A 72,089-nucleotide genomic window follows, 5' to 3' on the forward strand; every position below is an offset into this window, starting at 1 on the left:
CCGGGGAATAATTTGGCATGATTTAGGTTGTTTGAGAAATAAGCGTAAGTTCTTTGGTCCAAACTTGTGAATATTTGTGTAATTATCTTTCTTACCTTGGTCTATTTTTCTTGTTTGTTTCTTGTTTATTTTCTTAATTTTGAAAATAAAAAACAAAATTGGCATCATATAATGAAAATTGGTCGGATGGTAGTTGTTCATACTTTGATGACGCTTGTCCTTATTGTGGAGGACCACACTCGTGGCAAAATTGTTTAAATTCTCCCGGGGGTGGATTGTGCGCACAATCTCAAGCCCACGAGTGGGGTATTTTTGATAAGTGTGGTCGTCAAAATGGTCATTGGGATGATTGTACTTATTTGTCCTTCCCTTCCCCAAGCCCCCGCTATGATGATTCTACTTTTTGTGATGAAAATTATAGGGATATGGAAGTGGAAGAAATTGAGCATGGTCAAAATAGAGAGTTTAAGATCATGTTAGAATGCCTACTTGAAGGAGGAAACAAAGAGCAAAATGCCTTGGAGGAGCTTTTGGAGAATAGTATCCAAAATGACTTAGCGCTTGAAAGGTTGAACTCATAAATGGGAGAAATGCTTGAAGCTTTAGAGGTCCAAAAAGCCTCGGAAGTGGATGATAGCCAAGAACGTTCTAGATGTGGAAGCCGAAAATCCTTCCTTGGCACTTGATCAACACCAAAAAGAACTCTCAAATGCTCAAAATGAAAGGATGATGCTCATGTTGGAGGCCATTCTTGAAAATTAGGAGAAGCAAACCTTGGCACTCGAGGACTTTAAACAAGCACTAACTCAAAATGATGATAATATCCGCACCTTGAAAAATCAAATGAAAATATTGGTTGAGGCTCACTATGTCCACCAACTTGAGAGTGTGGAAAGAGATCAAGAAGTGTCCGACTTCAAGGAAGAAAGCGAGCTTTATTTTGAGGAATCAAGAATTGAACATCCGCCAACCGACTCCATGAGTGTTAATGATGCCAAGAAAAATATGGAATTAGAGTCAACCGGTGTAAGTGAAAATATGGTTGAAGTCGACTCTAGTTCGGGGGAAAAAAAGAATGTCAAAATCCGGGAAGATTCGCAATTTGAAGGCTTGAGGTTGCATTCCAAGCATTTTTCAACCTTGGAATTGCATGGTGATATGAGAATTGAGCCTTGCAAATCCATATGAAAGTGCAAAGAAGAAAAACAAGAGCCATACATTTTGCAATTTACATATTCAAAAAGGCAAAATGACATTCCTCACATGAAAGCCAAGAAACGCAAAATGAAGAAATTAAAGTTTGGCTTGATCATTTACTTACCACCCCCCCCCCCATTGCTCGTGGTCACAAGCTTGATTCCAAGTTAGGTGCCCAATTCATATCGTTCAAGTGGCGAAAAAAGTGATAAAGTTGATCCGCGTCGTGCCACGACATTAAATGCGGCGCTTGGTGGGAGACAACCCATCCTTTTCAAAATTTTCGATCATTTTTGAAATTTTCTTTTTTTAGGATAGCTTAGTATATTATTTTTGACTAATCTGTCAAGTTTTAGATTTTTTGGAGTTGAATTAAGAAGTTTGGGGTGTTGGAACAAACCAAAGCAGTAGCTGCCCAGAATTGGCCTGCCAAATCCTGGCATAACCGCACCTGTGGACATAAGCACGCAGGTGCGCTCACACAGAAGCGGAAACGATGGCGCAGATGCACAACTATTCGTAGGTGCGATGTGAAACTCGCAGAAGCAGCTTCGCAAAAGCGCTTTTGGAGTCGCAGGTGCGGATATCGAACTGGTTTAATCAAATAACTCCCTCATTTCATCAGGTAAACTCTAAAAAAAAATTCCCCAAACTCAAACTCCTCTCATCTCTCATGCTACTGCTCTTCATCACTGCTTACTTTTGAGTTCTCAAGCACAAGACTACACAGGTACAAAGTGTCTCATCTACTCCTCTCTTCTACTTCTCTTTTCTTTTTCTTGTTCTTCATCTCCACTGTTCTATCCCGTTATTCCCCACATTCTTTTTGTTAAAAATTTTAGTTTTGAAAGTGAGGGATATTGGTTGAGAGTATGTATTGTGTGCTGTTGTGTTAAACATTACTGTTGGGGGAAATCTGAATACCCAAAAATTTTGTGTAGAAGCATAAATTCTCACTACTTGCAATGTGTTCGACAAATTGTCCAAAAGAACATTGTTTGCTAAATACCAAAAAATCAAGTTTAATAGAGTCGTAGGTTTATATAATGGACTGATTTAGAAGTCTTGAGTATAAATTATGTGCTAAAAATCTTGTTTGAGCAGTAAAAGTGTCAAAATATTTGGGCATTTGAACCCACTGATGAACATCGCAGAAGCGAATGAAATGCCGCAGATGCGGCCTCACACCTACGTAGACTGTCCGCAGGTGCAAACACTGAGGAAATGGGCAAAACCGTAGAAGAGGATAAAAACCCGCAGAAGCGGGACCGCACCCGCGGTGGCTGTTCCGCAGGTGCGGAAACTGGGCAGATTTCCAAATTCCAGTAGCTTTACATCTGGAGCTTCCCGGGCCCATTCGACTCGATTCTTTGGCCTAATTGCTTTGTTTTAAATTGCTTAATATGATCATACTTCCCGACTAACATTGTTTTGATTTGTTTGAAGGTACTTTGAGCTAAAACGGACCCGAACATGAATGAAAATGCTCCGCTTGCTCACGAAATTGAAGAAGCGGCTGAGGACTTGAACTATGATGCTACCAGATTCATGTCTTCCCAGTGCCAAGCCCGGTATTATGATGATCTCCTCACGAAGAAGCTCAAAATTGAGAAGGGAATCACCGATGACAAAGTGTCCGAACTTCTTCCGGATTTCCATGGCCGGCTAGTTTCAAGCGGCTGGACCTGCTTCATCCCCACTCCATGCGATGCAAATGAGGAATGGATTAAGGAATTTTATGCCAATTTAAGGTGTACGCATTTCCAAAACCATGAAATCACTATAAGAGGGAAGACTGTGAGATTCGAAGTTGAAGAGATAAATGATGTCTATGGGCTCCCAAATCATCCGCTCCAGCCAGTGCAAGAAAGAGATACATACGACAATGGTGATTGTCTAGTCGCAAAGCTATGTCCTCCAGGTCATAGAGTGACTTGGGCTACAAAGAAGAAAGGCATCAAATATGGTGATTTCACAGCTGAAGCAAAAATGTGGTTGTATATCATTACGAGCAGAGTGTCTCCTTGTGGCAACGTGTCTGATGTTCCATATACCAGGGCCTTGATAATTGCTTGCATCCTTGATGGAACTCCTGTGAATGTCGGTCACTACATTGTTCGGGAGTTGAAGCAGTATGTGCTTCAAGGTGGCACATTATTGATATTTCCATCATTGATTACAGAGTTGTGCTGGTGTGCACATGTTGAGAAATGGAATGGAGATCATTTGATACCGGCAGACAAGCCATTATACCCATTGAGAGTGACAGGAGCAGGCAGTGTACTCAAGAGCAAAAAGAGGAAAGTGGAGATTACTGTAGCTGAGGGGTCCTCCTCACAGACTGCTCAGACCGAGGGACCATTTGGGATGCTAAATTCCCAGCTTGCTTTCATTCGTGACTTAGTGTCACAGCTCCCTAGTGGGCCCTCACACTCCCAGCCTATGCCCGAGTACTTCACCAGGGATGACATGAAGACCTACTAAGATGCACAGAAAAATCAGGCATAGTTTCAGGAGAAAATAGCAGCATCTGTTGGCAAACTTAAGGCCGCCTATGGCAACTTGGCCAAGGCACATGCAGATCTTCAGTCAGACTATGAAAAGGAGAAAGCGAGCAACAAGAAGAAGGGCAAGTTAATGATCAAAATGTGGAGAGGCATCAAAGCCATCTTCAAATGGGGGCAGCCGAACAGGAAGATACTTATTGCTGATGCTGAGGATAGTGAGGAGTACTCTTTCATGTCGAGTGTTGATGATGATGATGTTGCTGACACTGAGGATGATGAGGCCGAGAGTTCTCAGCAGCAGTGATTAGCCTTTCTCCCGCAGTCTGCTAGTCTGATGCAGACCTCAGGGAGACCCTCAAACTATTCTTATTTTATTTTGATATTGTGCAGTGAGGACACTGCAATGTTTTTAGTTAGGGTGGATTTAGGGATTATACTTTATTCGTACATTGATGCTATATATTTGCCCTTGCCGGGTTTATGTTATGGTATGGATATTGTGTGCCCTTGCCGGGCTTGTTTTGTTATTGATTATCATGTTCTCTTGCCGAGCGTAGTTGTGATTGGTTGTACATAGTCAAGATTAGTCACTTTTGTTATTCTATTTTATTTTAAATTTTATTTTATTTTTTACTTATTTTCTTTAGTAGTTTTTAGTTTATCTTATTTTTGTTCGTTTAGTATTAGTTGCTTTTGTTATTTTAGCTTCTTTTAGTAGTTTTGTCCTTTTATTTTTATTTCTGTAGTATTTATTTTATCTTGTTCAGTAGTTTTAGTTTATATTATTTTTATCTCTTTTAATAGTAATATACTTTTCAATAAATATCCTTGGGTTTTCTTTATGCTACGGTTCTTTCCCAAGGAATATTTATTTGTTGAACCGGGTCATTTTTCCCTATGACGAATGGCGTGACGACTTTCTTAAGGGAATTAGTCTTGTTTTTTTATGTGGAGACTTTTTGATTATTTGGTACTAACAAAATTAATATCTTGTATGTGAAGTGTTAATTAAGAATACCCCTCCGATTTTTGGTTTTAAATTGAAAAAGTAAGTGCATGGGGAAGAATAATTTTTTAGACAACTTTTTGGCTCATTTGGTGACTCTTTGCCCACTAGTTGGCATGATATTGCTCTAAATGCTCTTGTTAAGAAGTGAAATTGATCCAGCTTGATTAGTTCATGTGCCATATGTGCTAGTTTTTGTTATAAATAATCCTTGTGTTTACTTCTATCATCTAGAACTTGCATGGTTGGTCTTTCAATGCTAATGTTAATTATGTTTGGTTGGAGGGATGAACTTAGGCATTCTTTGTAATCTTTGAAAAAATCTCTTTAGCCTTTCAAGCCTACCATTGCATAAATATTATCACTAGTTTACCTCATTTGAGCCTTTAACTTTTTCTTTGGCCACCTCATTACAAACCTTTACCCTTTTGTGAAATAATCCCCTCTTTTGAACCCATCCCTCCTTGAATATTGAGAATGAGGCTAAAAGCCTAAGTTAGGGGTGTTGGTGTCAAGTTGGAAATTGGTAAGGTTGTACATTGAGGGTAGAAACATATACCTCAAAGTTGTTCATATAAAGTTACTCAAGCTCCAAAAGAAAATAGCCTTTAAAAAAAAGAGAGAATAATATGTATATATATAAATATGTAGTCTTGAGAAGATTAGAGAAGTACTTTAAGGTGGTTCTCTGTTGGTAACTAGATGCCAATAAGGGCGATGTGTTTTAAAAAAAGAAGCAAAGTGCAAAAAGAAAGACAAATATGAGTAGTATTCAAGGAGGGTGTAGTCACTTGTATCCCAAATGCTTATCCTACCCTTCCCTAAACCTATATTACAAGCTTAAAAAGTCCTTATGGGATCTCCAACCGAATGTTCTTGAATAGGCGGCGAATTAAATAAGGGCAAGCTTGTGGCATGATATTTTGTAACACTTGAAATTCTTTGTTGAGAGTGAGTGTCTTTGTGCATTTGTCCCTTGTGTTGTTATTATAAATATGGTGATTTTGGGACTTTCTTTCTTGTGAGGGCACATGAATTAGGATGGATTGGTGACATTGATGTATCCCGAAATGAGTAAATTGAGCATATGTAGTAGACTAGTGCTTTTGAGTCACTTCTTGAGGCTTTTTGTTGTCACTTGATTATTTTGAAACTCCTTTGCATTTCTTAAAGTTGATTTTAAATGAGGGAATTGTTTGGTTGAGATTCACATGCTTGAGCCTAATTATTAGTACCAACCAAATCCATAAGTATGGTGCTTAATTTGAGAATGTGATTTGTTTATGATAGCAATGCCAGTTGTGCTTTAAATGGTAGAACCTTATTGAATTGTTGGTTTTGATTCGCTTGAGGACAAGCAAAAGCTTTAAGTTGGGGGTGTTGATGAGTGGTGATTTTACCACTCATTCTAGTCTCTTTTCTTTAGTTTTTGCGTCCTTTAATTATAATATGAGGTTGTTTATGGTGTGTATTGCTAGATTTTCAGGTAAATGATGCCACGAAGAGACTTAAATTCAAGTGAAGTGGAATTGAGTAAAAGAGAGTACAAAAGTGCAACATCCTACAGTGATTCCGCATATGCGGAACACTGTCTGCATATGCGACCTCGTATCTGCGGATTGGAAGGCCGCATCTGCGGAGTTAAGCTTCACTGGGACCGCATCTGCGGCAAAACTCTGCACTTGCAGAGTCGCTGGTGCGACTATTTTGTCTGCATCTGCGGAGAAAAGAAATTCTACATGGGCTCGCACCTGCGATGGCTTATCTGCATCTGCGGAGTCGCACTTGCGCCACAATATCCGCATCTGCGGAGTAGGAAAAATTCCCTGGGTTCATGCATCTACGATTGAAGGCCCGCATTTGCGGAGCCGCACCTGCGAGGATCTTTCCGCAGGTGCGGTCAACGAGTTTCTGACCTGGGCAGTATTGACATTTCACATTTTCTCAACTCCAAACCCACAAATACATGATCTAATCATATCTTGGAAAATCTTTGGCTTATTTTCAGTCCATATACTAGAGAGAACAAGTTTTGGAAGCTAGGATTCTTGCACACACACTTGGGTCTTGAAGATTTGATGCTTTTGGTTGAGAATTTCTTACTCCTTTATGCTCATTTCTTCATTGCCTTGCTTTGTATTGTATATCTAAGTATGTAGTATTTATTTCCAACACTTGAATCTTGTTTATAGAAATATTCATATTTAAAGTGTGGATTAAATACCTTGTTGTGCTTATGTATTGAACAATTTTTATTTATTATGAAGCGAGTTGTTGTTTCTTTAATTATTCTTCTTCTTAAATGTTTCTAAAGGGATTAGCTAACCCTAGGACTCGCCCATTCACTTCAGATTAATTTTGGAAAAAATAATTCGGGGTTGGAAAAGATTATTAACAAGAACTTGAGGCATTAACCCTCACTTTATAGATTCTACCTAGGGATAGGAATGGATTACTTGTAGCCATATTCGGGTGTACTTAATCTCTTAATTATTTTTAGGGATAATTCAATTAGGAAGTCTTGTTAGTCTTCGAGAGAAGCTAATTTAGAATTATTATCCGAGGCTAATAAATAATAAACTCATTCATATTTATAAAATTATGAAATATATTGGATCGTTACTTGAGTGTAAATCCCGATGCACCCATGCTTGTATTCATTGATCATTTTACTTGCTTTCTAGGTTAGTTTACGTTTTCGCATTTAGCTATAATATTATCTTAACAACCATTCTAAGTATTTGGCATTGCATAATAAGTGATAATTCTCTTACATTCCTAATCTTCTACACATTGTTCTCTGTGGGATTCGACCCCGACTCATAGTTGGGTAAATTATATTGCATGCGACCGTGTCCATTTACTTTTTAGTAGTGGATTTGGACGTCATCAGAGCTCATACTCCTACCGCCCGTACTCTAAAGTAGCGGACTCTCATTGGTACTGTTTCGGATGTGGTGCCGGTACATCTTGTTATTCCGGTTCAGCCTGAGGTCAGGCCAGGGGCATCAGAGGAGGAGCATAAGAGGCTTGAGAGGTGCAAGAGGTATAGTCCACCTACTTTCAGTGGCACAACTACCGAGGATACTTAGGGTTTTCTAGAGAAGTGTCACCGTATTCACCGCACCATGGGTATTGTGGAGGTGAGCGGAATTGCTTTTACTACATTTCAGTTGTCGGGAGCACCGTCTCAGTGGTGGCAGGTTTATGAGGAAGGTAGACCAACCGATGCAGAACCACCCATTTGGGCTCAGTTTTCAGAGATATTTTTGAGGGAGTTTGTATCCCAGACACTTTGAGATACGTGGCGTGCAGAGTTTGAGCATCTGCGTCAGGGCACCATGATGGTGTTAGAGTATGCCATCAGGTTCAGTTAGTTATCCCGTCATACACCTACGTTGGTTCCTACAGTTAGAGAGCGACTCCGCAGATTTATTGAGGGGATCAGTTATGGTCTTAGATTCAGCATGGCTTGGGAGTTAGAGACTGATACTCCATTTCAGCAGGTTGTGTAGATTGCCAGGAGGTTAGAGCCTATAGGGGGTGGGGAGAGGGAGGATAAGGAGACCAAGAGGTCTCGACATTCTGGAGGATTTAGTGGATTCTACTCTTTGGTGATGACCCATCATGGCGGAGGCTCGGGCAGTCGGCCAGTCCAGCCTGCACTTCCGATTACTCATGGAGCTCTATTTAGTTAGGGTACTCATATGGGGTAGTCATCTTTTAGTGCGCCACTTGCACGAGGTTCCTACAATAGTTATTCCAGTTATCTGGCACAGACTAAGTACGAGCAGCCACAGCCACTGAGGGGTTGTTATTAGTGTGGTAATATTATGCACATCATGATAGATAGTCCTAAACTTGGGAGAGGCAGATTTCATCGAGCACTCATGCTATGGGCTGTATTCCATTTGTTACTCCACATGCACAACCAGCTAGGGGTGGAGGACAGGCGGGTAGAGGGCGCCCGGGAGGGGGAGGCCCGGCCCGTTGATTTGGTTTTCATGGTATAGCCAAGGCCGCTGCACTAGATAGTTTCGCTATAAGTATGGTTTCAATTTTTATAGAGGAGCATCATTCTTATCTTGATTCAGGTTTGCTTACCGGGGTAAATCCTCCTATCTTGCTTCAAATACGAGTGAGTTTCGTGATTTTGTACTCTGCTTATGTGTTTACCCCTGTTGGGTGATTCTATAGTGGTAGCCGTGTCTATCGTTTCGTCTTGATTCACTATTGAGAGCTATGAGACTAGAAGTGATTTTTTGTTACTCATTGCAGTAGGTTTTGATGCGATTTTTGGATGTTTTGGTTACGATTTGTGATTTAGATGCTCTACCGGTATGGGGAGTCTGTTACGTGTTGTGATTTTGTTTGTAGAATTGAGTTAATGGAAGTTTTCGATTGGTGTGATGTGTATTCTACTTGTGATTCAGAGCTGAGGATGGGATCCTCATGTGTTCATGTGGTTTGATATGTTTGAACTGGGCTACGTGCCTGATGGAGTTATATTAGGATGGGATCCTTGTGATTAGTTTATGTGTTTTTATTCTCCCTAGTGTAATTGATTCGTAGAATGGTACTGATAGGGAGGTGTGCTTGTCTGGCCTATTTGATAGTTCTCTCATGTGTTTCTCTTTGCATATTCAGTCATATCCGTGTTGTGATTATTGGGTTTTAGCTTGCGAGGTGTATGCCTAGGTGGTGTTAGATGTGACTTGATGATTTGAGTGAATGGTCATGGGATATTCATGTTTCTTGCATCGTCGACAGTGTTGTGAAGGTTTGGAACAGGGTTCTAGCTGATATGAGGTTAATTGACGGTGTTGGATTTGATTATGGGCAGCTATGGTGGTCAGAGATATTGTTATGGGCATACGTGTAATGTGTTACGTCATGTGGTTGTATCTTGTGGGTGTAGGCATGAGTTGTTGCAGCTGGTTGAGGTTGATACCGTATGTTGATGTGGGAATCGATCTTTGGAAAATGCTCACATGGTGAAAATTTTGGTTCTAAGGTTTATTAGTGTGAGTAGAAGGAAATATTTTCAGTTGAAATGGTGTTGTTAGGCCTATGTGGATTGGTGTGACGTGGGATCACCTGCGGGTACATGTATGGTGAGTACATTCAATTATTTGATAACTTTGGAAGTGTTCGTGGCACATTCGAGGACAAACGTTTGTTTAAGAGGGGGGAGAATATAACGACCCGATCGGTCGTTTTGAGAATTAGCGTTCTATTTGGTGGCTTAAGGTCTCAAGCAACTTTGTATTGTGTATCATAACTTGCGCCGAAATTTTCGGATGATTCGGGATTGATTTCGAAGAATAATTCTTGTTTTAGAAGCTTAAGTGGCAAGAGTTGACTAGAGTTTTACTTTAATAGCGGTTATTCCAGTTATCCGGCACAGACTCAGTACGAGCAGCCACGGCCGCAGAGGGATTATTTTTAGTGTGGTGATACTAGGCACATCATGAGAGATAGTCCTAAAATTTGTTTGTAGAATTGAGTTAGTGGAAGTTTTTGATTGGTGTGATATGTATTCTACTTGTGATTCAGAGCCGAGGATGGGATCCTCACGTGTTCATGTGGTGTGATGTGTTTGAACTGGGCTACATGCCTAATGGAGTTATATTAGGATGGGATCCTTGTGATTAGTTCATGTGTTTTTATTCTCCCTAGTGTAATTGATCTGTAGTATGGTACTGATAGGGAGGTGTGCTTGTCAGGCCTGTTTGATAGTTCTCTCATGTGTTTCTCTTTGCATATTCAATCATATTCGCGCTGTGCTTATTGGGTTTTAGCTTGCGAGGTGTATGCCTAGGTGCCGTTAGATGTGACTTGTTGATTTGAGTGAATGGTCATGGGATATTCATGTTTCTTGCATCATCGACAGTGTTGTGAAGGTTTGGAACAGGGTTCTAGCTGATATGAAGTTAATTGACGGTGTTGGATTTGATTATGGGCAGCTATGGTAGTTTTTCAATTAAATATCTTTCACATATAATTCTTATGAATAAAACGCTTTTTCAAATATAATTTCGTCAAATAAATATCTTTCAAATATAATTCTTTCATATAATTCTTCTTGAATAAAACTCCCTTCAAATACATATTTTGAATATAATTCTTTCGATTAAAGAGTCACCATGTGACACCTCATTTCAAAATCATAAAAATACGGGTCTCAGCCCATTTTCATATTTTTCGTAAACACGAGTCTCAGCCCATTTTTCATATTTTCACGGCACCTCGTGCCCATAATTAAATCATCATATTTCCCCGGTACCTCGTGCCATCATTTCATATCATAATTGCACGGACAATTCACGTGCCAAATATTACCATCATATTTCCCCGGCACCTCGTGCCCTCATTTCATATCACAACTGCATAGACAATTCACGTGCCAAATATCATTATCATTTCATCACAACACCTCGTGCCCACATTTCATATCACAACTGCACGGACAATTCACGTGCCAAATATCCTCATTATTTACTCACGGCACCTCATGCCCACAATTCATTTTATAATCCGCCTGGCAATAGCCACAGGCTCTCAATTTCACCATAAATCAGATTGTTATCAATTTACCAACAACAGGACAAATTGCACAAGGTATAAAAATAAACACAAGAAAATCACAACATCACATGAAAATCATCAACACCACAACCCCACATCATCACATATCGTCCTTGACAATAGCCACCCTTATCGCTCCTATTGCCACCCTTATCGCTCCTATAGCCACCCTTATCGCTCCGCCCAAACAATATCAATATCCACCCTTATCGCTCCTATTGCCACCCTTATCGCTCATATAGCCACCCTTATCGCTCCGCCCAGACAATATTCCAACAAACACAACAACAGTGAAATGCCACCCTTATACCCACATAATATCAACGGTGAAATGCCACCATTATCTCCCCAAAATAATAACTCACAAAACACAACAATTTACACGGGAAATTATCACGGCAACATAATAAAATTAATTCATATCACAATTTGCCCAATGGCCACAACCAAATTCCAAAGCTACAACCAAGTCAATTAATTTCACAACAAAAAGACAAAAGCTCCACACAATGTGTACAACACCCAAAAATAATCAATAGAGATAGAAATTACTCAACATAAAGCAAAGTCTTCATTAAATTCAAATTTTCAATAATTATATAAACACCTATATTTAAGCTCGTTTAATTAATTATTTGCAGAGGGAAAATTCATAATGAAATTAAATTCCAATAATTATCAAACCTACAAATTCACGGAATTACATAAATAATCAAGTAACAATCACATCAAATTGTCATATAACAACAGATTCAACAACAACAAGGATTTAGGCACGACAAATAGATGATTAAATATATACCAACAATTACCCAATTTACCACACAATATGCTCAAGACTTTAACTCAATAAAATTTACACATATAAGCCGAGTAAGTCCTCATCACCTCGCATACACGGCTTTTCACATTTCACAAATGGCACATAAGACTCGATGCCTAAGGGGTAATTTCTCCACTCGAGGATAAGCAAGACACTTACCTTTTTGAAGTTATGCCGATATTCTAAAATCGCCTTCTTGCTTGAATTGGCTTCCGGACCGCTCAAATCTATTCAAATCAGTTTTATAACTTTATTAAAATTCATCGAAAATAATTTCGGATAATAAAATGATGACTTAAAAATTTATTCCAAAAAGTCAACACGGGGCCCTCCCCTCGGAACCCGACAAAATTTTTATGAAATCCGAACATACATTCCGATACGAGTTCAACCATACCAATTTTATCGAATTCCAATAACAACTTGACCTCCAAATCTTAAATTTGTGGGTTATGAAGTTTCTACAATTTTTCCCCAATTTTCATCTCAAAGTACTAATTAAATGATGAAATCAGTGATATATTCATGTATATTAACCAAATTCGTGTTAGAATCACTTACCCCAATGAATTTCTTGAAAAACTCACGAACAATCGTCTCAAACCAAGCCCCCAAAGTCCAAAAATAAAATAATAACCTAAACCTCGAATATATAGTACATCCTCTAAACTTCCAATGTGCGGTCCGCAAAATTCCAAGCGCGACCACGCCTCCCAGGTCCCACGGTCGCAAAAAATTGGCACAGCCGCACTTTTTGGTGGCTGCACTGAGAGACTTTCGTTTTTGAATCATCTCCAAATTCCTTGTAGATCAAAAGATATAGACTTCCAAAGTCGGACCAGCGAATCTGAGAGTTCTTGAGCACGGCCGCACATAACTGTGCTGTCCGCGAACTCCACTGAGGACTGGAGCGCGGTCTGCACCAAAATTGTACGGTCCGCAATATTCCCCTGAGGTTCGCACTTCCCTTTTTGCCTCAGCACTCCCGAAACTCATCCGGAACCTCTCGGACACAAACCATATATGAATTTCAATCATAAAACTCGCTACGGACTTGCTCGCGCACTCAAAACACTGAAAAGAGGTCGTCTTAACCCGATATTGACCATGGTCAAACTCCCAAATTTCTTAACTTTACTAATCTCTCAACCAATGATCCAAAAATACACCCAAGTCCCTCGGGACCTCAACCAAATATACCAACACATCCCAAAATACAATACGAACTTAGTAAAGGCTTCAAATCTTGTCAAATAACGTCAAAATTACGAATTGCGCCTCGAATCGAATTATGAGTTTTCGAATCTCCTAACTTCAATGTTTTGCGCCGAAACATATCAAATCAATCCGGAATGACTTCAAATTTTTCACACAAGTCATAAATGACATAATGTAGGTATTCAAATTTTCAGAATCGGATGCCGACCCCAATATCAAAAAGTCAATTCCCCGACCAACTCTTTTCTTTTAAGCTTCTTAAATAAGAATTGTTCTTTTAATTAAATTCCAAATCTTCCGAAAATCAAACTCGACCACACCCGCTGGTCGAAATACGTATTACAAAGTTGCTCGAGACTTAAGTCACTGAACGGGGCGTTAATTCTTAAAACGACAAGTCGAGTCGTTACATTCTCCACCTCTTAAACAAATATTCGTCCTCGAACATTCTAAGAATTATTCTGAGGTTACCAAATTGATGATTTTACCTTTACACATATACTCACGGTTGATACCCCGTTACCACATTTGAGATAAGCCAGACAATATCATCTCATTTGATATTATTTCTTTTATCCATATTTGTAAATTTTAAGATCATTTTCTTACACTCCAAACATTTTCAATAGGCCTGATTTTTCACATCAACGCACTGTATTAGTCTCAACTAGCTATAACCACTCGTGCCTACACACACATCAACTTCCTTGATAGTGTTGAAGTACTTTAACCATTTTCTGGGGTGTTACATTCTTCCCCGCTTAGGATCATTCGCCCTCAAACACATAACATAATTTATCTCTTCTTTTGCACATATCAATCTCCCAAATTTTTCTAACTCCCAAATATTTTAGAAATTTCGGCAAAGTCTCCCCTGTAATTGGGCCTAACCACCTGCCAGAGTAACACCAAAATAACTCCTAACAACACATCCACAACCCAACAAAAGACCACAATGTATATATCAATAACACAATCTCAGCATTACAAACACTGCATTATCACAATGATATCAGGACATGAAGCACATCATATGTATGCTCATCACCACATCTCTGGTCTTAAAAGTCGTTCATAATTAATTCCAGCATCATCAATTAATCTCATATTAACCCCCACCTCATTTCGAATTTTCACAACACTGATAACAGAACGTGAGGCATGAAGACCTCATGATTACTTACTCGGATTAATGAGTCACATTTAACGCCACCTGGGCACTCACTCATAGGCTCAAACTCAATGTTTACATCACGAAAATGGCTGAATATGAATAGAAAAATATACAAGAATTATCAAATAAGCCTAACAGGCATGACTCCCTATTAATACTATTGTACAAATTAAATTTCACAAAGGGAGAATTTAAACTCATAAATATTTTACCACCAGGACCTCGTCCTTATATAACTTCCACCGCGGCTTGTAGCCCGGTTTAAATATTTCACACCATATATAAAATGCGAGGATCTCATCCTCAACTTTGAATCACAAGTATTTTGCACATTGTGCCAAATGAAATTTTCAATTTCCTTTCTTTCTTATTTTCAATAAATTTCGTAAACATTTTTCATAACACATAATGAACCCTCATATCGGTAGGGCATATAATTCATAAAAATTGGAATCAATTATTCTGAAACACATTAAACCTATTGTAATGAATAATAAAAATTACTTTTGGACTTATAGCCCTCAATGGTGTACAAAAATAAAATAACAGACACGGGCTCACATCTTTAAATCTCCCAACATGGATAAACATATAAGTGGGTCACAATTTACGAAGCTTACCCATAAGCGGAGCATAATAGGAGGACTCACCTCAATATTCAGATCCTGTAAGGGAAAATATCCTTTTTATAATAAATCAGGATCATACCTGTACGACACCATCTGGTGTATCGGCCTCAGCCAAATCATAGCGATTATATCAACGGGTCGGGCCTCCACCTCTTAGGCGCCCTCTACCCGTCTGTCCTCCACCCCTAACTGGTTGTGTACGTGGAGTAGTAACTGCATTGGGGTCCATAGCCTGAGTGTTTTGATAAAATCTACCCCTCCCAAGTCTGGGGAAATCTCTCATAATGTGACTAGTGTCACCACACTCATAACAGCCCCTCTGAGGTCGCGGTTTCTCATACTGAGTCTGTACCGGATAACTAGAATAACCATTATAGGAATCTCGTGCCGATGGTGCATTGTAAGAACTTATTGGAGAACTCCGAGTAATCTGATGTACGGACTGAGTTGGCTGACTACTCGAGCCTTCGCTATAATGGGTCCGAGCTGAAGAGTAAAATCCACTGAACCCTCCAGATCTTCGAGACCTTTTGGCCTCCTTAGACTCCCTTTCCTCGCCTAAAACACCATCAATCTTCCTTGCAATCTCCACTACTTGTTGAAATGGAGTATCAGTTTGCAACTCTCGAGCCATGCATATTTTAATATCATAATTGAACCCCTCAATGAATTTGCGGACCCGCTCCCTGATTGTAGGAACCAAGATCGGTGCATGACTGGCTAACTCACTGAATCTGATAGCATATTCTGACACTGTCATAGTGCCCTGACGCAACCGTTCAAACTCTGTGTGCCACGCATCTCTGAGAGTCTGGGGTTTCAAGAACATTTCAGAAAATTGAGCCCAAGTTGGTGGTGTGGCATCGGTTGGTCTGCCTTCTTCATAGATTTGCCACGACCGATACGCTGCGCCTGACAATTGGAATGTAGTAAAGGCAACTCCGCTCACCTCCACAATACCCATGGTGCGGAGAATACGGTTATAATTTTCTAGAAATCCTTGGGCATCCTCTATAGCTGTGCCACTAAAAGTAGGTGGATTATACCTCTTAAACCTTTCAAGTCTCTTTTGTTCTTCTTCTGATGCCTCGGGCTTGACCTCAGGCCGAACCGGAATAACAAGTTGTACCAGTATTGCACCCGGAACCTGACCAACGTGAACCTGCTTCCCTGGAGTTGTGGTAGGAGTCTGAGCTACTCCCCCAATCTGCGAAATATTTGGTGCAACATAGATCAATCCCGCCTGAGTTAATGTACCAAACATACTCAGGAACGGTGCTAAGGTCTCCTGAAGTCTGGGGATAACAACATGTGTTTTTTGTACCTATCCCCCAACTGGAGTTATTGGTGGCTCCTCAATTGTTGTTCTGACAGGTGCTCTAGTCGCAGCACGTGCCCTTCCTCGACCTCTACCTCGGCCCCGGCCTCTTGCAGCCCTAGCAGCATGTGCGGATGCCTGCTCAGCTAACCCGGTAGCATGTGTCCTCACCATATGTGAGAGAATAGAGATACAAAGGCTCAAATTCCAAATTCAACAAATTCCACACAACAGGAATGAAAGAAGTGGAAATTTCCTAACAGTTCTGTAGCCTCTCGAAGATAAGTACAGACGTCTCTGTACCGATCCGCAAGACTCTACTAGACTCGTTCGTGACTCATAGAACCTGTGAACTTAGAGCTCTAATACCAACTTATCACGACCCAAAATCCCACCACAGGAGTCGTGATGGCACCTAGTCTCTAAGACTAGGTAAGCCGATTTTAATTACATTTTGAAACCATTTGTTTTTGTTTTGAATTAAATAAGTAACCAAAACTAACAGCAGAATAAATATGAATATACAACCTCCTAAGACTGGTAGTACTAAGTCACGAACTCTAACTGAATACATGGAATGATCACGAGGACCGAATATTCAATACTGTTTGATTACAAATTAACAGTACAATAAAATGAAAAGACCCCAAGGGACTGCGACGACCAAGCAGCTCTACCTTGAATCCTTAGAATCCCGCTTTAACTGTGCTCAAGTCTGATATCTCCAATACCTGGCTCTACACAAAAATGTGCAGAAGTATAGTATGAGTACACCATGGTCGGTACCCAGTAAGGACCAAGACTAACCTCAATAGAGTAGAGACGAGGTACAGTCAAGACACTCACTAGTCTAATAACTCGTGTAATATAATATACAAAATAATAGGAAACAAATAACATCAAGACAACATAAAACAACCAATGATATGCACAGTAGGACAATAAAATTACCATTTAATATCGCTCAACAATTGATAATTACAATTACACCCAGTTAAATCAAGTTCTTCAATTAAATATCTTTCACATATAATTCTTACGAATAAAACTTTTTTTCAAATATAATTTCGTCGAATAAATATCTTTCAAATATAATTCTTTCATATAATTCTTCTTGAATAAAAATCCCTTCAAATAAATATTTTGAATATAATTCTTTCAATTAAAGAGTCACCATGTGACACCTCATTTTAAAATCATAAAAATACGGGTCTCAGCCCATTTTTATATTTTTCGTAAACATTGGTCTTAGCCCATTTTTCATATTTCCACGGCACCTCGTGCCCATAATTAAATCAACATATATCCCCGGCACCTCGTGCCCTCATTTCACATCACAACTGCACGGACAATTCACGAGTCAAATATCATTATCATTTCATCACAGCACCTCGTGCCCACATTTCATATCACAACTGCACGGACAATTCACATGCCAAATATCCTCATTATTTACTCACGGCACCTCGTGCCCACATTTTATTTTATAGTCCGTCTGGCAATAGCCACAGGCTCTCAATTTCAACATAAATCGGATTGTTATCAATTTACCAACAACAAGACAAATTGTACAAGGTCTAAAAATAAATATAAGAAAATCACAACATCACATGAAAATCATCAACACCACAACCCCACATCATCACATATCGTCCTAGACAATAGCCACCCTTATCGCTCCTATTGCCACCCTTATCGCTCCTATAGCCACCCTTATCGTTCCGTCCAAACAATATTAATAGCCACCCTTATCGCTCTATCCAGACAATATTAATAGCCACCCTTATCTCTTCTATTGCCACCCTTATCGCTCCTATAGCCACCCTTATAGCTTCGCCCAGACAATATTCCAACAAACACAATAACATTGAAATGCCAACCTTATACCCACATAATATCAACTGTGAAATTTCACCCTTATTTCCCCAAAATAATAACTCCCAAAACACAACCATTTACACGGAAAATTATCACGGCAACATTACAAAATCAATTCATATCACAATTTGCCCAAGGGCCACAACCAAATTCCAAAGCTACAACCAAGTCAATTAATTTTAGAACAAATAGCCAAAAGCTCCACACAATGTGTATAATACCTAAAAATAATCAATAGAGATAAAAATTACTCAACATAATGCAAAGTCTTCATTAAATTCAAATTTTCAATAATTATATAAACACCTCTATTTAAGCTCGTTTAATTAATTATTTGTAGAGGAAAAATTCATAATAAAATTAAATTCCAATAATTATCAAAACAACAAATTCACAGAATTACATAAATAATCAAGTAACAATCACATCAAATTGTCATACAACAACAGATTCAACAACAATAAGGATTTAGGCATGACAAATAGATGATTAAATATATACCAACAATTACCCAATTTACCACACAATATGCTCAAGACTTTAACTCAATAAAATTTACACATATAAGCCGAGTACGTACTCATCACCTCGGATACACGGCTTTTCACATTTCACAAATGGCACATAAGACCCGATGCCTAGGGTAATTCCCCCACTCAAGGTTAAGAAAGACACTTACCTTTTTGAAGTTATGCCGATATTTAAAAAATAACCTTCTTGCTTGAATTGGCTTCCGGACCACTCAAATCTATTCAATCAGTTGCATAACTTCATTAAAATTCATTGGAAATAATTCCGGATAATAAAACGTCTACTTAAAAATTTATTCTAAAAAGTCAACAAATGTCAACACGGGGCCCTCCCCTCGGAACCCGACAAAATTTTCGTGAAATCCGAACACCCATTCCGATACGAGTTCAACCATACCAATTTTATCGAATTTCAATAACAACTCGACCTCCAAATCTTAAATTTGTGGTTTATGAAGTTTCTTTAATTCTTCCCAAATTTCCATCTTAAAGTACTAATTAAATGATGAAATCAATGATATATTCATGTATATTAACCAAATTCAAGTTAGAATCACTTACCCCGATGAATTTCTTGAAAAACCTAGGAAAAATCATCTCAAACTGAGCTCCCAAAGTCCAAAAATAAAATAATAACCTAAATCCCGGATATATAGTATATCCTCTAAACTTCCAATGTGCGGTCCACGAAATTCCAAGCGCGGTCGCGCCTCCCAGGTCCCGCGGTCGTGAAAAATTGGTGCTGCCGCACTTTTTGGTGGCTGCACTGACAGGCTTTAGTATTTTATCCATAACTTTCTCTACAAATATCCAAATGATGACGTCTTTACCTTTCTGGAAACTAGACAAGAAGGACTACAACTTATGTTTTTGAATCATCTCAATATTCATTGTAGATCAAAAGATATAGGCTTTCGAAGCCAGACCAGCAAATCTGAGAGTTCTTGAGCGCGGCCGTACACAAAACTATGTGGTCCGCGAACTCCACTGCGGACTGGAGCGCGGTCCGCAACAAAATTGTGCGGTCCGCGAAATTCCCGTGAGGTCCGCACTTCCCTTTTTGTCTCAGCACTCCCAAAACTCATCCGGAACCTCCCGGACACAAACCATATATGAATTTCAATCATAAAACACACTACGGACCTGCTCGCGCACTCAAAACACTGAAAAGAGGTCGTCTTGACCCAATATTGACCATGGACAAACTCCTAAATTTCTTAACTTTACTAATCTCTTAACCAATGATCCAAAAATACACTCAATCCCCTCGGGACCTCAATCAAATATATCAACACATCCCAAAATACAATACGAACTTAGTAGAGGCTTCAAATCTCGTCAAATAACGTAAAAATTACGAATCGCGCCTCGAATCGAATTATGAGTTTTCGAATCTCCCAACTTCTATGTTTTGCGCCGAAACATATCAAATCAATCCGGAATGACTTCAAATTTTTCACACAAGTAATAAATGATATAATGTAGGTATTCAAATTTTCAGAATCGAATTCCGACCCCAATATCAAAAAGTCAACTCCCCGATCAACTCTTTTCTTTTAAGCTTCTTAAATAAGAATTGTTCTTTTAATTAAATTCCGAATCTTCCGAAAATCAAACTCGACCACACCCGCGGGTCATAATACTTATTACAAGGGTGCTCAAGACCTTAAGTCACTGAACGGGGTATTAATTCTTAAAACGACAAGTCGAGTCGTTACATTCTCAAAGCTTGTGAGTTCTTCAACTTGTATGTCTTTGTCTTCCTCTTCAACTATCCTCTGAAAATATTTAATCTTCATCACTTCTTCTTGGGTCTATTAGACCTTGTGGAGGCGGTAGGGGTAGCCCCTTTTTTCTTTGAAACCCTCATCGGGGGTTGCCTAATGGCAGCTCCTTGTGTCACCTTACCATCCCAACTATGTTGCCTCTCATGTGTCTCCTTCTTGCTTTTGTTGGAACCACTTCTCAAGTGTCTAGGTGAGAGATCTCCATCTCTAGATACATTGGGAAATAATGCATCTAGAAGTTCTTCCTCTTCCCCTTATTCATAGAAACCTTGGCCCATATCCACACCAAATGCTTCAATAGGATTGTATCCGGGCACTAGAGCTCCTTGCTCATTCCTCGGATTGTCAAGAGCTCTCAAAGCGTCCATATCATGAAAAACAAGAACATGGAGGATATTTGTAGGAATCAATTTACTTGTGCTTGCTAGCAAATCTGATATTTGAAAGTCACCTGGAGAAATTACATATTGCTGCCCATAGTTTGCCATAGTATTAGGAGCAATATTATGCAAATCTGTCATACCCCGACCTCGAGGAGCGTGACCGGCTCTCAACCGAGATACCCCGATCGAGCAAGCCTCCACAATGCCGTCTACCTAAATCACCCAAGAATAAAGAGAAGATACATTTCATTAATTAGACAATAAGAAGATCACGCGAATAACACCATTTCATTACCATTTGCTACTCCATTTATAAGTCTCAAAATACATTACACATTCATAGTTTGAAGTGGAACATATCATACAAATTCAACATTTTTAGTTTGACTTTCCCAAAACCAATATATAATACACAACATGCCTACGGAGCCTCTACTAGAAACCAAAGAGTGTTATGACAGTGCCGGGTGTAAGGCCCGACTATACCTCAAATTGCTATGCACAAAGGACAAAAGATACATGACCCCGAAATGAAGTGGGGCTCACTAAGTCAGGTGAGGAGAGGGTGTACTGCTATCACTGCTCAATGCCGCCCGCTGTGGAACCACCTATATCTAGTAAAGATGCAGCGCCCCGGGCAAAAGGGTTGTTAGTACATATAGATAGTACTAGTATGAAAACTAAACACCCCCTCAATAGAATGAGTAACAGTACAATGATAAAGAAACACGAATCAATGAGGGCCTCATCAATACTAATGTACCAAGTTAGGAGAAAGACTAAATTTCAAGCAAGTTCAATATTTTAAGTTGGGAGATCTTTAGTACCGATACACCACCGTTCTTTTAGCACGAAGTCCGATCTCAGTCCTATCCGCTAAGCCGTCTCACCCTGAGACGTCCACTCACAATACCACCACGTGTGCGGCATGGCGTCCGATCTCAGCCCGATCGGCTAAGCCGTCTCACCACAGTGTCATGTGGGTCGACGTCACCTCAAATTACGCTAGCAATGATCTCATCCCATTTAAGGGGAATTATCTCAATACATCAATCTCATCCCATATTCGGGAAAAACTCTCACCACCTCACACTAGGATTTTACCCCCCACTCACTCCTACACTAGCACGTGTAGTTTCGGGGTTAGGTCTTTTTTAACCTACCCTTCCTCGGTGACTAAACGATACTCCCAAGGCACTTATTATTTAAAGATTTTACATCTCATTTCAATGTCTTTTACACTTCTCTTAATTTCATTGGCACTAGTGGCCTTTATTGTAATATCATTCTTGGCACGTTGGCCGTGTTTTATATCTCATACTCACTTTATTTGCTTTCAAACACCATCAAGGATTATCAATAACAAGGCATTTCTATTCAAGACTTTAAGTATACATGTGAGAAAATAAGGGTCTTAAGCACAATGAGATTTCTTACACAATTCGACATGATAGCTTTTATTAGAATCACGTTTTGAAGTCATAACATATTAACACACAGACCATACTTAGATCACATTCCTGAAGGATGACACAATAAGATAAAAGAATTCGGAATAGTCAAATTTATAATGATCAACTCGGGGCTTACAAGAGTATCGTGGGATTCAATTCTAAGAGAGAAGTTTAGCCAACATACCTCACCTTGAGCTTCCTTAAATTACTACAATGATTCGGAAATCTTAGGCACTTCAATCTATTTGGATATATAACAAAATTGAACACAAATTAGGAAGGAGTTCATGGTTCCGGCTCATTTGAGCATTTTATCAAATACTAGGTGGGCATTATGATTTCAAGGTCCTCCTATGGTGGATTCCTTCATCCCACTACCCAAAGTCTACCTAATTGAGCTTAACAATCTTCCCACAAACCTTGATAGTACATGATGATGTTTGGCTATAATTATATATTTTTAGTGCATTACTTACCTTACATTTAGGTGTTTTAATGCTAAACTATATTATATTTGTGCTTAATTGAGCTTATTTTATATGTAGGCATGTTGAAGACGAAATTAGAAGCAAAGTAGAGATTTTGTGTGTATTTTATGCACTACAAGAATGGCTCGTGATTATTTGATGAGGGGAAATATTATGATGTTGTGATTTGATGATTGAAGACATAATGATGGGTTGATGATTAAAATAAGAAAAGAGAATTAAGAATTGGAAAGCAAAGGAAAAGAATTGTAAAAGTTAGGCAGCATCAAAAATTGAAAAGGGAACAGATTGAGGAACGTTAAATGGAAAAGTAACGAAGCAGCTTCCAGGCGACGCAACCCATTCTACTCGCAAGAGAGCAAGCGACGAAAGCCTTGTGGCTCGCTACAGAGCTAGCGAGGCAAGGCCTTAGGTGAGGTGGACCATGCATTTTTCCTCGCGAGGCGAGGCCTGTAGCGAGGGTGTTCTAGATTTTTAAAGCCTAATTTGTCTCCTATTTGGTTTGGACTTGGTTATTTTGTTTGGGTCTTTTCCCTATACCTATAAATAGTCATTAAACACCATTTTTAGAGAGGGAGACCGAGATTAGACCTGGGGAGAACACGGAGCAGCCGTGGAGGCCGGAATTCATCAGATTCCATCTTTCTTCCATCAAACTGAGTAGTCTTTACTTTTTTTTGATGATTTGTTGTTTTGCTACCATGTCTATGTGGAGCTATACTTCACGTTCTAGGGTTGTGGTTGTCATGAATATTGAAGTTTATTAATTATATTACCGTTACTTTGAGTTATCATCTTTGGTTATTTCTATAATTCTGTGCATAATTGCTTAATTGTTTGACCATCAGTTGAGTTCTATTTACTATCTATGCTATGCTTGGGAAATCCGTGCATAGATTAGAGTATAATTGGAGAGAGCTTGTTTCTGAACCTGTGGCTCGGGGAAAGATTTCGCGGTTAGGATAGGAATATACCTAACAGTCTTGCTTAATTGAATACAGTATTATATTCGTTCATGATAGATTCAAGACCATAGGAATATATGGTTGATATATTATGGATAGACGGATATGTGGGCACATGCTATTTATATAAACGATCCGGCCAACTCGCAATCATCGATAATTTGGATTAACAAGTGTAATTACGAACTCAATAGGATTGATAAACCGACCACAACCCTGAAATTTATATCTCCCTTGGTTACGTGTTTAATTTCCGCAATAGTAGTTTAGTAGAAAAATAATATTTTTTATTATCTTGGACAGTAAATTGACTTTAGTTTGCTTAGTTAACGATTAATCTAAGTCTCTGTGGGTTCGACATCCGACTTTCGAGTCACTTTATTACTTGACGGCCAAGTATATGTGCGTGTACTTGGGGAACCAACAAGTTTTTGGCGCCGTTGACGGGGACTTAGTTATTGATTGTTTATCTAAGTTGAGCTTTTAATTGATTTTTGCTCAATTTTTTTAATTTTCTTATTTAGTTAGTATTTTGTTTTCTTTTACTTACTTTCACATGGCATCTTGGAATGTAAATTGTTCGAATGATGGTTATTCTTATTTTGATGATCCTTGTCCATATTGTGGAGGATCCCACTGGTGGAAAAATTATCAGAATATCCCCGGGAGCAAGTTGTGTGCACAATCTCAATCCTTTGAGTGGAATATTTGTAATATGTGTGGTGGTCAAGGTAGCCATTGGGATGGTTGTCCTAATTCTTTTTATCCTTTTTCGAGCCCTAATTATGATGTTTCTGATAATTTTTGTGAGTTTGATAGGAACAAAGTGGAGAATGTGGAATATGATGCTCATATAATGGATATGATGAGGCAAATAATGGATCAAACTCAATTTTTGAGGGAGCAAACTCATGAACGTCGAAAAGAGTTGCAAAATCTCAAGGCAATAAATAAGAGAATGAAGGCCAAAATAGAAAAATGGGTTGAAACATTAGATGATCAACAAGTTGCAGCCTTAGTTGAAAGCCAGGAAGAGCTTCAAATTCGAGAAGAGAGTGAGTTCCAACAAGAGAAAAATTTCAAAGAAGAGGAGATTGTGAGCCAAACTTGGCTAATGGAACAAGTTGAGCAATTAGAAATATATGAAGCTCAATGCGAGAAAATTACAGATGTGGATAAGAGACTTAATAGAAGAGAGAGCTGAACTGGGACAGGAGATCGAAAAATTTGGTACTGCTATTCACGACTTGGGAGCTCAATTGATTGCAAAGGTTGATGCGTCTAACGCCCAACAAAATAGTTCTGAGTTGTGTGAAACTGAAAAAGAGCTTATACGCCAAATTGAGGAGCTAAAAGCGGAGAGTCAATCATTCGACCGTACTTTTATTAATGATGTCCATGTTGAGGGAAGCACTCTAGAGTCATGTGAGGAAGTAGATAATATTATATGTAAAGACTCTAGTCTGTGTACATATGAGGATGTAAAGAATAATACAATTCTAGAGTTAGGGCGTCTTGGTTCTCATTCCATACATTTTTCAACATTGTGTTTGGATGATGACATGGAAATCGAGTCATTTGAGCCATTGGAGAAGCCAATGTACGAGGAACGGGGTGCCTATGTTCTTGAATATGTTGTGCCAAAAAGCAAAAATTACATTCATCATCTAATGGTCAAGAGGTTTAGAGCGAAAATTTCATTACTTGGACTAGTTTTCTTTGTAGCCCCACCGAAGTAGCATAGCCACAGACTGGATGCCTTGTTAGGGGTACAATTCATAAGTTCGAGGTGGAGTAAAAAGTGATTCAAGTCGTGCCGCGATGTTAAATCAGGCGCTTGTTGGGAGGCAACCCAGCTTTACTGCATTTTTATTTTATTTTATTTTATTTTTGTTGTGTTGTTTTTGTTTTGTAGGATTATAAGCATAAGAAGCAAAGCCATTGGAAGAGTGAAAAAGCGAGCTAGATGGTGAGAACTAAGTGTGGAGTGACCACACAAAGGACCATGCCTGGGGGAAGTCTGAGTACCCGTGAGCCGCTATTACTTCGGCCTTTGGTCTTTCAGGGAGTTTCTTCTCCACCCCCGTTATTGTTTTGCTTTATTTGTGTATTAGAGACACTGCACTATTTTAAGTGTGGGGTGAGAGAATTCTCTAGATAATTAGTAGTAGGATGTTAGAAAAATGTTAACTTCTTATTTTTGTTTTCGTAGTTGTGTAGTGTTTTAGTATTTTAGTAGCTATGAAAAATATCGAAAATATAAAAGTAGAAAAATTGGGCTATTCCCGACGATGGATCACCTAGACATTTTTCTTGAGCGATTCAAGTCTAAAGAAAAAGGACAAAAAGATTTTCTTTGTAGGTAGCGTAGTAATTCTCCCTTGGTTTTTCTTTGTGCCGCGGTTCTTTTCCAAGGGTATAGTTTGAACCGGGTAGTAGTTTTTCCTTTTATTTTTTTTATTTATTTTTAGAGTAGATTAGAATTTAGAGAATAAATGGAAGAAGAAAGTTGAGATTCCTAGGTTCCCTTGACTTGTTTGATAGTAGCATATTTAGGCTTGGGCATGCGTAGTATCTTCTCTATGTGCTAAAATTGCTTATGATGCCTTGGTTATTTAGATAGCATGTTTTGTGATGCCTATGTCTCATTTTTTTGACTTATGTTCACTCTGTGCTTAACATTTAATATCTCGTGCCTCCGTGAATACTTGCATTAGTTTGAGAGTCGGAATGAAACCGTCCTTAGTGAGTCATGTGCCAAGTGTGGTAAGGTTTTTGTGTAGTCTATGTATTGTACTTGTGTCTAGAACTTGCCCGATATGTGAGTTGAAAAGAATTTTGAGGTGTTGCTCGGTTTGAAAAATAATTTTAGGCTTTCTTTGATCTTTTCGAGCGTTATCGCTATCACAAATAGAATTGGTCCTAGTTAACTCTTTTGAGCCTATAGACTTTTATTTGTCACCCACATTACAAGCCTATACCTTTTTTATTCTTAATTAACGTTGTTTTGATCCTTTTTACCTCTTAAAGCACTTTAATTGTGAGATGAGCGCTAAAGAAGTAAGAAGGAACTAAATGTGGGGTGGATTTTGAGTGGAACCAGTGAAAGGAAGAAAAGGTGCACATGTTTTGTAAAAGAATACACCACTAGTGGAAATTGCTAAAGAGAAAAAGAAAAAAAAACAAAATTTAGATGAATAAATTGATATTTTATTCTTGCTAGTGGGAATGAATTAAAGTAGTGCTTAAAGAAAGAGGGAACATTGTTAGGGATGATTTTAGATGTGAAATTAAAATTGCGATTGAAGAATTTGCGCTTACAGTTGATTATGTGATGTGTTGAAGTGCTTAGGAGGGTTAGCCACTATTCCTAAATATATCCTTCCTGTCCCTTAGCCCACATTACAACCATAAAATAAAGTCCTAATTGATTTTAGACTGAGTGAGCCTACATTAGTAGAGATTTACATTATGGGCAAGCCTATGGTACCAATTGCATGTATGTGTCTTCTTTTGTGAGAGTGAGAGATTTTCTTTGATATATATGAGTCCTTAAAATATATTTGAGCATTTGATTTGAATGTATGAATTCAACTTACTCTCTTGTTCTTGTTGTAAGGGCACGTGATTTCCCAAGGGATAGGTAACGTTATTAGACTTCTCTCTATGATGTTGGGTGTTCAAGCCATGAGTGCATTGTGACATTGAGTTGGTTTTTGAGGCTATGATTGTTAGGAGCATGTTGTCTTTGTTGTGAATATCAGTGAAGTATGCCATAAGAAAAGGGAAGTGTATGTGATTACACATACTAAAGTTTAATTGTTGCTATAAACCATGGTTATTGGTGTAGTGTGCTTCAATTGTGTAAAATCAAAGTGCTCAAGGATAGTGTGAATTGTTGGTTGACTCGAGGACGAGCAACGTTTAAGTGTGGGGTAGTGATGTTTGGCTATAATTATATATTTTTAGTGCATTACTTACCTTAAATTTAGATGTTTTAATGCTAAACTATATTATATTTGTGCTTAATTAAGCTTATTTTATGTGTAGGTACGTTGAAGACGAAATTGGGAGCAAAGTAGAGATTTTATGTGTATTTTATGTATTACAAGAATGGCTCGTGATTATTTGATGAGGGGAAATATTATGATGTCATGATTTGATGATTGAAGACATAATGATGGGTTGATGATTAAAATGAGAAAAGAGAATTAAGAATTGGAAAGAAAAGGAAAAGAATTGCAAAAGTTAGGCAGCATCAAAAATTGAAAAGGGAACAGATTGAGGAACGTTAAATGGAAAAATAACGAAGCAGCTTCCAGGCGACTCGAGCCATTCTGCTCGCAAGATAGAAGCCAACGCAAGCCTTGTGGCTCGCTACAGAGCTAGCGAGGCAAGGCTTGAGGCGAGGTGGACCAGGTGTTTTGCCTCGCAAGGCGAGGCCTGTAGCGAGGGTGTTCCGGATTTTTAAAGCCTATTTTATCTTCTATTTGGTTTTGGACTTGGTTATTTGGGTCTTTTCCCTATACATATAAATAGTCATTAAACGCCGTTTTTAGAGAGGGAGACCGAGATTAGACCTAGGGAGAGCGTGAAGCCACTGTGAAGGCCGGAATTCATCAGATTCTATCTTTCTTCCATCAACCTGGGGAACCAACACATGCATGCATAATGACCAACTCCCACACCCAAGAATTGCTTTTCTTATTGCCTATTTTCAGTTAAATCCCGAAATTGAGGGCTAGGGAGTAGAATCTTACCTCTAAGACGAAGACTTAGTGAGTTTTCCTTGTTAATTCTCCAAGCCTTGAGCAAGAATTGATGAACAATTAGCTTAGGAATCCCCTCTCACTCTAGACCACTTCCTCACTCTCAAAATATCAGATTTTCACTTTATAAATGGCCTTAAACGTCTCTATATATCAAAATAGGGTCGGGTTATAAAAACAGAAAAATAGACCCTCCGAACACAGCTCTGCAGTCGCAGAGTAGACCGCAAAATGGGTATGTGGTCCGCAAAATGGGCCGCAGAAGTGATGTCAAGAACTGGGATGTTCGGATCAGGTCTGCGGTCGCATAATGCTCGCGGAACTCCCCTCCTAAAATCTTTATGCTGAATCTGCGATGGATTGTGCGGTCCGCAAAAGAATTATGCGGTCGCATATTGGACCACAAAACGACCCTCCAAAATTGGCCATTTTCTGTTGCACTCTGCGGCCGATCTGCGGCCCGCAGAGTGATTCTGCGGTTGCATAGTTGACCGCGGAAATGCCCTGCTCTGCCAAAAAAAAATTTCAACTCCCCAATGCACTATTCAACCCAAAAAGTCCGTACACATAAGTCCACCTTGGCATCACGAAACCCCGAGTTCTAGGTAAAATTTTACGAGGCATACAAAATCCCTCGCAGATTGTACTGCCAAAATGTTGTGTTTGGATGCAGCAGCAGTTGGGGATTTATCAGTCCCACACATAGGTGTTAACTCACTAGCTTTTGTTTCTTCACGTTTGGTGTTGCTGGGTACGAAAACTGGTGCATTTGGTCCTAACAGACGCCCTTTTTGCATCTCCTTCGTCTGCCTTGTTGCTGCATTTTTCGTTGAACTTGGCGTGTTTAATTTTTGTGCATTGGTAGGAGTTTGTTTTTCACCAGAAGCTGCTTCATGACTATTACTTGAATCAACATCATTCCCTTCCTCTTCTTCCACCTGATCTTCCCAGCTTTTGGACATATGCTCCTCATCATCCTCCTCATATCTCTTGTCTAAATCATACTTATATAATTCATCACTGTTATCATTCCTTTCCTTAGGTTTGTTTGTAGCTGAAGACATCATAGATAGTGTTTCCTGATTTCGTGATGAGTGTAATGAGTTTCCTGCTCGACCAACAAGATCATTAGAGGGTATATCATGATTGGAGGTATTAAAACCAACCCCAACAAATTTATTCCTCAGTGATGAATTAAATATTTCTGCATTAGGGATGTAATTTCCAGTAAATGCGTTGAAAGGATTCATGTTGTCCAATATTTTGTTTCCAATCGACGTGAGGTTAACAGTGGTAGGAATGACTGATCCCCCATGAATCTCCATAATCTGCATCCCCTTGTCATTCATAGCCTCCACTGGTTCATCATTCATCAGCACCTCATAAGAATTTAGAATACACAACTCCTGCACTCTATCACATTGTCCACCCTCATTGACCCTATCACGACCACCAGTAGGAGATTGTTTTGCAGCAGGTTTTTTACAAGGCACAGTTGTCCAACCTTCCCCCTTATTTTTCTCCACATTGTTGCCCAATTTATAGGCATCCACCCTAGTTATAGATGCATCAATCTTTCCAGCAGAATTGACGTCGGTACTGGAATTTGCAGCCTTTTGATAAAGCTCCTGTCCAGCATATTTTCCTTCTTGTTGAACCACATCAGCAGCCTGCTCAACTTCCTTGACTAATTGCCCAGTTGTACCAACTGGTTTTTTGTGTGTATTGGATCGACCATCATGTTCCTCCAAAGCAGGACTAGTGACAATCACCTTTGCACTAGTAGCCTGAAGATTAGAATGGTCTGTGGGGCTCATATTAAAGAAAAACAAAGAAGAAAATGGGATGTGCCTAACTTTGTTGACAACTTTGTTGAAGATAATGGGAGGTGCCTAATTGTGTTGACAACTTTGTTGAAGAAAATGGGAGGTGTCTAACTTTGTTGACAACTTTGTTGAAGAAACAATGGGAGGTGCATAACTTTGTTGACAACTTTGTTGAAGAAAATGGAAGGTGCCTAACTTTATTGAAAAATTATAGGACTAAATCAACAACAAGACATCTTCTTTGTAGTAGTTGAATAGCATCTCTTACTATAAATAGAGGCCTCCATTCTTCATTTCAATCACACCAAAATAAGAGAGAAGCAATAGAAGTTAGAGAGAGTAATCCACAGATTGAAGCCTGTGAGACAAATAGTGAGTGTGGGTAATATTGTAGGGAGGTGTTTACAAATAAAGAGTTTTAATTCTTTCAAAATTGTAGTAGCCTCTTGACACTACTATGTTGTAATATTATAGTTGTTATATTGCTCCGCTCGGGTATTGTATTTTACTCATTAAAAGAGTTGGTGTCATTGTTACTCTCTTGTGTTATTATTATTTATTGTGGATATTATTCCTGGGCGGGATTATTATTTTTTCCAACAACATGGTATCAGAGTCATGGCAAATAATAGTACGCTGTCTTTTCAATACCCCCGTCTAACAAAAGTTAATTATGAGAAATTGTGTCTACGTACGAAAGTCATTCTTGGCTCTCAGGATGTGTGGGAAATCGTAGGTAGAGGGTATGCAAAATCCGATAATGAGGAAGCTCTGCCTCAGAATGAAAAAGATGTCTCGGCAAAGATGAGGAAGAAGGATCAACAAGCCCTCACGCTCATTCATCAATGTCTGGATGATGCCATGTTTGAGAAGGTGACAGATACTACCACCTCAAAGGAAGCTTGGGAGATTTTACGAAATTCTCTTCAAGGAGTTGACAAAGTGAGGAAGGTAAAACTTCAAACTCTAAGGGTTGATTTTAAAGTTTTAAAAATGAAAGAATCCGAATGCATTTCAGATTATTGTTCAAAAGTGAAGGTTATTGTAAATCAATTAAGAAGATATGGGGAGGACATAAAAGATATCCATGTGGTAGAAAAGATCCTTCGCACTTAGCACTTAAATTTGATTTTGTGGTATGTGCTATTGAGGAATCTAAAGATATAGACTCTATGATGGTAGAGAAATTGGAGGGTTTTTTACAGGCCCATGAAGAAAAGATCAAGAGGAGACAAAAAGTGCCATTGGAGCAACTTCTTAAAACTCAGGCATCCTTTATGGATTATAGAGGTGAAAAGAGTTATCGAGGAAATGGGCAAAGCCGAGGCCGTGGTGGTCATGGAAGAGGAAGAAGTAACGGTAACAACTTCAACAATGAAGTTAAAATCCATCATACATTCAGAGGTCGTAGTTGTGGACATAGAGGAGAAAGAGGACGTGGCTACTACCAAGAAATAACGGACAAAGGAATGAGAAATCCAAAATTGAGTGTTATAATTGTCATAAATTTGGCCATTACTCTTGGGAATGTCGTAGCAATGTTGAAGAAAAAGCTAACCTTGTTGACGACAAGAAAGAAGAAGTCAAGTCAACGTTGTTGATGGCACTCAAGGAAGAAGACAGGGATGATTGCAGCTCGTGGTATTTGGACAATGGAGCAAGCAATCATATGTGTGGATGCAAAGAGAAGTTTGTGGAGATCAATAAAACGGTGAGAGGTAATGTGTCCTTTGGAGATACCTCAAAGATTCAAATTGAAGGGATAGGTACGATTCTCATCTCCTGTAAAGATGGTAGTCACAAGTTAATTCAAGATGTTTATTATGTCCCAAAATTAAAAAGTAATATTTTGAGTTTGGGCCAACTTCTTGAAAAGGAATATGACATCCACATGAAAAATATGCATCTTTGGTTTATAGATTCAAGTGGAATTCTAATTGCTAAAGTGCATATGGCTAAGAATAGATTAAGGCTAATGTGCAAGATGAATCATGGTGTTGGCACATGCGATTTGGGCACTTAAATTTTGAAGCGCTCAAATCAATTGGAGAAAAGAACATGGTTCATGGGATACCATCAATAAGCCATCCCAATCAATTGTGTGAAGCTTGTCTTCTTGAAAAATATGCAAGGAGGAGTTTTCCAAAGGAGGCCATGTCAAGATCAACCAAGCCGCATCAGCTTGTTCACAATGATATGTGTGGACCAATCAATCCACCTTCCTTTGGTAAAAGTAAATACTTTCTACTATTCATTGATGACTTTAGTAGAAAGACTTGGGTTTATTTCTTGAACCAAAAATCTGAAGCTTTTGCTACTTTTAAAAATTTCAAAGTACTTGTAGAAAAAGAAAGTGGCTATGAAATAAAAGCTTTAAGGTCCGATAGAGGAGGCGAATTCACTTCAAAAGAATTTAATGACTTTTGTAAATCTCATGGAATTCGTCGCCCTCTAACGGTACCTTATTCACCCCAACAAAATGGAGTTGCAGAGAGAGAGAATCGAACGATTCTTAATATGGCTAGATGTATGTTAAAAGCTAAAAATATGCCCAAGGAATTTTGGGCAGAAGTTGTATCTTGTGCAGTTTATTTGAACAACATGTCTCCAACAAAGAATGTTAGAGATCAAACCCCTCAAGAAGCATGGAGCGGAAGAAAGCCAAGTATCAAGCACTTGAGAATCTTTGGGAGCATAGCCTATGCTCATGTGCCACATCAAGGGAGAGCGAAACTTGGCGATCAAAGTATCAAGCATGTGTTTGTTGGTTATGATACGAGTTCAAAAGGCTACAAGCTATACAACCCAAGTAGCGGCAAGATGGTGGTAAGTCGCGATGTTGAATTTGATGAAGAATTAGCATGGAACCGGGAAGCTCGGGAAGAAACTTCATATGATTTTCTTCCATACTTTGGTGATGAAGAAGAACCAGAGACCGTGGAACCTGTGCAGGATATAATTCCACCTCCCACTACTAGAAATACGCTAAAAACTGACCAAAAACACCGACCAAAGTTGGTCGGTTATGGCCAATTACCGACCAAAACTCGATCATTAGGGTGTGGACGGTATTTTGATAGTCGGAATGGCTTATCGACCAAAGTTAGTCGGAAATTACCGACCAACGTTGGTCGGTAGCTTAAAACGACCATCTGACAATTTTAAGTACTTACCGACCAACTTTGGTCGGAAACATATTTTATTAATTTAATTTTACCGACCAAGGTTGGTCGGTTTAACTAAATTATGTTTTTTTATTAATTATTAAAACTAAAAAAATGACCAACTTTGGTAGGTAATTGAAAATATATAGTTTTTTAAAATAATTAAAATTAAACATTTCCGACCAACTATAGTCGGTAACCTCAACAGTGCAGGCAAATTACCGGCCAAAGTTGGTCGGTAATGTAGAATTCTCGGAATTCAATGTTCATTAACCGACCAACTTTAGTCGGTACTTTGGAATAAATTGTTTTTTTATTAAAAACCGACCAACTTTGGTCGGTTCTGGGTTTAATTTTGGTATAAAATGTCTGTTTTGGCAGCTACACCACCTGCCAGCATACCAATACACATAATAACAACTGAATTATAATAATAACAACAACAACAATACAACAACAACAACAACACAATAACCAAAACATTCAATAAATACTTTAAAACTAACAAATTAAAGTTTAATTGAACATAAAAATCCAAAACCAAGTTAAAACTAATTACAACTAGTTCAAAACTGGTTCTATTTGTCTAGTTCAAAATATATAAAAGTCAAGGGGTGTTTTCTACAACATCATCATCACCGTCTGATGAACTTTCATTTACAAGACGGTATAGAGAACGGTCTTGTGGAGGACAGGAAGAACGATTACGGGGAGGACGGGAGGAACGATCACGAGTAGGACAGGAGGAACGATCACGTGAAGGTCGACCCTCTGGAGATAACTCACGAGATCGTGGCAATGGAAAAGCTCCACTAGATAGGAGAGTTCTGATCTGAGCTTGCATGCTAAGGAATTGAGCATCTCTAAGCCTTTCTCTTTCCTTGGCCGCTTCTAGCTCGGATGTGAGGTTTGTCACTATCTCCCGCAAAGCAGAGAGGCTCTCCCTATTAAGTTGCTCGCCTTGCGAGAAAGTCCCTATTTCTTGCATTCCACACTTATAGCGATAGAATATTTTAGTAGGAAGCCTGTATACCTCCCCCCATTTTGGACCGCTAACAGACTCCAACCATATTCTTTCATCATCCTCGTCCGAAGGTTGGGTTGGCTCACCCGATTCACCAGCTGGATGACTACGGATGAATTCCTCCACGTTACTTTGGTAGCGACCCTATATTATTTAAATTAAATCAGTATTTCAAAATTTTTATAAAAGTAAATTATAATACTTAAAGAAAATTGAAAGCTTACATATGCAGTCGAGTCCCGATCCTCGACCCACCTATCTTGATCCCCCTCTTTCTTCTTCTTCTTCACAATATGCGTCTCCTTGAATAGCTCAACATGGCTCATTGGACGCCCATACTTCTTTTCCTGAAAACAAATTAATTTAGTTAATAAACAGAATAGATATACTTAGAAAAGTAAAATAATTTAAGCAATTACGTACCAATCGTCTTTTTATTATCCCTAGGCTGATCGCACCTCCAGTGTGCAAGGAGCCTCCCTTCTCGGATGCGCGAGCTTTCTTTCCTTTTTCGCTCCTCTCTAAGAACTCTGCGGTAAGCCATTGCCTTTGCAAATCATTCCACAAATTCTCAAGTAACCAGCCAGGCCTCTTATTCTTCTTTCTAGCATCCGAGAAAGCATCTGTCAATCTCTTGCGAGCTTTATGATGAAAATTTGCGGCCACTTCCGCGCTATAGCGGTCTTCCCATACACACTTGCTCTGTATTTCAAAAGTTAAATATTAGACGGAAACATCATAAATATAAATTATTAAACTGTTTAAAAGAATATTTATACCTTAAATTGATTGAAAATCTGCTCCTTTAGCGAGAATGGGCAATCAGTCCAAGTCGCATAAGGGCCATCATAAAGCTTTCTGATGGCATTGGTGATTATCTTTATAGTCTTATTACCCGGCCTGAACCTACAATTTAACAATAAAAACATATTAATATCTTAGTAAAAATGTCCTGCCATATCGATCATAATGCACTACCTCGTCATCAGCATCCGAAGCATGTGTATTACAGGCATGTGTAGATGGTGTAGGCGGGTCAGAGCTACTACCTCGCAGGCGAAGGCCTGCAATAGATGGAGTCGATGATGAAGATGGTTGCGATCCCTATGACTGTGACATAGCTGGATACGACCCAAGTGGCTGTGATACTGATGGATGTGATCCGAGTGGCTGTGACCCGAGCGGCTGTGACATGGATGGATGCGATCCATGTGACTGTGATATGTAGGGATGTGATCCACGTGGATGTGATGTAGATGGCTGCGATGCAGATGGCTGTGAGGCAGCTAGACTGTATGTCAGACGTATAGTCCTATGGCCCTGTGATGGAAGACCTGGTGTCTTAATGAAGGTGTACGGCTCGTGATGATGTGGCAGCTCAGTATAGCCGTGTGGTGGAGGATAAGACATAGGCATCTCTGAAAAGGGTGAACAAGAGGGACTATTATTTTCTACCATCCTCTTTCCCTTCCTACCCTTTTCTCGACCCCGAGAACTAGTAGGGTCATTGTTACCTTGACTCTTGCCTGCCATCTGCATAATATAATACATATTTAGATTGAAACATATAAGAAACTAGCTATAAAACAAGAGTGCTTTACAAAACCAACTTTTTAATACTCATCGACGTATTGTTCCTCGTCCGAGAATTCTTCGTCCTCACTTGTTTGAGCTTCATCATTTGATTCTTCGTCCTCATTTTCTATAATTGTTACTTCATTTATAGCAACTTCTTCCAATATGCGTTCAGGATGTTCCAAATCATTTTCTAAGTGATCGTCCACTATTTGGTGAACACTGGAGATATCGTTTTGACATGGAACATCTAACACATTCTCGACTTCCACCTTACCTACAGGCTTAGTTTTTATTACAACCCACCAATCAGACTTATTCTGCCGCAATGGATAAGGAGCATAAAAACATTTTGCGTCATCATTAGGAGTTTGTTCAACATTTTCATTGGGCTTGTCACGCCCCGAACCTAGGAGCGAGACAAGCACCTGATGCCTCACCTAACCTGGCGTACCAAATTGCGACTAAGGGACTCTGAACACATAATGTCATACTTTGGCCATGGGGCCACCTTGCAAGACAATTTGCGAAGCAAAATATAAAACTGAATGGAAACTAGCGCTAACTAAACATCAATATAAAGCTAGGCTGAAAAGGCCGTCATAGCTACTACAGCTGACAAACCACCAAATTATACATACCAGGCCTACAAACCCAACATACTGCACTAACCAACAGGATATGTCTACAAGCCTCTACTGATAGATGTACTATGATCGGAACAGGGCCCCGACCTACCCATAACATATATACAGATATACATAAGATGTACACAACACTCTAGACCTGGCAACTCCGAAAGACGTGGAGCTTACCGATCAGGCTGAACTCGGGAAACACCTACTGAGGAGATCTACTCGTCTGTCTATCTGAACCTGCATGCATGAAATGCAGCGTCCCCGGAAAAGGGACGTCAGTATGAAATAATGTACCGAGTATGTAAGGCAATAACATAACTGAAAATCGAAACTGAACTGATAATATAATAACTGGAAGTAACTGGGAGTCAAAGATGATCTGGAGATATACTTACCTACTGATACTGACTCAACTCCTTCAATATAGTAAGTAAAATAATTGTACGGCCTTATAAGGCTCGGTATATATAACTGCTCTGCCATAGTAGGCTTGCTCATAGGCGCTCGGCCATACTAGGCTATGTATCTCGACCATGCTGGGCTCGCTCATAGGCGCTCGGCCACAGTAGGCTCGGTATATAACTTTCCATCTGATCAGAGGTTGCCCAATAGGGGCCTGCCCATCGATTATAGCTCGATGGTAATGAAAATACTGTAATACTGTATATATAGGCTTGCTGCTCTCTTGACTGGAAGAAGACAATACTAAAATTGAATATAGAGTCTCGATAAGGAATAATATTGTAACTTATGAGACTAGAATAGTGTGAATAAATTCATGAATATGAACTTCTCTTTTGTCTCATTACTAACACATGTAGCTACGAGATCATGCCAAAATGAAGGAAGGCTTAGCCTTAACATACCTTATCACAATCTTTCCAACCACCAAGTTGAACTCACCTCTTTGCACCTTAATCTACAAGAACGATAATAATACGATCGTTAAGTTACGAAAGGTACAACTATCGCACAACGAATGACAAACTTATTTTGTATTAAAACGGGCAGCATCTCCCCTATAATCCTTACTTCCTCCAAATTTAAGATAACACCAACAATACAAGAACAGAACAATAACAACATATATACATCATTTTCCAGCCCTATATACACCATCAAATACTACAAAACAGCCCAACACACCCCAATCTCTTCGTACACAAAACGACCACTGTAGTAGTGTCAAACGACCCGAAAATGTTATGACGAACGACCAGCCAACCACCCTACATTTATATGGTGTTTATAAACCCCCTTCCTCCTCCAAAACTCCACAAAATAGTAGTAAAACACGCAGCCCAACAGCAACACAAAACAGTCCACAAAACAGTCCGCTACAAGTGAATAACTCGAACTCACGGCTTCCGATCACCGTCCCGTGAGTTCTTACAAGTATAGAACGACTTACCATGAATTTACAGAAGAAAAATTGGATGAAAGAGAGCAGTAAACTCACCTTATTTGTTGGATAACTCAGCTCTTATCTTGGTTCTTCAAACTCTAGGTTTTACCTCCAATTAGAACTTGAAAGGGAGAGAAAATCAATTAGGGTTTGTGGAAAATTTTTGGGAGGATTCTTTGCAGAGCTTATGTCTGGTTATTATGCTCTATTTTAAGTCTAATATATGAAGAAAATAGGCCCTTAAAAGGCCTCTTTGGACGACCCGAAATGGCCCATTTCTTTGGGCTCTCATTTAAGCAAGTAGGTGACACACCTACTTGTCACCTAGCAGCTTGCGCAGTATCGCACAAATGTCCATATCTTTCTACGCCAATGTCGTATTGACAAACGGTTTAATGCGTTGGAAAATAGACTCATAGATCTTTAATTTGATAGGTGGAACACCCCATAACTCTAAGTATATTGGGAGAAAATCGCAGTTACATTTGACCCAAAGTTTCAGTAAAACTTATGAATGTAACTTGTGATGACTTTCATCGACTTTTGTTCCACAACTCTCTTGACTTCAAAACATAACACACGGATGTCATACGACTAATATAAATCATAACATAATCTCCTTATCATGTTAAGCACCCTAGTCTCACCCCAAAGGTATATGTTATAACATTCCCAACTTGTCGACTTTCGACGAAACATTATTTTCTTCAATTGCTTTATCTTTTGAACCGTCCAACCCTCTTTGTACTTGTTGTTCATGATCTTCAATATTTGTAACCTCATAGGTAACATGATTAAATTAATTTATATACTTTTAAATATTATCTCATTTTTGGTCCTACATTAGTTTGCTTACGATGCATTTTTATGTACAAAAATATAGGGTGTAACATCACTCCCCCCTTGGGAACATTCGTCCTCGAATGTTTACTCTTAGAGACTTTGGAAAATTTTTCCAAAGTATCCTTCGTACACTAGGTTAAAACCAACCTGCACGTAGCCAGAAACATACTATACATGCCACACATGGCCAATCTTTATAAATAGCAGCAATTTGCCTCACCGACCGTAAATCATAAATATTGAAAGTGAAAAATAAAAGCTTACCTGATGACCTGCTAGCCTACATAGAGCTATGTTGTAGCGTCCCATCTCGAACCATATCTTCAGTTTGAAATAGGTGGGGTTATTTAGATTTCATTTCTTCCTCCGATTCCCACGTCATCTCTTCTACATTCTTGCTCCTCCATAAAACCTTTACGGAAGCTACCTCCTTATTTCGTAGATTGCGGATTTGTCGGTCTAGAATGGAAACTGGAATTTCCCATGTATGACAAGTCCTCTGTAATCTGTACATCATCCGTGGGCACCACTCGGGTAGGATCGCCAATGCACTTCCGTAGCATAGATACGTGAAAAACCGGATGGACAGACTCTAATTCTAAGGGCAACTCTAACTCATAAGCTACTTGACCCACTCTCCGAATGATCCTATAAGGCCCAATATACTGTGGGCTAAGCTTGCCTTTCTTGCCAAACCTCATCACGCCCTTCATAGGTGATACCTTTAAGAATACCCAGTAATTAATCCTGAACTCTAAGTCTTGTCGCCGCACGTCAGAATATGACTTCTGACAACTCTGAGCTATCAACAGTCGCTCCCGGATAAGCTTTACTTTCTCTATGGCCTGTTGAACCAGGTCTGGCCCATATAACCCAGATTCCCCAACATCAAACCACCCTATAGGAGATCTGCACTTACGCCCATACAAAGCCTCGTACGGAGCCATCTGAATACTGGAGTGGTAACTGTTATTATATGCAAACTCGACAAGAGGTAGATGTTCATCCCAACTTCTTTTAAAATCCAACACACATACTCGTAACATATCCTCGAGCGTCTGAATTGTGCGCTCGGCTTGTCCATCAGTCTGTGGATGAAAAGTTGTGCTGAGATTCACCTGAGTCCCTAGACCTCTCTGAAATGACCTCCAAAAATGTGCTGTAAACTGAGCCTCACGGTCAGATATAATAGAAACTGGTACTCCGTGTAGCCGCACTATCTCCTTAATATATAACTTTGCATAATCTTCTGCTGTATATGTAGATCTGACCGGTAGGAAGTGAGCTGATTTCGTGAGCCTATCAACTATCACCCATATGGAATCGAACTTACGATTAGAACGAGGTAAACCCGTGATAAAGTCCATGTTTATCGCCTCCCATTTCCATGTCGGGATCTCTATAGTCTGCATTAGCCCTCCAGGCTTCTGGTGCTCTATTTTCACTTGCTGGCAACTAGTACATTGGGCGACAAACTCAGCAATGTTCTTCTTCATATCATTCCACCAGTACACATCCTTAATGTCATGATACATCTTCGTCGATCCAGGATGGATGGAATACCATGAATAATGTGCCTCTGACATAATCCTGTCTCGTAGCCCTGCTACATCTGGAACACACAAACGACCCCTGTATCTGAGAACCCCATCTCCCTTGAGCTCTAACAATGGCTTCTTCTGCTGCGGAACTCGCTCTCTCAACTCGACCAACTCTGGGTCCTCGTACTGCCTTTCCTTGACTTCCGCTATGAGGGATGATTTTGTAGTGTTTTGGAGTACAACTCCACCATCCTCAGAATCTACTAACCGAACCCCCAACGAAGACAATTGATGAATCTCTCTAGCTAATTGTCTTTTCTCGGGATCTACATGTGCTAAGCCTACCCATAGATCGACGACTTAATGCATCTGCTACAACATTAGCTTTCCCTGGATGGTAGAGAATGTTAACATCATAATCTTTCAATAACTCAAGCCATCGCCTCTGTCGCAAATTCAACTCTTTCTGCTTGAAGATATATTGTAGGCTTTTATGATCAGTAAATACATCAACATGAACACCATATAAATAATGCCGCCATATCTTAAGTGCATGGACAACTGCAGCTAACTCGAGGTCATGGGTCGGATAATTCCTCTCGTGCTTCCTCAACTACCTTGAAGCATACGCAATTACCTTCCCATGTTGCATCAGGACACATCCTAACCCGACATCTGATGCATCACAATACACGGCATAACCCTCTAGACCCTCTGGAAGTGTTAGAACTGGAGCTGAGGTCAACCTGTTCTTAAGCTCTTGGAAACTCCACTCACAAGCCTCTGTCCATTGAAACTTAGTTTCTTTCTGTGTCAACTTTGTCAATGGTGCCGAAAGGGAAGAAAAACCCTCTACGAACCTCCGATAGTATCCTGCTAAGCCTAGAAAGCTACGAACCTCTGTCGGAGTGGTAGGTCTAGGCCAATATTTCACGGCCTCAATCTTCTGAGTGTCCACCTTTATCCCTTCATCTGATACAATATGCCCCAAGAATGCTACAGACTTCAACCAGAACTCACATTTAGAAAACTTAGCATACAACTTACGATCACGGAGGGTTTGGAGTACCGCTCGCAGGTGGTCCGCATGCTCATCCTCTGAACGGGAATAAACCAGAATATCATCAATAAATACTATCATGAACAGATCTAAAAATGGCCGGAATAGGCTATTCATCAAGTCCATAAATACAGCGGGTGCATTAGTCAACCCGAAGGACATGACAAGGAACTCGAAGTGGCCATATCGGGTCCTGAAGGCTGTCTTCGGAATATCTTTTTCCCGAACTCTGACCTGGTGGTACCCCGACCTCAAATCTATCTTTGAAAAGCATCTAGCCCCCTGCAACTGATCAAACAAGTCATCGATCCTTGGAAGTGGATACTTATTCTTAATAGTTACCTTGTTCAGCTGCCTATAATCGATACACATCCTCAGCGAGCCGTCTTTCTTCCGCACAAATAGTACTGGTGCACCCCAAGGTGAGGTACTGGGCCTGATGTAACCTTTCTCCAGCAAATCTTTTAACTGCTCCTTCAACTCCTTCAATTCGCCAGGTGCCATTCTATACGGAGGGACGGATATTGGTTGAGTTCCTGGAAGCAAATTGATGCTAAAATCAATCTCTCGCTCTGGAGGAATACCTGGAAGCTCATCTGGAAACACATCTGCATACTCTTTGACTACGGGAATAGACTGAAGTGTAGGTATCTCAGCATCTGCATCTCTAACTCGCACAATATGATAAATGCACCCTTTTGCGATCATTTTCCTCGCCTTCAGATAGGAAATAAACCTACCTCTGGGTGTTGGTGTATTACCTACCCATTCAAGGACTGGCTCACCCGGAAAATGAAATCTGGCTGCCTTTGCTCGGCAATCAACTGTGGCATAGCAAGCTGCCAACCAGTCCATGCCCATGATAGCATCAAAATCCATCATCTCTAGCTCAACTAGGTCAGCTGAGGTCTGACGACTACAAATTGTCACCGTACAACCTCGGTAAACCCGTCTAGCAATAATCGATTCTCCGACCGGTGTAGATACCGCAAAAGGATCACTTAGTATTTCAGGCACTATACCAAAATTCCTCGCGATAAATGGGGTAATATACGATAAAGTAGATCCTGGGTCTATCAAAGCATAAGCATCGTGAGAGCAAATGGTTAATATACCTGTCACAACGTCTGGTGAAGACTCCTGGTCCTGTCGACCCGCTAAAGCATAGATACGGTTCTGATTACCACTTGAACTGGAACCTCTACCTCTGCCCCGACCTCTACCAGCCGAAGACTAAGACTCGCGCCCTGAAGGATGCACTGACATAGATGATCCTGTTGCTGAACTCGCTGGTTGTGCCATTCCCCCCGAATATCTATTTGGGCAATCTCGCATCATATGCCCTGGACGCCCACATGTATAACAAGCATCAGAACTTGCTCGGCATTGGCCCAAGTGTCCTCTACCACAGATGTCACACCGTGGAGGAAATGACCATGTCTGCGCAGATCCTCACTGTCGCTGCAAACCCGACGCCCGTGAGCTCTCACCTGGTCCTGACTTAGTATAACGGTCATACCTGTAACCCTGTAACTGAGGTAGCAGAGGCCTAGGTGGCCGTCCGAAGTACTGGGTCCTATAACTACCCTGATATTGCTCCTGAGACCTGGGAAATCTCATCCTCTTACGTTGCCCTTGCTCAGCCCTCTCTGTACCCTGCTGCCGACGCCTACCCCTTTCTATATTCTGGGCGAATGCCTAAATCCGGGAGATATCCATACTATCCTGCAATGCAGCGGTGGCACATGCCTCGGTTAACTCTGGGGCTAACCCTGCTATAAACCTGTGAATCCTATCCCGCATAGTAGCAACTGTGGATGGTGCATATCTGGCCAATGAGTCAAAACGGAGACTATATTCTCGAACACTCATATTACCCTGCTTGAGGGCTAGAAACTGATCGACTCGAGCCTGTCGGATCTCCCGTGGTAAGTACTGGTCAAGGAAGGCATCTGAAAAATTCTCCCAAATAGCTGGAGGTGCATCACGTCCCCTGGACCTCTCCCATCCCTCATACCAAAGGATGGCTATATCTCGGAGTCGAAAAGCTGCTAGCTCAACTGCCTCTTTCTCCGTGGCATGCATAACACGAAAGATCCTGTGAAGCTGATCTATGAAATCCTGTGGGTCCTCCCTCTGATCTGTCCCCGTGAACTCTGGGGGACTCAAAGCAATAAACTCTCGGACCCTTGAACTCCCAGACCCCTCAGAAGTTCCTGCACTAGCTGATGCCCTAGCCTGTTGCTGGGTAGCTACCAACTATGTCAACAAATGCACCGCACTCCTTAAGTCCCGATCTGATGGAAGTGGAGGGGGAACTGGATGTGCGGTTTCCCTAGGAATCTCCGTAGTTGGTGGAGGAGCCGGTAATGGCTGAGTAGGGGTCTCACCTTGAGCCTCAGACTGGGCCCCATCTACTGGGGGTACCCTGCTGGTCCCCTCACCTACTACTGTATCTCTCCTCTGGCTAGCCGTAGTCTTCCTAGTCACCGTCATCTGTGCATGCAAACACCAACACATAAGTTTAATTCAAATTTCCTATAACTCAGTTCTATAGCACGATTTAGATTTCAAAGAAGGGTAACCAACTCCTAAATGCCCTGTAGTGCCCTGCTTATATAATGTGGTGCATAACACATCTATAAACAAGACTCTACTAGACACGGCTTGTAGACTCCCTAGGATAGAACTGCTCTGATACCAAGTTTGTCACGCCCCGAACCTAGGAGCGAGACAAGCACCCGATGCCTCACCTAACCTGGCGTACCAAATTGCGACTAAGGGACTCTGAACACATAATGTCATACTTTGGCCATGGGGCCACCTTGCAAGACAATTTGCGAAGCAAAATATAAAACTGAATGGAAACTAGCGCTAACTAAACATCAATATAAAGCTAGGCTGAAAAGGCCGTCATAGCTACTACAGCTGACAAACCACCAAATTATACATACCAGGCCTACAAACCCAACATACTGCACTAACCAACAGGATATGTCTACAAGCCTCTACTGATAGATGTACTATGATCGGAACAGGGCCCCGACCTACCCATAACATATATACAGATATACATAAGATGTACACAACACTCTAGACCTGGCAACTCCGAAAGACGTGGAGCTTACCGATCAGGCTGAACTCGGGAAACACCTACTGAGGAGATCTACTCGTCTGTCTATCTGAACCTGCATGCATGAAATGCAGCGTCCCCGGAAAAGGGACGTCAGTACGAAATAATGTACCGAGTATGTAAGGCAATAACATAACTGAAAATCGAAACTGAACTGATAATATAATAACTGGAAGTAACTGGGAGTCAAAGATGATCTGGAGATATACTTACCTGCTGATACTGACTCAACTCCTTCAATATAGTAAGTAAAATAATTGTACGGCCTTATAAGGCTCGGTATATATAACTGCTCTGCCATAGTAGGCTCGCTCATAGGCGCTCGGCCATACTAGGCTATGTATCTCGACCATGCTGGGCTCGCTCATAGGCGCTCGGCCACAGTAGGCTCGGTATATAACTTTCCATCTGATCAGAGGTTGCCCAATAGGGGCCTGCCCATCGATTATAGCTCGATGGTAATGAAAATACTGTAATACTGTATATATAGGCTTGCTGCTCTCTTGACTGGAAGAAGACAATACTAAAATTGAATATAGAGTCTCGATAAGGAATAATATTGTAACTTATGAGACTAGAATAGTGTGAATAAATTCATGAATATGAACTTCTCTTTTGTCTCATTACTAACACATGTAGCTACGAGATCATGCCAAAATGAAGGAAGGCTTAGCCTTAACATACCTTATCACAATCTTTCCAACCACCAAGTTGAACTCACCTCTTTGCACCTTAATCTACAAGAACGATAATAATACGATCGTTAAGTTACGAAAGGTACAACTATCGCACAACGAACGACAAACTTATTTTGTATTAAAACGGGCAGCATCTCCCCTATAATCCTTACTTCCTCCAAATTTAAGATAACACCAACAATACAAGAACAGAACAATAACAACATATATACATCATTTTCCAGCCCTATATACACCATCAAATACTACAAAACAGCCCAACACACCCCAATCTCTTCGTACACAAAACGACCACCGTAGTAGTATCAAACGACCCGAAAATGTTATGACGAACGACCAGCCAACCACCCTACATTTATATGGTGTTTATAAACCCCCTTCCTCCTCCAAAACTCCAAAAAATAGTAGTAAAACACGCAGCCCAACAGCAACACAAAACAGTCCACAAAATAGTCCGCTACAAGTGAATAACTCGAACTCACGGCTTTCGATCACCGTCCCGTGAGTTCTTACAAGTATAGAACGACTTACCATGAATTTACAGAAGAAAAATTGGATGAAAGAGAGCAGTAAACTCACCTTATTTGTTGGATAACTCAGCTCTTATCTTGGTTCTTCAAACTCTAGGTTTTACCTCCAATTAGAACTTGAAAGGGAGAGAAAATCAATTAGGGTTTGTGGAAAATTTTTGGGAGGATTCTTTGCAGAGCTTATGTCTGGTTATTATGCTCTATTTTAAGTCTAATATATGAAGAAAATAGGCCCTTAAAAGGCCTCTTTGGACGACCCGAAATGGCCCATTTTTTTGGGCTCTCATTTAAGCAAGTAGGTGACACACCTACTTGTCACCTAGCAGCTTGTGCAGTATCGCACAGATGCCCATATCTTTCTATTCCAATGTTGTATTGACAAACGGTTTAATGCATTGGAAAATAGACTCATATATCTTTAATTTGATAGGTGGAACACCCCATAACTCTAAGTATATTGGGAGAAAATCACAGTTACATTTGACCCAAAGTTTCAGTAAAACTTATGAATGTAACTTGTGATGACTTTCATCGACTTTTGTTCCACAATTCTCTTGACTTCAAAACATAACACACGGATGTCATACGACTAATATAAATCATAACATAATCTCCTTATCATGTTAAGCACCCTAGTCTCACCCCAAAGGTATATGTTATAACATTCCCAACTTGTCGACTTTCGACGAAACATTATTTTCTTCAATTGCTTTATCTTCTGAACCGTCCAACCCTCTTTGTACTTGTTGTTCATGATCTTCAATATTTGTAACCTCAGAGGTAACATGATTAAATTAATTTATATACTTTTAAATATTATCTCATTTTTGGTCCTACATTAATTTGCTTACGATGCATTTTTATGTACGAAAATATAGGGTGTAACAGGGCTCTCCCCCGAAGTGCATCCCAAAAGCATCCATAACCATATCCTGAATTCTAGAATCAAGATTTGTATTCTCCTCCGACCTACTACTTTCACCAACAACCATATTATGAAATATCCCATGGCTACCATCGATCTTTTCATGATTAGTCCACACAAAGTAATTCTCTATAAACCCCTTCCTATAAAAATGAAGCTTAAGTTCCTTCGGTTTTTTAAACTTCATACAATCGCACCTGACACAAGGGCACCTAATTACTCCTTTGCTTTGGTATGGTGGAAGTGACATTGCATGTCTAAAAAAGTCATCAACCCCTTCTACAAAATTCTCCCGCAATCTCCGCCGATTAGGATAATTCCTATTGTACATCCAAGTATGATGTTCCATCTATACAAATAAAACAAGAACAAATTAATTTATTCTATAATTATAAATTAATTATATCTTTTTTAGTTATTTCGAGATAATTATTTTTTCCTAATTACACCAATTTATATCCTAAAAGTTTAATTCATATCCAAAAGGTCCAATTCATATCCTAAAAGTTCAATTCATATCCTAAAAGTTCAATTCACAAAAACAAATCCTAAAAACTAAAATTTCAATTTATATCTTACGAGTTTAAACATAAACTAAAAGTTCAATTTATATCCTAAAAGTTCAATTCATATCTAAAAGGTCCAATTCATATCCTAAAAGTTCAATTAATATCCTAAAAGCTCAATTCACAAGAACAAATCCTAAAAACTAAAAGTTCAATTTATATCCTACGAGTTTAAACATAAATTAAAAGTTCAATTTATATCCTAAAAGTTCAATTCATATCCAAAAGGTCCAATTCATATCCTAAAAGTTCAATTCTCAAGAACAAATCCTAAAAACTAAAAGTTCAACTTATATCCTAAAAGTTCAATTCATATCCAAAAGGTCCAATTCATATCCTAAAAGTTCAATTCATATCCTAAAAGTTCAATTCACAAGAATAAATCCCAAAAACTAAAAGTTCAATTTATATCCTACGAGTTTAAACATAAACTAAATGTTCAATTTATATTCTAAATGTTCAATTCATATCCAAAAGGTCAAATTCATATCCTAAAAGTTCAATTCATATCCTAAAAGTTTAATTCACAAGAACAAATTCTAAAAACTAAAAGTTCAATTTATATCCTACGAGTTTAAACATAAACTAAAAGTTCAATTCATATCCAAAAGGTCCAATTCATATCCTAAAAGTTTAATTCACAAAAATAAATCCTAAAAACTAAAAGTTCAATTTATATCCTATGAGTTTAAATATAAACTAAAAGTTCAATTTATATCCTAAAAGTTCAATTCATATCCAAAAGGTCCAATTCATATCCCAAAAGTTCAATTTATATCCTAAAAGTTCAATTCACAAGAACAAATCCTAAAAACTAAAAGTTCAATTTATATCCTACGAGTTTAAACATAAACTAAAAGTTCAATTTATATCCTAAAAGTTCAATTCATATCCAAAAGGTCCAATTCATATCCTAAAAGTTCAATTCATATCCTAAAAGTTCAATTCACAAGAATAAATCCTAAAAACTAAAATTTCAATTCATATCCTACGAGTTTAAACATAAACTAACTAAATTAAAGAAATTCAACCCATACCCTAAAAGTTCGATTCACAAGAACAAATCCTAAACCATTGATTCTAACTAAACTATTCAAGACAATACAAAATTAATAATTCAATTCTAACTAAACTATTCAAGACAATACAAACTCAAAATTGAAACACTCATCAATTAAAATTAATTCATAACTAATTGACTAATTAATAAAACTAATTAGTTAATAAAACTAATTAACAAAACTAATTAAAACAAGACCTAAACCTAGTCCTCAATAAAATGCAATGTTCAAATAATTGAAATACTAATCAATTGAAACTAATTCATAACTAATTAACAAAACCTAGAAATAATAAAGAAATGGGTTGTAATTCAAACCTAGAATTTTTAGGAGGTGGAGAAGGAGAGGGGCGGCAGTGGCGACGGCGCGGCGATGGCGGTAGCTGGGCAGTGGCGACGCGGGGTGGGGAATGGGATTTGTGTGAGGGAAATAGAGAAGGAGAGGGGAAGGTATTGAGTAAGGAGTTAGGGGAAATTTGGGGAAGAAAGGTAAGAGAAATGGGTGTTCCCCCATTATTTCAATTCTGATTTCAGAATTACCGACCAAAGTTGGTCGGTAATTTTGGTCGGTACATTAAGTGTTGACCGTTTGACCAAAAACCGACCAACTTTGGTCGGTTTTTTTAAAAAAAAAAAAACTAAATTCTTTTTTTTTTGTTTTTTTCTTTTTGTGTTTTTTTCTTCTTAAAATATTATAAACTATAAGCATTTATTTTATTTAATTATATAATTATTATAAATAATTATAAACTATAAGCATAATCTTTATAAATAATTATATTAACTATTTACTTTTAATAAATTATAATAGCATCTATCTAAGTAAATTTTCTAAGTTATAATTAAGTATATGAGTAATTTCTCACACACACACACATACACTATATTGTAATTGATGCTAATAACTTCTTTTTTCATTCGTTCATCGCTAATAATGCATGACATAGATTAATCGATATATAGGTCGAGACGTTTTGATGAATCATCGATTAATATTCATCGATGAATCTAAGTAAGTTATAAGTCGATGAATCAATTTTACAAATAGATATATTTGATGATAAAGTATATATACTTATTAGGATCTTCACAAGTCTATCCCTAAAATAACCCGACCCTGTAGTCCTAGCGCTTCGTGTTCTTATATATATACGGCTATACCTATATATATATATACACACACACACACACACACACACAAACACACTTCACTATAATACTTTAACTATATAAAGAACCCGACCCTGTGGTCCTAGCGCTTCGTGTTCTTATATATATACAGCTATATATATATATATATAGCTTGTTATAGTATATGTTAGTGTGTATATATATAGCTTGTTAAAGTTTGACCATGTTTGACCTATTAATTTAACTCGTTTACTTAATACTAATAACTTCTTTCGTTTATTTAATTTGTGATCCATATATATATATATATATATATATATATATATATATATATATATATATATATATATATATATATATATGTCAAAGATGTTTAGTATTAATTCTTCTATTTTTCATTCATTCATCACTAATAATGCATGACATAGATTAATCGATATAGGTCGAGACGTTTTATTTTTACTATTAGTCGATATAGGTCAAACGTTTTGTTTTTAATATTCATCGATGCATCTAAGTAAGTTATAAGTCGATGAATCAATTTAAAAATAGATATATTTGATGATAAATTATATATACTAATTAGGATCTTCACAAGTCTATCCCTAAAAGAACCCGACCCTATGGTCCTAGCGCTTCGTGTTCTTATATATATATACGGCTATACCTCTATATATATACACACACACACACACTTCATTGTAATACTTTAACTATATATATATAGCTTGTTATAGTATATGTTAGTGTGTGTGTGTATATGTGTGTGTGTGTGTGTGTGTGTGTGTGTATATATATATATATAACACGTATATATATATATATATATATATATATATATATATATATATATATATATATATATATATATATATATATATATATATATATATAACACACGCTTTCATTGTACTATTTTAACTACATATATAGCATGTTATATATAGTATATGTTAGTGTATTCATTATTTGTATTACAAAAGTATTAACGGATTATATTTATATTATTTAGATAGTAAATATAAAAGTAAATCAAAAGTTTGACCAATGTTGACGTAATAACCGACTAACTTTGGTCGGTTATTTTTCAGAAAATAAAAATTACCGACCAAAGTTGGTTGGTAAATGCTTCCCCTGCATTAACCGACCAACGTTGGTCGGTAATTTTACATATAAATTCTTAAATTTTATAAAATATTTTAAATAATAAAATAATTATTAAAATTTAAAAAATTGGGTCCAGATTACCGACCAACGTTGGTCGGTAATCCAAAATTTTCTTTGACTAAGCATGTCTGACTAGCTCGGTCAACTTGTTGACCAATTTACCGACTAACGTTGGTTGGTATTTATTTTTAAAAAAATATAAAATATTTTTTTTCCAGTTTCCGTCCAAGCTGGACGGTTTTTGGTCACTTTTTTTGACCGACCAACGTTAGTCAGAAATATTTGGTCGATTTTTAGCGGATTTCTAGTAGTGTCCTTCTCCAATAAATTTTGCATCTCCCTCTTCTCAAGAAAGTTCAAATGAACAACTGCAAAGGACAAGGAGTATTCAAGAGCTCTATGAGGACACAGAAGAAGTTACTAATTTTGATTTTTTATATTGTCTCATTGCTGATAGTGAACCAATGAACTTCGATGAAGCTGTTGAAGACAAAAGGTGGAGACAATCTATGCAAGAGAAGATCAAGTCAATAGAGAATAACAACACTTGGGAGTTAACAACACTTCCCAAGGGTCATCGAGCAATTGGAGTTAAATGGATATACAAGGCAAAGAAGAATGTTGATTGATATGTGGAGAGATACAAGGCATGACTTGTGGCTAAAGGCTACAAGCAAAGGCAAGGCATTGACTATGAAGAAGTCTATGCACATGTTTCCCGCATGGAGACGATTCGTTTGCTTATCCCTTTGGCGGCACAAATGAAGTGGAAGATCCATCAACTAGATGTCAAGTAAACTTTTTTGAATGGCTATCTTGAATAAGAAGTCTATGTTGAACAACCATTGGGCTTTGTGGTCAAAAACCATGAAGATAAAGTGTTGCGGTTGAAGAAAGCTTTATATGGATTAAAGCAAGCCCCACGAGCATGGAATAGTTGCATCGACAAGTATTTTCAAGACAATTGGTTTAATCGTTGTCTCCATGAATATGATCTTTACCTTAAAGTTCATACTAATGGAGATATCTTACTTGTTTGTCTTTATGTTGATGATCTTATTTTCATGGGTAATAACCCAAGTTTGTTTGAAGCTTTTAAGAAAGATATGTCTCGTGAGTTCGAGATCACAGATGTAGGGCTCATGTCATACTACTTGGGCCTAGAAGTGAAGCACATGGAGGATGGAATTTTCATCTCTCAAGAAAGCTATACGAAGGAGATCTTGAAGAAGTTCAACATGCTCGATTGCAACCCCGTGAACACACCGATGGAGAGTGGGACAAAATTGTTCAAGTTTGATGAAGGAGAAAATGTGGATCCCATATTTTTCAAAAGTCTTGTGGGAAGTTTGAGGTACTTGACTTGTACCAGGCCAGATATACTCTTTGCAGTTGGAGTAGTAAGCCGCTTCATGGAAGCTCCTACCTCCACCCATTTGAAAGTCACTAGAAGAATTCTTTGTTACCTAAAAGGTACGATCGACTTTGGGTTATTTTATTCTTCTTCTAATGATTTCAACCTTATGGGATTTTGTGATAGTGATTATGCGGGAGATATTGATGGTAGAAAAAGTACAACTGGCTTTGTGTTTTTCTTGTGTAATTCTGTTATTTCTTGGAGTTCAAAGAAACAGTCTATAGTTACTCTCTCGACTTGTGAAGCCGAATATATAGCAGCAACATCATGTACCTGTCATGCTATTTGGATAAGAAGATTATTGAAGGAGCTCAATTTGCCACAAATTAAAGCTACAGAGATTTGTATTGATAACAAATCTGCACAGGCACTCGCCAAGAATCCGGTGTATCATGATCGAAGCTAGCATATAGATACAAGATATGACTTCATCAGAGAGTGCATTGCCAAGAAGGAAGTCAAACTCAAATATGTGAAGTCTCATGATCAGGCTGTAGATATCTTCACAAAACCTCTTAAGTTTGAGGATTTTCGGAGATTGAGATCAAGTCTTGGAATGAAAAAGAAAAATCAAAATTAAGGGAGAGATTTGTAGGGCTCATATTAAAGAAAAACAAAGAAGAAAATGGGATGTGCCTAACTTTGTTGACAACTTTGTTGAAGAAAAATAGGAGGTGCCTAATTTTCTTGACAACTTTGTTGAAGAAAATGGGAGGTGCCTAACTTTGTTGAAGAAAATGGGAGGTGCATAACTTTGTTGAAAAACTATAGGACTAAATCAACAATCAACAACAAGACATCTTCTTTGTAGTAGTTGAATGGCATCTCTTACTATAAATAGAGGCCTCCATTCTTCATTTCAATTACACCAAAATAAGAGAGAAGCAATAAAAGTTCGAGAGAGTAATCCACAGATTATAGTCTGTGAGATAAATAGTGAGTGTGGGTAATATTGTAGTGATGTGTTTATAAATAAAGAGTGTTATTTCTTTCAAAATTGTAGTAGTCTCTTGACACTACTAAGTTGTAATATTATAGTGGTTATATTGCTCCGCTCGGGTATTGTACTTTACTCATTAAAAAAGTTGGTGTCGTTGTTACTCTCTTGTGTTATTATTATTTGTTGTGGATATTATTCCTGGGCGGGATTATTATTTTTCCCAACATGGTCCTACTCCTTTTCCAGCAGCTGTAGCATGAACCCCAGGAACATCAGTTACACTAACAGTAGCACCCTCAACTTGTGCAGCTCTTCCCAAAGCTGTATACATCCTTGCAAAGACTGTAGAAGCAGATATGTCCTTCAACCTTATATCATCTCCAGCATCTTTTTTCTTCTCGAACTTTTGCCCAGATTCAATTGGAACTGCAGCACCAATAGCGACAGCTTCAATATTTTGCCCAGTTCCCTTAGCATTTGTTTCAGCTTCACTACGCACAGCTGCTATTGTTTCCATACTAGCACGATCACCAGTAGCAACCAGCTGATCAGTACCCTTTGGAACACTAGCATCAATAGCTCTACGACCTAAAGCACCACCTGGAGCAGTAGGATTTGCCTCAGCTGAAACAATTGCAGCAGTAGTGTTTTCAACCAAACCTAGTGTATCCACTTTTTCATTCGAAGGATTAATCTTCTCTCCAGAACATCGATCACCATCATTCAGATCTCTCCTCTCATTCAACAGCTGACGCAAATCACCACTATATTTTTCCCCAGCAGTTTGCTCTTGACAAAACTGAACTTTTTCAATCGCAACCTCATTATGTGTCTTTTTCAGGAGAAATCTACATGTATTCTCATCGTGGCCCTGGTGTTTACAAAGATTGCAATACAAAGGCAGATTGTCATAAACAATCTCCTGAAACACTTCAATAATTTTTCCAGTTATTTTATCCAAACTTTGAAGCCTCACACGTTTTGGATGCTTGTCAAGTAGGTCAAGGATCACTTTAACCCTAGGGGTATTAGGCCTGGATTTAGTTTGTGTAGCCTTATCAATGGCAATAGGCTTTCCAACTACCGACGCAATCGATAACAAAGAACGCATTGCAAAAAAATCCGCTGACAGATTTGGCAAAGAAATCCACGTCACTGCCATACTCATCTCCTACTTTGGGTTGTATCCTATTGTCCAAGGAAAAACTCTATATTGGTGATCATCACCATTACAAAGAAAGTAATTCACAGAACGTGATAGAGCAAGAACATAGTCTTCATATTGATCAAATCGTATAAGAAGTTGTTGTGGTGCGAGCAAACCTATAAGACAGCCACCCTTTATGGCAATAAAACTCGAAGTTCTTTGAGGTCTGGTGCACCTGGAGATAGTTTGATCACTGTTGCCTGATGTAAACCCTCTTCCATGACAAATTCTTGTCGTTCCTCCGTTGTAAACGAAACAGTTGGTTCCCCATGTACATATTCAATCATTTTCAGTCCTGTTTTTGTGAGTGTTTGCAGCTGTTTTTTTGGTTATTGTTTGAGCAGCATATGTAGGTTTGGGTGGTGACTCTCCCACAGCCAAAGGCTGGGGAGAGATAGGCGCAGCCATGGCTGCCCTAAAGCTCCATGAAGTCGCCCACACTAGTAGAGGCAGAAGAGAGCAAAACGTGGGTTTTGGGGGCTTAGGGGTTTTATTTTTTTAAGCAAATCCACGGTCAAAAATCACATTTTCTTTAAAAATTTATGTTTAAATTTTTTAAAAATTGACACAGACCACATATGCAAGTCATATATGATCAAATAGAGCTATGAAAAGTCTTAGAACATAGAAAGGAAAGTGAGTACTCAAAATGACCGGTCGGGTCGTTACATTTGTGGCGATACTTTGGGGTTGGGCAGTCTGCTTGACTTAGTTGATCTAGAGGGATTAGTTATGATAGCTTGGTTATGTGAAAATTGATTTTGAAGAGTGTTTTATGATTTTACCACAACTTGAGATGGATGCCTCCTACGAGTATGGAAAGTTTGTTGCGTCGTATGATTTTTTCCTGAATTCATCTAAATGGGAGGTTTTTGGTTGATGGAGTGTTTACCATACTTGCTATTCAAAGTTGATATTGGCACTCTCGTAGCTTCTTATGATAGCATGTTAGATACAACAAGCTGTGTGACACTGAGATTGAATGGACAAGGTTGCAATTTAGTTTTGAAAGGAATGAGTTTTAGGCAACACAGGAGATTTTAGATATTTAAACACATGCTAGCATTATCTTATATCGCTTGAGGGAGATGTGTGTTGCAGAAGACGAGTGGTGTATTGATTCGTGGATGCTTGACTATTACTACAGATGTTGCTTAGTTGATAACCGTGATGTTCAGGTTTTACAGTTCGGTGCGGGAGATTTATGGAAGCAATTCTTATGACATGATTGTGTATGCGTGGGTAACAGTTGTATGAGTGGAGGAGATAGAAATTCGGTCTGGAGATTCTTATGTTCCCAATGTTTAGAGATTATATCTTTGAGAGGCAGACTATTCCTCTAGTTGCAGGCTGTGAAAGTATGTTCAAAATTTGACAACTAATTGTGTGTGCCATGGAAAGGGGCACTGTGGACTCCTTGAGGGCTATTCACCTATTTCGGAATGATTTGAATCGGATGGGGACCTATTAGTGAGCCAATGAGAATGTGTGTTTTACACTGAATTGGACTTGCTTACTAGTGTAGCTTTTTCTATGAGTGTGTCGTCGGTTGGACTTGATCTTATTAATGCCCTAATGTGTTTCATGTGTTATTTTCTTATACTATGATGGGTTGTGAGACTACTTGATTTTTCACACGCATGTTGTGGTTCTGTTTAGGCCTTGTGGCGATATTTGAGCGAGATGGCTCTTGAGATATTGATTTGCTTATTGCACCTCAGTCGTGCCTAGATTTTTCCCGGAGCGAATTATGCTATCTGTATCCCCATGGCTATGTTTATTACCTTTACGTGCTTGTTGTTGATATACATGTGTTTAGTGAGTATGAAAATTAAGGCTCGATGGGTATCCCCATGTGGATTAATGTGTTTGGATCGGGTGGTGCGCCACAACAGTGTTATGGGGATACCATTCCTTATGTTTATTTTGTGTATTTTATTTTTTTCTTTGTGGGATGAATTCATGGCATTATGTTTTTGTTGTTATATCTGTTAAACTTGTTAGATAGCTCTCTTATTCGGTTCTCATTCTATTATTGTTCATACTCAAATTGTTACTTATTTGGAGCACGAATCACGTCATATGAGGTTCTAGATGGCATTAATGTGGATTGTTGGTCGAGCAGTTTGTACTGGGTGAGACGAGGTTATTGGGCCTAAAAGTAATGTAATCAGATTTTGAATAAGGTATAGTTTGGTGACTTCCATTAATCAGCTCATAGTTTGGCAATTGTTCTTATTGTGGGAGAACTCCATGACTTGGTGATTTGATGGGTGATTATGAGTAACTACACATTTTTTTCATCATTAGAAGTGTTGTAAAGGTTTGGCGTAGAGATTTTATTTCATGTGATGTATATTACCGGTATCGAGTTTGGTAGCGGGCAGTTATCGTGAGATGAAGATATGGCTGTGGACATATGGGTTATGGGGCACATCATGTGGCAATAACTTGGAAGTAAATTTATGACCTGATGTAGTTTATAGTGATTGATACAGTGTGTATACATAAGAATCAGATCTTATATGGAATTTCGGATGTTGGAATTTGGTTCTAAGGTTTATGGGATAAGGTTGAAGAGAGAAACTTGAGTTGGGATTATGTTAATGGACTTATATGGATTGATGTGGCGTCATATCACCCATGGGCATGTGTATGATGAGTTATTGTAATGACCCGGCTGGTCATTTTGTGTATTATAGCATCATTCCCCTATTTGATGTTCCCCGTGTAAGTATTTTTATGTTTGGTGGTTTGCGGGGATGGTTGGGATTGGTATCGGAAACATTTTGGAGTGAACTAAGACACTTAATCTCATTTTGGAAGCTTAAGTTGTAAGAGTTGACCGAGATTTGACTTTTGTGTAGACGGCCTCAGATTTGTATTTCGATGGTTCCAATAGGTTTGCATAGTGATTTTGGACTTAGGCATATTGTCACGACCCAACTGGAGGGTCATGACTAGCACCCGGGCCATACTTGCCGAGCACCAACGTACATTTTATCTAACCTTCCTTATTATCTTTAAGGGCCAACAAGATCAATATAAATAGTAGACATGGATCATGAACATCCAACAATGAAAGATAATGTCATGAACATACATAACATGGGACGACAAGACTGTCAAGAAACTATATATAAGGTACGAGCTACCATGATGCCATGAAAGACTATACAACAAAAATCAGCCGACAAGGCATTCTAAACCATACATAAGTCGACACCTGTCTATGAGCCTCTAAAAGAACATAAATGCTACAACATTGCCGGAACAGGGCCCCGACATACCCATAATGTCTATAACAAAAATGCATACCAAAACCACGGCAAGTCCGGAGAAGGGATCTCACCAATAACCGCTGAACCGGATAGCCTACTGTGATGGGGGAGCTGCGTCTACCCATCTATCAAGACCTGCAGCACGACATGCAGCGTCCACAAATAAAAAGGACGTCAGTACGAATAAAGTACTGAGTATGTAAGGCAGGAAAGCATAAGTGAGAACAGTAATGTAAACAGGGATAGAGAATATACAACCTGTGACATCTGGGTACCTCTGAGGGCTACTGACATGAAATACATGATACATACATATATATACATAAACTTTTAAAACATACGCCTTTGTGGGCATCACCATCATCATATCGTACCCGGCCGTAATAGGCTCGGTAAAACGTACCCGGCCATCATAGGGCTCGGTAGAATCGTACCCGGCCACGTGGAGCTCGGTAAAACCCAACTGATCAGTGGTTTCACAATAGGTGCCATACCCGGCCGACTATAGCGCGGCTCGGTAGAGTAAAATAGATACATATATATGATGCATGCTGGACTCATTGGAATCACATTTTGAACCTTTCGGAGTGACGTAAGGTCGGTATCCTTCGTACATGTTATTAGGATTAACTCTTCATCAAGAATCTTATAAGAATAAGGAACTACCAACAACATTGATAATATAAGAATAAGAGAAGTAACATCAATATCAATCGTTTCATAAGAAGGGCAGCAATGTAAGTACTGCTAGCTTCTAAGAGTAGAGTATCTTTGGGAGCTCGTTCATTACATTATGTACAGTCGGAGTCGTGCAAAAGAATGAAGGGGATAGCCTCACATACCTTGTATATACTGCCCAACCTCAAGCTATGCAAATGTCACGACTCCTTAGTCTACAATAAGACAAATGACACTATCATTATCGTTTAAGCGTCGTAACTATTATGTATCGACCACAATCTATTTTACGATGAAACGGACAGCACCTCCCCTATTTATATGAATTCCCACAAGTCAATACAATCACCAAACAGCCCAAACAACATCATTAATAATCATATTGAGCCTCCAAAATAGTCCACCAACCAACAACATTACTACCAAGCCTTTCGATATATATTTCACAAGTTCTAGCGACTTAGCTGCAACTTGGATAATCTTAAATATATATAGAGTAAGAGGTTCCTTACCTTTAAACAGAAAGAACAACTCCAATTTGACCTTAATTTTCCACGAAATATCCCTTCAATTCTGCCACAAGAACAAGGAAGCAAAACTAGCAATTAATTCGGGTTTTTCGGCACTAGAATTACTTTAGAAGACTTGAAATCACCTAGGGTTGATATTAAAAACTTGAAGGTGTATTTACAGGACATAAAACACTTAAAACAACCTCCCACACGAGCTGGAACAACACAAAAATCAGCAACAATAAGAAGAACAAGAAACTTACTAGCGCCACGGGATTCCTGACATTTGATTTGTGTTGTTTGCCCTTTGTTTGGTTCTTGGATCATGAGAGAACCTTGAGAGACTGATTTTAGGGTTATAAGGTCTGAATATACTGAAAAATAATGACTTAAAACGGGGTTGAGGTATCTTATATATGTCCATATGTCTTAAACCGCCTTTGTGGGCCCCATAGAGAGCAGCTTGGCGCACTCTCGCGAAAACACGAATATCTCTCTATTCCGAGATCGTATTGATGAACGGTTTAATGCGTTGGAAACTAGACTCATAGATATTCAATTTGATAGGTAGATCACCCCATAATTCCAAGCACATTGGGAGAAAAATGCAGTAACATTTGACCTAAAGTTTAAGTAAAATTATAAACCTAAGTTGCGACAACTTTTATCGACTTTTGTTTCATAACTCGCTTGACTTCAAGACTTATGATGCGGATATTATATGATTCAAATACATTAAAACAAGACCTCTTGGGACAGTTAATCACCTCTAGTGTTACCCAAAAATACGGGTTACAACATCCTTGATTCGTTTAACTTCTAATATTTGTTAACCACTCTTATACGCCCTTGTATCGTTTAAGACCAATAGGATTAACTTCTTATCATCTCAAAGATAATCTCTTCTTGGATTTAGTCGACTAACTTACGGTGTGATCTATGGTATGCGAATTTGGGTTGTAACACCCTCTCCCCCTTAGGAACATTCGTCCTCGAATGTAAGGGTTTATAGGGTGTCTAACTCATCGTGGATTCCGATGGAGATTTCCGGCTGAGTTTCCCCCATAAAATGGACACTAGCCAAACTTGCAAGCAGTTAAACCCAACCTATGGCCTTACAAGACTATACAAAGCATTATGGATATGTACATTATCTGCATATCACCATTTTGTATTAAAAAAAGAGTATTCACAAGCTATTGCTTACCTCATAGAGCCGTTTCACCTTATAATGCGCCCTTCTTTCCCCCGGCATCCTCGTTATCTTCACTCTGGAATAGGTAAGGGTATTTAGACTTCATCTCCTCTTCTGCTTCCCATGTCATTTCTTCTATATTCTTGTTCCTCCATAATACTTTCACGGAAGCTACATCGTTTGTTCTCAGCTTGCGGACTTGTCGATCTAATATAGCCACTGGCACTTCATCATATGATAGATCCTTTGTAACTTGTACATCTTTGATAGGGACGACCCGAGAAGGGTCTCCAATACATTTTCTCAACATAGATACATGGAATACTGGGTGGACAAATTCCAATTCAGATGGCAATTCTAACTCGTAAGCAACCTGTCCACTTCGTCGAAGAATTTTGTACGGCCCAATATACCGCGGACTCAACTTACCCTTCTTCCCAAAACACATAACACCCTTCATCGGCGAGATCTTCAGGAAAACCCAATCACCAACCTCAAATTCCAGATCACGACGCCGGACATCAGAATAAGACTTTTGCCTGCTTTATGCCGTCCTCAGTCGCTCTTGTATCACTTTCACCTTCTCAATGGCTTGGTGAATCAAATCTGGCCCATATAATTCTGTCTCATCGACTTCGAACCATCCAACTGGTGATCTACATCTCCTCCCATACAGTGCCTCATACGGGGCCATTTTAATACTGGAATGGTAGCTATTATTGTAGGCAAATTCTATAAGTGCCAGATGGTCATCCCAATTCCCCTTGAAATCTAGAACACATGCTCGTAGCATATCTTCAAGCGTCTGGATGGTACGTTCAGCTTGTCCGTCAGTCTGCGGATGGAATGCAGTGCTGAGATTTACTTGTGTACCTAAACCCTTCTGAAAAGACCTCCAAAAGTTAGCCGTAAATTGAGCTCCTCGGTCTGATATAATAGATACCGGCACACCATGAAGCCTAACAATCTCCTTGATATATAACTTCGTATAATCTTCAGCCGTGTAAGTTGTCTTAATTGGTAGAAAATGGGCAGATTTTGTAAGTCGATCAACTATCACCCAGATGGGGTCAAACTTATGATAAGAGCGAGGTAATCCAATAATGAAGTCCATATTAATCACCTCCCATTTCCAGGTCGGAATCTCTATATTCTGAATCAATCCACTAGGTTTCTGATGCTCGATCTTTACTTGTTGACAATTAGGACACTGGGCTACAAATTCTGCAATAGACTTCTTCATGTTATCCCACCAATACTGCTCCTTAACGTCATGATACATCTTTGTCGAGCCAGGATGGATAGAATATCGGGACTGGTGAATCTCAATCATAATCTTCTCTCGCAACCCTGCCACACTAGGTACACATAATCGGCCCTGGTATTTCAGTGTCCCATCTCCTCCGATCTTGAAAGCTGTAATCTTACACTGCTGAATTCCCTCTCTCAATCTTACTAAGGTAGGATCTTCATATTGCCGTGCTTTTACCTCGGCTACCAAAGATGATTCTGCTGTATTCTGTACAGTAACACCTCCGTCATCAGAGTCCAACAATTTGATTCTCATATTGGCCAGCTGGTGAAGCTCTTTGGTCAACCCTTGTCTACCTGCCTCAATATGTATTAAGCTTCCCATTGACTTACGGCTGAGAGCGTCTGCCACAACATTGGCTTTACCGGGATGGTACAATATCTCGACGTCATAGTCTTTCAGTAATTCAAGCCACCTACGCTGCCTCAAATTCAACTCCTTCTGCTTGAAGATGTATTGTAAACTCTTGTGATATGTGTAGATGTCAACATGGACGCCGTATAAGTAGTGCCTCCATATCTTCAAAGCATATATTACTGCAGCCAATTCCAAATCATGAGTCGGGTAATTCTTTTCATGCTTCTTCAATTGTCTTGATGCATAAGCAATCACCTTCCCACGTTGCATCAATACGCACCCCAAACCTATACCTGAGGCATCACAATATACCACATAACCTTCTGTTCCTTCTGGGAGAGTGAGCTCTGGCGCGAATGTCAATCGATTCTTTAGCTCCTGAAAACTATGTTCACAATCATCAGACCACTGGAACTTGGTAGCTTTCTGTGTTAACTTAGTCAATGGTGCTGATATAGAGGAAACCCCTTCTACAAACCGCTTATAATATCCTGCTAGCCCCAGGAAGCTGCGGACTTCTGACGGTGTTGTCGGTCTCGGTCAATTCTTCACTGCATCGATCTTCTGAGTGTCGACACTAATACCCTCATCAGATATCACATGGCCAAGGAATGCTACTGAGTTCAGCCAGAATTCACATTTAGAGAGCTTAGCATATAACTTATGATCCTGAAGGGTCTGTAATACTATCTGCAAGTGGCCCGCATGTTCCGCCTCCGAACGAGAATACACCAGAATGTCATCAATGAATACGATCACGAACACATCAAGATAGGGCCTGAATACACTATTCATGAGATCCATAAAAGCTGCTGGGGCATTTGTTAGCCCGAACGACATCACCAAGAACTCAAAATGCCCATATCTTGTCCGGAAGTCCGTCTTTGGAATATCCTTCTCCTTAACCCTCACCTGATGATACCCTGAACGCAAGTCAATCTTGGAGAAATACTTGGCACCCTGGAGTTGGTCAAACAGTTCATCAATTCTTGGAAGTGGATACTTGTTCTTTATTGTAAACTTATTCAACTGTCGATAATCGATACACATCCTTAACGACCCATCTTTCTTCCGCACAAACAAGACTGGCGCACCCCAAGGTGAAGTGCTAGGCCTAATGAAACCCTTATCCAGCAAGTCCTTCAACTGTGCTTTCAACTCTCGCAACTCTGCCGGGGCCATCCTATATGGAGGGATAGAGATCGGTTGAGTGTCAGGCAATGCATCAATGCTAAACTCAATCTCCCTTTCAGGAGGAAGGCCTGGGAGTTCATCTGGGAAAACATCTGGAAATTCATTGACCACGGGGATTAATTGTAGAGTAGGCGGCTTCGCCTCCGCATCCCTAACGCGAACAAGATGATAAATGTAACCTTTTGAGATCATCTTCCTTGCCTTAAGATAGGAAATAAACCTACCTTTCGGCGTAGCAATGTTCCCCTTCCATTCAATGGCGGGTTCACCTGGAAACTGAAACCTAACCATCTTCGTACGACAGTCAACATTTGCATAGCATGAGGCCAACCAGTCCATTCCTATTATCACATCGAAATCAACCATTTCTAACTCAAATAAATTTGCCGAGGTTTGACGACTACAAATCATCACAGTGCAACCTTTATAAACCCTTCTAGCAATCACAGAATCTCCTATCGGAGTGGATACCGCAAGTGGTTTACTTATCAATTCAGGTTCAATGCCAAACTTATTAGCCATAAAGGGTGTAACATATGATAAGGTAGATCCTGGATCAATTAGCGCATATACATCATAAGAAAACACAGACAATATACCTGTAACAACATCCGGAGATGACTCGAGATCTTGTCGAACCTACTAGAGCATAGGTTCGATTTTGAGCACCACTCGAACTCGGCACTGAACCTCTACCTCTACCACGACCTGTCGACTGTTGAAAACCTTGTGTTGGAGGTCGAACTGATGAGGAAGAACCAGACACAGATCCAGTCGGTTGAGCCATACCACCACCTCCTCTGTTAGGACAATCCCGCATTATATGGCCACGCTGTCCGCAAGAATAGCACGCATCGGAACCTCGATGGCACAGTCCAAAGTGGGCCTTGCCGCACTGATCACAACGAGGTGTTGGGGGTCTCGTCTGACTAGTATCTCTATGAAATTGTGAGCCTGATGCCCTCGAACTCTGACCTGAACCAGAATAGGTAAATCGATCATACTGAGGCCTCTGAAACTGTGGAGGAGCACTAGCTACAGGTGGCGCCGAACTTCTCGAAGATTGGGGCCTGATACTGCCTCTGAACTCATCAGAATACCCTGCAAATCTCGCCCTCTTATGCTGGCCCCTATCCTGCTCCCTATCTGCCCTTTGCTGGCGCTTACGATCCTCTAGGGTCTGGGCATAAGCCTGAATATGGGAAATATCCATGCCCTCTACCAAGGAGGCTGTTGTGCACTTATTTATCAGATGTGGTCCCAACCCGTTCACGAACAGATGCACCTTATCACTCATCTCTGACACCATATGGGGAGCATACCTTGCTAAAGAATCAAACTGTATACTATACTCTCGTACACTCATATTACCCTGTCGAAGGTTCAAGAACTTATCAGCTCTAGCTCGTCGTATCTCAACTGGCAAGTAGTGACGAAGAAAGGCCTCAGAAAATTCCTTCCACACGGCTGGAGGAGCGTTCGGACCCCTAGATCTCTCCCAACTATCATACCAGAAAACCGCTAAATCCCGTAACCGATAAGAAGCCAACTCTACTGCCTCCATATCACAAACATGCATAACCCGCAATGTACGATGAATCTGATCAATAAATATTTGTGGGTCCTCCTTGGGGTCTGATCCGGTAAACACTGGAGGGTCTAGATTAATAAAATCACGAACTCTCGCTCTAACCGGTTTATCAGCAGCACCGGTATTCTGCCTCTGAGCCTGAGCAGCTACCAAGCTAGTCAACAATTGCACCGCACTGCGTATATCGTGGTCTGTAGTGCCAGACGGAGGAACTGGATGTACTGGGTGCCTCCTAATATCCTCTGGAGGAGACGAAGAGGTATAAGATGGCATCTCACTCTGAGCCTCACTTTGGCCTGCTCTGGCTGGAGGCACCTGAATGTTACCCTCTCCCACAGCTGTATCAAGCCGTTTACTAATCGCTTGCTTCCTAGTCGAAGGCATCGCTGAAAGAAAACAAGGTGAATATTAGATATGAACACTTACTACTCAACTCTACGCACGATCTAGATTCAGGAAGAAGGTAACAACCCTAGATGTCACGTAGCCTCCTGATTATAAATGTGGCGCGCTACACATCCATAATCAAAACTCTACTAGACACGGCTCATAGACAACCCCTAGGAAAGACTTGCTCTGATACCAAGTTTGTCACGACCCAACTGGAGGGTCATGACTAGCACCCGGGCCATACTTGCCGAGCACCAACGTACATTTTATCTAACCTTCCTTATTATCTTTAAGGGCCGACAAGACCAATATAAATGGTAGACATGGATCATGAACATCCAACAATGAAAGATAATGTCATGAACATACGTAACATGGGACGACAAGACTGTCAAGAAACTATATATAAGGTACGAGCTACCATGATGCCATGAAAGACTATACAACAAAAATCAGCCGACAAGGCATTCTAAACCATACATAAGTCGACACCTGTCTATGAGCCTCTAAAAGAACATAAATGCTACAACATTGCCGGAACAGGGCCCCGACATACCCATAATGTCTATAACAAAAATGCATACCAAGACCACGGCAAGTCCGGAGAAGGGATCTCGCCAATAACCACTGAACCGGATAGCCTACTGTGATGGGGAGCTGCGTCTACCCGTCTATCAGGACCTGCAGCACGACATGCAGCGTCCACAAATAAAAAGGACGTCAGTACGAATAAAGTACTGAGTATGTAAGGCAGGAAAGCATAAGTGAGAACAGTAATGTAAACAGGGATAGAGAATATACAACCTGTGACATCTGGGTACCTCTGAGGGCTACTGACATGAAATACATGATACATACATATATATACATAAACTTTTAAAACATACGCCTTTGTGGGCATCACCATCATCATATCGTACCCGGCCATAATAGGCTCGGTAAAACGTACCCGGCCATCATAGGGCTCGGTAGAATCGTACCCGGCCACGTGGAGCTCGGTAAAACCCAACTGATCAGTGGTTGCACAATAGGTGCCATACCCGGCCGACTATAGCGTGGCTCGGTAGAGTAAAATAGATACATATATATGATGCATGCTGGACTCATTGGAATCACATTTTGAACCTTTCGGAGTGACGTAAGGTCGGTATCCTTCGTACATGTTATTAGGATTAACTCTTCATCAATAATCTTATAAGAATAAGGAACTACCAACAACATTGATAATATAAGAATAAGAGAAGTAACATCAATATCAATCGTTTCATAAGAAGGGCAGCAATGTAAGTACTGTTAGCTTCTAAGAGTAGAGTATCTTTGGGAGCTCGTTCATTACATTATGTACAGTCGGAGTCGTGCAAAAGAATGAAGGGGATAGCCTCACATACCTTGTATATACTGCCCAACCTCAAGCTATGCAAATGTCACGACTCCTTAGTCTACAATAAGACAAATGACACTATCATTATCGTTTAAGCATCGTAACTATTATGTATCGACCACAACCTATTTTACGATGAAACGGACAGCACCTCCCCTATTTATATGACTTCCCACAAGTCAATACAATCACCAAACAGCCCAAACAACATCATTAATAATCATATTGAGCCTCCAAAATAGTCCACCAACCAACAACATTACTACCAAGCCTTTCGATATATATTTCACAAGTTCTAGCTTCAACGACTTAGCTGCAACTTGGATAATCTTAAATATATATAGAGTAAGAGGTTCCTTACCTTTAAACTGAAATAACAACTCCAATTTGACCTTAATTTTCCACGAAATATCCCTTCAATTCTGCCACAAGAACAAGGAAGCAAAACTAGCAATTAATTCGGGTTTTTCGGCACTAGAATTACTTTAGAAGACATGAAATCACCTAGGGTTGATATTAAAAACTTGAAGGTGTATTTACAGGACATAAAACACTTAAAAAAACCTCCCACACGAGCTGGAACAACACAAAAATCAGCAACAACAAGAAGAACAAGAAACATACTAGCGCCACGGGATTCCTGACATTTGATTTGTGTTGTTTGCCCTTTGTTTGGTTCTTGGATCATGAGAGAACCTTGAGAGACTGATTTTAGGGTTATAAGGTCTGAATGTGCTGAAAAATAATGACTTAAAACGGGGTTGAGGTATCTTATATATGTCCATATGTCTTAAATCGCGTTTGTAGGCCCCATAGAGAGCAGCTTGGCGCACTCTCGCGAAAATTCAAATATCTCTCTATTACGAGATCGTATCGATGAACAGTTTAATGCGTTGGAAACTAGACTCATAGATCTTCAATTTGATAGGTAGATCACCCCATAATTCCAAGCACATTGGGAGAAAAATGCAGTAACATTTGACCTAAAGTTTAAGTAAAATTATAAACCTAAGTTGCGACAACTTTTATCGACTTTTGTTTCATAACTCGCTTGACTTCAAGACTTATGATGCGGATATTATATGATTCAAATACATTAAAACAAGACCTCTTGGGACAGTTAATCACCTCTAGTGTTACCCGAAAATACGGGTTACAACATCCTTGATTCGTTTAACTTCTAATATTTGTTAACCACTCTTATACACCCTTGTATTGTTTAAGACCAATAGGATTAACTTCTTATCATCTCAAAGATAATCTCTTCTTGGATTTACGTCGACTAACTTACGGCGTGATCTATGGTATGCGAATTTGGGTTGTAACACATATGTCCGGATTTAAATTTGGAGGTTCCCAAGGTGATTTGGTTCTATTTGGCAAAAGCTGGCAATTTGAAGGTTTGAGAAGTTTATAAGTTTTACCGGGAGTTGACTAAGGCTATCGAGTTTGTATTATTGTTCCAAAAGTTGGAATAGGTTTTAATGTCATTTAGGACTTGTTTGCGATGTTTGATGTTAATCCGGATTGGTTAGGCTTGAATCGCATGCTTGGTTCGAAGTTGGAAGGTTATAAACTTAAGAGATTGATCTTAATCGACGATTCTTGGTTTTGATGTTAATTACGGTATTTTGAGACATTGGATAGGTTTGGGTGAAGTATTAGGACTTGTTGGCTATGTGCTAAGGGTGGCGTATATGCGAGGGATTGAGCCCATATGCATACATCAAGTTTTATTCATGTTCCGGGTAGTATTTAGGCTATATTATGTCTTGTTTTGAATATTTGTGATTCTTATTATCATGCTTTACATGTTGTACGACTACATGACTTCGTGAATCATGTTAGAGATTATGTGTAGGTGTTGATTCCCTGGCTACTATGATCCGCCTAACCTGAGTTGTAATTCTATACTTCACACATGTATACACCTTAGTATGCTATTTATCAGACCATGGGTATGTGATTCGATATTTGTTGATTGTATACATGTATTCTTGTATAAGCTTTCTATGTGATGGACTGGATTGCTGGCACGTGAGTTGTCTGTGAGGTGGTTATGATTATGGCACATGAGTCATCCATGCGGTAATTAGGCACGTGAGTTTTCTGCGCAGTGTGTGAATAAGGATCCATCCCCCTAGGGTGTCCTCTCATGTTTCTCCTTGATGACGAACATGCGGTTGTGAAAAACTTATCAATGTTGGGTCTTTGTATATCTTCTCTATATACAAATTCATTGGGTGTACACATGATCTTATTGCATATCTCCTCTATATGTTGGTTTCGTACGTGTATACATGCCTCTTTATACATATCTTCTCTATGTGCCATTTTTGTTAGTGAAATAATACACAGTACATATCTCCTCTATATGTCTCTGTCATGACCCAAAATCCCAACCATGGGGTCGTGATGACGTCTATCATCCGCTTCTTAGGCAAGCCAACATTAGCACAACCATTGAAGAAATTTAACCACTAAGACATATTAATAATGAGAAAAGAGTGAAATAGCATAACGCATAATAGATGTGCAACTACTGTTGTCTTAAACTATCCCCAGAATCTGGTGTCACAAGTACATGAGCCACTAATAATACTAAATACAAGTCTGAAATTGAAAATGCAATATTGTCTGGTAACATAAACAATAGATAAAAATAGGAAGGGGACTCTGGGGTCTGCAATAGCCAAGCAGCACTACCTCAAGTCTCCTGGAAGAAAAGGGTCCGAGCAATCACCTATGAACGCCACTAGGACCAACATCGGGATATGTACAAGAAGTGCAAAAGTATAGTATGAGTAAAACTGACCCCGTGTACTCAACAAGTATTGAGCCTAACCTCGACGAAGTGGTGACGAGGCTATGACAGGACACTCATTATAATCTTGTACGAGTAATAAGCAGAAAAATAATAAAAGTGTAGAGAAACGGATAACAACATAGTGAACGGAATGAAAGAAGCAGCTAATAGAGGGCCCCAAATAACATCACTTCACAACCTCCTAACACAACACGGTAGTGGAGCATAACAATAAATATCAACTACATAGCATCCTTTCTGTTACGGCGCGCAACCCGATCCCAAATATCAATAACAAAACTGTTGCATTGCACAACCCGATCCAATATATATAATAATATTTTTGCGGTGCGCAACCCAATCCAATACATAATAATACTGATCCAATATACATAATACTGTTGTGGCATACAACCCGATCCAATATATAATATCGTTGCGGCGTTCAACCCGACCCAATATACATACATACATACATATATATATATATATATATATATATATATATATATATATATATATATATATATATATATATATATATATTGTTGCAGCGTGTAAATCGATCTAATATATTAGTAACAATCAAATACAGATAATCTCCGAACATAACATAAAGGGAACTAAAATGCATAATTCTCTAAGACAATCCTATATAAAATTGTAGACTGAAACATGAAACAAATAAAGGCAATAATATAAGTAAAGGCATGAGACATGTAAAAGCATCCATCTAATAACATGTAGGAGCGCATAACAAATAATGGTGTACAATAACAAAAAGTATTAAATAAGCTAGAACATGTAACAATTAAGGACGTGTGACAAGTAGGGACACATGTAGAAAGTGAAACATGTATCAAGTGTGAGCACCTAACAAGTAATAATGTGAAATAAGTAAAGACATGATATAATTAATGAAGTAAAATAAAGTAATACACCCCATGTGCTTAAACCCATAGCAATGCACATACACTCGTCACTTTGCGTATACGTCGTCCTTACACATAGATCACGTAGCAAATAGACCAATCATGTCCTAATTCCCTTAAATCAAGGTTAACCACAATACTTACCTCTTTACGGAATAATATCAATAATCCAACACAGGTTTCCCAGTAAAGCAAGCCTCCAACCCACCCGAATCTACTCAATTATTGTTCAAACAAGCCAAAACAAGCTTTAGAAACTATCCTCGTACAAAAAAGGTTCAATCTTTAACATATTTGAAAATGTCAACGAAAAATCAACACGGGCCCAGATGGTCGAAATCAGAAATTAAGATCAAAATTCTGATTACCCATTCATCTCTGAGTCCAAATATGTAATTTATTTCGAGATCCGACCATAATTTGAGGTCTAAATCTCATTTTCACAAAATTCCTAGTTTCTACCCATATTTCTACTCTATGAATCTTAAATTTGATAATGAAATTCATGAAAATGTAATGAAAATTGAATAAGAACAAGTTAAAGCTACTAACTTATGAAGTTGGGAAGAAATTTCTCTCCAAAAATCGCCTCTATAGAATCTAGGTCTCAAAAATTATGTACAATGAGCTAAGTCCTAAAATCCCAACATTTTACCTAGCTGCAGGTATCGCAATTGCGAACTCTTGTTCTCAATTGCGATGTTTGCAAATGCGACTAGTGCTTGAGCCTTCCAAATTTTGAAAATACAACTAAACCTTCGCTTTTGTGAATGTCCGATTCCCCACAAAAGCGATCAAAGCTTCACATATGTGAAGCTGTCTAACCACTGCCTAGTGTCGCAAATGCGACACAACCATCGCAATTGCAACAACCCCCCAGTTCACAAAAGCGACTCAAACTTTGCAAAAGCGAAGTTTCCCTATCCCTACCCAGCAGCACAAATGCGTGCATTTTCTTGCAAATGCGTGCATATGTAACCCAGCACACCAACAATCCTTCAGATATGCAAAAACAATCCGCAACCTATCTGAAACACAACCGAGCCCCTCAGGCTCCAATTTGAACATTCACACAAGTGTAATAATATCATACAAACTTGCTCACAAGCTCAAATCATCAAAATAACATCAAAAATCAATAATCAATCATCAAAACTCAAGATTTTCAAAGTTCAAACTCAAGTTTCCAACTTTGTAAATAAAGCGCCGAAACGGCATCGAGCCACTCGGGACCCTAACCAAACATGCGTACAAGTCCAAAATTATCATACAAACCTACCAAAATCGTCAAAATACCGATCCGGGATCGTTTATCAAACACGTTGGCCGTGTAAACTCTAGCCACTTCAATCTCACATTTTCTTTAAAAATTCACATTTAAACTTTTCGGAAATCAACACAGACCATGCACGCAAGTCATAAATCATCAAATAAAGCCATGGAAGCTCTTGAAACACAGAAGGAAAGCATTCAAAATAACCTATCGGGTCGTCATATTCTCCACCTTTAAAAGAAATGTTCGTCCTCAAACGAACATAGAAATATACTTGGACTGGTAACAAATGTGGGTATCTATTCATCATGTCGGACTCGGACTCCCTAGTAGCCTCCTCAATCAGCTGACCTCTCTAACGCACTTTCACAGAACAAATATCTTAAGATCTCAACTTTCAAACCTACCGGTCTAGAATAGCCACTGACTCTTCCTCATAGGTCAAGTTCTCATCAAGCTGCATCATGCTGTAGTCTAAAACATGTGACCTATCCTCATGGTACTTACGAAGTATGGAAATGTAAAATATCAGATGTACCCCTACTAGACTAGGAAGAAATGCAAACCTATAAGCAACCTCTCAACTCTCTCCAAGAATCTCAAAAGGGCCCATAAACCTCGTG

Source organism: Nicotiana tabacum, chromosome 14 (genome assembly GCF_000715075.1).
Source record: "Nicotiana tabacum cultivar K326 chromosome 14, ASM71507v2, whole genome shotgun sequence".
NCBI lineage: Eukaryota > Viridiplantae > Streptophyta > Magnoliopsida > Solanales > Solanaceae > Nicotiana > Nicotiana tabacum.